Here is a 72,089-nt window from a genome sequence, read left to right as displayed (position 1 = left end):
CTGCACAGTGGCAGATATGTAAATAGGGGGTTTCCATACCATTTCTTGCGCATTACGGTTCGAACACTCGAACACCTATACGGATTCTCCTGCACAGTGGCAGATACGTAAATACGGGGTTTACATACCATTTCTTGCGCATTACAATTCGAACAATCGAACACCTATACGGATTCTCCTTCACAGTGGCAGATATTTAAATACGGGGTTTCCGTACCATTTCTTGCGCATTACGGTTCGAACACACGAACACCAATACGAATTCTCCTGCACAGTGGCAGATATGTAAATACGGGGTTTCGGTGCCATTTCCTGCGCATTATGGTTCGAACACTCGAACACCTATACGGATTCTCCTGCACAGTGGCAGATATGTAAATACGGGGTTTCCATACCATTTCTTGCGCAATACGGTTCGAACACTCGAGCACCTATGCGAATTTTCCTGCACAGTGGCAGATATGTAAATACGGGGTTTCGGTACCATTTCTGGCGCATTACGGTTCGAACACTCGAACACCTATACGGATTCTCCTGCGCAGTGGCAGATATGTAAATACGGGGTTTACATACCATTTCTTGCGCAATACGGTTCGAACACTCGAGCACCTATGCGGATTCTCCTGCACAGTGGCAGATATGTAAATACGGGGTTTCGGTACCATTTCTTGCGCATTACGGTTCGAACACTCGAACACCTATACGGATTATCCTGCACAGTGGCAGATATGTAAATACGGGGTTTACATACGATTTCTTGCGCAATACGGTTCGAACACTCGAGCACCTATGCGGATTCTCCTGCACAGTGGCAGATATGTAAATATGGGGTTTCGGTACCATTTCTTGCGCATTACGGTTCGAACACTCGAACACCTATGCGGATTCTCCTGCACAGTGGCAGATATGTAAATACGGGGTTTCCATACCATTTCTTGCGCATTACGGTTCGAACACTCGAACACCTATACGGATTCTCCTGCACAGTGGCAGATATGTAAATACGGAGATTCGGTACCATTTTTTGCGCTTTACGGTTCGAACACTCGAACACCTATACGGATTATCCAGCACAGTGGCAGATACATAAATACGTGGTTTACATACCATTTCTCGCTCATTACGGTTCGAACACTCGAACACCTATACGGATTCTCCTGCACAGTGGCAGATATGTAAATACGGGGTTTCCGTACCATTTCTTGCGCATTACGGTTCGAACACTCGAACACCTATACGGATTATCCTGCACAGTGGCAGATATGTAAATACGGGGTTTACATACGATTTCTTGCGCAATACGGTTCGAACACTCGAGCACCTATGCGGATTCTCCTGCACAGTGGCTGATATGTAAATATGGGGTTTCGGTACCATTTCTTGCGCATTACGGTTCGAACACTCGAACACCTATGCGGATTCTCCTGCACAGTGGCAGATATGTAAATACGGGGTTTCCATACCATTTCTTGCGCATTACGGTTCGAACACTCGAACACCTATACGGATTCTCCTGCACAGTGGCAGATATGTAAATACAGGGTTTACATACCATTTCTTGCGCATTACAATTCGAACATTCGAACACCTATACGGATTCTCCTGCACAGTGGCAGATATGTAAATACGGGGTTTCCGTACCATTTCTTGCGCATTACGGTTCGAACACACGAACACCTATACGAATTCTCCTGCACAGTGGCAGATATGTAAATACGGGGTTTCGGTACCATTTCCTGCGCATTATGGTTCGAACACTCGAACACCTATACGGATTCTTCTGCACAGTGGCAGATATGTAAATACGGGATTTCCATACCATTTCTTGTGCAATACGGTTCGAACACTCGAGCACCTATGCGGATTTTCCTGCACAGTGGCAGATATGTAAATACGGGGTTTCGGTACCATTTCTGGCGCATTACGATTCGAACACTCGAACACCTATACGGATTCTCCTGCATAGTGGCAGATATATAAATACGGGGTTTCGGTACCATTTATTGCGCATTACGGTTCGAACACTCGAACACCTATACGGATTCTCCTGCACAGTGGCAGATATATAAATACGGGGTTTCGGTACCATTTCTTGCGCATTACGGTTCGAGCACTCGAACACCTATGCGGATTCTCCTGCACAGTGGCAGATATGTAAATACGGGGTTTCCATACCATTTCTTGCGCATTACGGTTCGAACACTCGAACACCTATACCGATTCTCCTGCACAGTGGCAGATATGTAAATACGGGGTTTACATACCATTTCTTGCGCATTACGGTTCGAACAATCGAACACCTATACGGATTCTCCTGCACAGTGGCATATATGTAAATACGGGGTTTCCGTACCATTTCTTGCGCATTACGGTACGAACACTCGAACACCTATACGGATTCTCCTGCACAGTGGCAGATATGTAAATACGGGGTTTACATACCATTTCTTGCGCATTACGGTTCGAACACTCGAACACCTATTCGGATTCTCCTGCACAGTGGCAGATATGTAAATACGGGGTTTCGGTACCATTTCTTGCGCATTACGATTCGAACACTCGAACACCTATACGGATTCTCCTGCACAGTGGCAGATATGTAAATACGGGGTTTCCATACCATTTCTTGCACATTACGGTTCGAACACTCGAACACCTATGCGGATTCTCCTACAAAGTGGCAGATATGTAAATACGGGGTTTCCGTACCATTTCTTGCGCATTACGGTTCGAACACTCGAACACCTATACGGATTCTCCTGCACAGTGGCAGATATGTAAATTCGGGGTTTCGGTACCATTTCTTGCGCATTACGGTTCGAACACTCGAACACCTATACGGATTCTCCTGCACAGTGGCAGATATGTAAATACGGGGTTTCCATACCATTTCTTGCGCATTACGGTTCGAACACTCGAACACCTATACGGATTCTCCTGCACAGTGGCAGATATGTAAATACGGAGATTCGGTACCATTTTTTGCGCATTACGGTTCGAACACCCGAACACCTATACGGATTATCCAGCACAGTGGCAGATACGTAAATACGTGGTTTACATACCATTTCTCGCGCATTACGGTTCGAACACTCGAACACCTATACGGATTCTCCTGCACAGTGGCAGATATGTAAATACGGGGTTTCGGTACCATTTCTTGCGCATTACGGTTCGAACACTCGAACACCTATACGGATTATCCTGCACAGTGGCAGATATGTAAATACGGGGTTTACATACGATTTCTTGCGCAATACGGTTCGAACACTCGAGAACCTATGCGGATTCTCCTGCACAGTGGCAGATATGTAAATATGGGGTTTCGGTACCATTTCTTGCGCATTACGGTTCGAACACTCGAACACCTATGCGGATTCTCCTGCACAGTGGCAGATATGTAAATACGGGGTTTCCATACCATTTCTTGCGCATTACGGTTCGAACACTCGAACACCTATACGGATTCTCCTGCACAGTGGCAGATATGTAAATACGGGGTTTACACACCATTTCTTGCGCATTACAATTCGAACATTCGAACACCTATACGGATTCTCCTGCACAGTGGCAGATATGTAAATACGGGGTTTCCGTACCATTTCTTGCGTATTACGGTTCGAACACACGAACACCTATACGAATTCTCCTGCACAGTGGCAGATATGTAAATACGGGGTTTCGGTACCATTTCCTGCGCATTATGGTTCGAACACTCGAACACCTATACGGATTCTCCTGCACAGTGGCAGATATGTAAATACGGGGTTTCCATACCATTTCTTGTGCAATACGGTTCGAACACTCGAGCACCTATGCGGATTTTCCTGCACAGTGGCAGATATGTAAATACGGGGTTTCGGTACCATTTCTGGCGCATTACGATTCGAACACTCGAACACCTATACGGATTCTCCTGCATAGTGGCAGATATATAAATACGGGGTTTCGGTACCATTTATTGCGCATTACGGTTCGAACACTCGAACACCTATACGGATTCTCCTGCACAGTGGCAGATATATAAATACGGGGTTTCGGTACCATTTCTTGCGCATTACGGTTCGAGCACTCGAACACCTATGCGGATTCTCCTGCACAGTGGCAGATATGTAAATACGGGGTTTCCATACCATTTCTTGCGCATTACGGTTCGAACACTCGAACACCTATACCGATTCTCCTGCACAGTGGCAGATATGTAAATACGGGGTTTACATACCATTTCTTGCGCATTACGGTTCGAACAATCGAACACCTATACGGATTCTCCTGCACAGTGGCATATATGTAAATACGGGGTTTCCGTACCATTTCTTGCGCATTACGGTACGAACACTCGAACACCTATACGGATTCTCCTGCACAGTGGCAGATATGTAAATACGGGGTTTACATACCATTTCTTGCGCATTACGGTTCGAACACTCGAACACCTATTCGGATTCTCCTACACAGTGGCAGATATGTAAATACGGGGTTTCGGTACCATTTCTTGCGCATTACGATTCGAACACTCGAACACCTATACGGATTCTCCTGCACAGTGGCAGATATGTAAATACGGGGTTTCCATACCATTTCTTGCACATTACGGTTCGAACACTCGAACACCTATGCGGATTCTCCTACAAAGTGGCAGATATGTAAATACGGGGTTTCCGTACCATTTCTTGCGCATTACGGTTCGAACACTCGAACACCTATACGGATTCTCCTGCACAGTGGCAGATATGTAAATTCGGGGTTTCGGTACCATTTCTTGCGCATTACGGTTCGAACACTCGAACACCTATACGGATTCTCCTGCACAGTGGCAGATATGTAAATACGGGGTTTCCATACCATTTCTTGCGCATTACGGTTCGAACACTCGAACACCTATACGGATTCTCCTGCACAGTGGCAGATATGTAAATACGGAGATTCGGTACCATTTTTTGCGCATTACGGTTCGAACACCCGAACACCTATACGGATTATCCAGCACAGTGGCAGATACGTAAATACGTGGTTTACATACCATTTCTCGCGCATTACGGTTCGAACACTCGAACACCTATACGGATTCTCCTGCACAGTGGCAGATATGTAAATACGGGGTTTCGGTACCATTTCTTGCGCATTACGGTTCGAACACTCGAACACCTATACGGATTATCCTGCACAGTGGCAGATATGTAAATACGGGGTTTACATACGATTTCTTGCGCAATACGGTTCGAACACTCGAGCACCTATGCGGATTCTCCTGCACAGTGGCAGATATGTAAATATGGGGTTTCGGTACCATTTCTTGCGCATTACGGTTCGAACACTCGAACACCTATGCGGATTCTCCTGCACAGTGGCAGATATGTAAATACGGGGTTTCCATACCATTTCTTGCGCATTACGGTTCGAACACTCGAACACCTATACGGATTCTCCTGCACAGTGGCAGATATGTAAATACGGGGTTTACATACCATTTCTTGCGCATTACAATTCGAACATTCGAACACCTATACGGATTCTCCTGCACAGTGGCAGATATGTAAATACGGGGTTTCCGTACCATTTCTTGCGTATTACGGTTCGAACACACGAACACCTATACGAATTCTCCTGCACAGTGGCAGATATGTAAATACGGGGTTTCGGTACCATTTCCTGCGCATTATGGTTCGAACACTCGAACACCTATACGGATTCTCCTGCACAGTGGCAGATATGTAAATACGGGGTTTCCATACCATTTCTTGCGCAATACGGTTCGAACACTCGAGCACCTATGCGGATTTTCCTGCACAGTGGCAGATATGTAAATACGGGGTTTCGGTACCATTTCTGGCGCATTACGATTCGAACACTCGAACACCTATACGGATTCTCCTGCACAGTTGCAGATATATAAATACGGGGTTTCGGTACCATTTCTTGCGCATTACGGTTCGAACACTCGAACACCTATACGGATTCTCCTGCACAGTGGCAGATATATAAATACGGGGTTTCGGTACCATTTCTTGCGCATTACGGTTCGAGCACTCGAACACCTATGCGGATTCTACTGCACAGTGGCAGATATGTAAATACGGGGTTTCCATACCATTTCTTGCGCATTACGGTTCGAACACTCGAACACCTATACCGATTCTCCTGCACAGTGGCAGATATGTAAATACGGGGTTTACATACCATTTCTTGCGCATTACGGTTCGAACAATCGAACACCTATACGGATTCTCCTGCACAGTGGCAGATATGTAAATACGGGGTTTCCGTACCATTTCTTGCGCATTACGGTACGAACACTCGAACACCTATACGGATTCTCCTGCACAGTGGCAGATATGTAAATACGGGGTTTACATACCATTTCTTGCGCATTACGGTTCGAACACTCGAACACCTATTCGGATTCTCCTGCACAGTGGCAGATATGTAAATACGGGGTTTTGGTACCATTTCTTGCGCATTACGATTCGAACACTCGAACACCTATACGGATTCTCCTGCACAGTGGCAGATATGTAAATACGGGGTTTCCATACCATTTCTTGCACATTACGGTTCGAACACTCGAACACCTATGCGGATTCTCCTACAAAGTGGCAGATATGTAAATACGGGGTTTCCGTACCATTTCTTGCGCATTACGGTTCGAACACTCGAACACCTATACGGATTCTCCTGCACAGTGGCAGATATGTAAATACGGGGTTTCGGTACCATTTCTTGCGCATTACGGTTCGAACACTCGAACACCTATACGGATTCTCCTGCACAGTGGCAGATATGTAAATACGGGGTTTCCATACCATTTCTTACGCATTACGGTTCGAACACTCGAACACCTATACGGATTCTCCTGCACAGTGGCAGATATGTAAATTCGGGGTTTACATACCATTTCTTGCGCATTACGGTTCGAACACTCGAACACCAATTCGGATTCTCCTGCACAGTGGCAGATATGTAAATACGGGGTTTCGGTACCATTTCTTGCGCATTACGATTCGAACACTCGAACACCTATACGGATTCTCCTGCACAGTGGCAGATATGTAAATACGGGGTTTCCATACCATTTCTTGCACATTACGGTTCGAACACTCGAACACCTATGCGGATTCTCCTACAAAGTGGCAGATATGTAAATACGGGGTTTCCGTACCATTTCTTGCGCATTACGGTTCGAACACTCGAACACCTATACGGATTCTCCTGCACAGTGGCAGATATGTAAATTCGGGGTTTCGGTACCATTTCTTGCGCATTACGGTTCGAACACTCGAACACCTATACGGATTCTCCTGCACAGTGGCAGATATGTAAATACGGGGTTTCCATACCATTTCTTGCGCATTACGGTTCGAACACTCGAACACCTATACGGATTCTCCTGCACAGTGGCAGATATGTAAATACGGAGATTCGGTACCATTTTTTGCGCATTACGGTTCGAACACCCGAACACCTATACGGATTATCCAGCACAGTGGCAGATACGTAAATACGTGGTTTACATACCATTTCTCGCGCATTACGGTTCGAACACTCGAACACCTATACGGATTCTCCTGCACAGTGGCAGATATGTAAATACGGGGTTTCGGTACCATTTCTTGCGCATTACGGTTCGAACACTCGAACACCTATACGGATTATCCTGCACAGTGGCAGATATGTAAATACGGGGTTTACATACGATTTCTTGCGCAATACGGTTCGAACACTCGAGCACCTATGCGGATTCTCCTGCACAGTGGCAGATATGTAAATATGGGGTTTCGGTACCATTTCTTGCGCATTACGGTTCGAACACTCGAACACCTATGCGGATTCTCCTGCACAGTGGCAGATATGTAAATACGGGGTTTCCATACCATTTCTTGCGCATTACGGTTCGAACACTCGAACACCTATACGGATTCTCCTGCACAGTGGCAGATATGTAAATACGGGGTTTACATACCATTTCTTGCGCATTACAATTCGAACATTCGAACACCTATACGGATTCTCCTGCACAGTGGCAGATATGTAAATACGGGGTTTCCGTACCATTTCTTGCGTATTACGGTTCGAACACACGAACACCTATACGAATTCTCCTGCACAGTGGCAGATATGTAAATACGGGGTTTCGGTACCATTTCCTGCGCATTATGGTTCGAACACTCGAACACCTATACGGATTCTCCTGCACAGTGGCAGATATGTAAATACGGGGTTTCCATACCATTTCTTGCGCAATACGGTTCGAACACTCGAGCACCTATGCGGATTTTCCTGCACAGTGGCAGATATGTAAATACGGGGTTTCGGTACCATTTCTGGCGCATTACGATTCGAACACTCGAACACCTATACGGATTCTCCTGCACAGTTGCAGATATATAAATACGGGGTTTCGGTACCATTTCTTGCGCATTACGGTTCGAACACTCGAACACCTATACGGATTCTCCTGCACAGTGGCAGATATATAAATACGGGGTTTCGGTACCATTTCTTGCGCATTACGGTTCGAGCACTCGAACACCTATGCGGATTCTCCTGCACAGTGGCAGATATGTAAATACGGGGTTTCCATACCATTTCTTGCGCATTACGGTTCGAACACTCGAACACCTATACCGATTCTCCTGCACAGTGGCAGATATGTAAATACGGGGTTTACATACCATTTCTTGCGCATTACGGTTCGAACAATCGAACACCTATACGGATTCTCCTGCACAGTGGCAGATATGTAAATACGGGGTTTCCGTACCATTTCTTGCGCATTACGGTACGAACACTCGAACACCTATACGGATTCTCCTGCACAGTGGCAGATATGTAAATACGGGGTTTACATACCATTTCTTGCGCATTACGGTTCGAACACTCGAACACCTATTCGGATTCTCCTGCACAGTGGCAGATATGTAAATACGGGGTTTTGGTACCATTTCTTGCGCATTACGATTCGAACACTCGAACACCTATACGGATTCTCCTGCACAGTGGCAGATATGTAAATACGGGGTTTCCATACCATTTCTTGCACATTACGGTTCGAACACTCGAACACCTATGCGGATTCTCCTACAAAGTGGCAGATATGTAAATACGGGGTTTCCGTACCATTTCTTGCGCATTACGGTTCGAACACTCGAACACCTATACGGATTCTCCTGCACAGTGGCAGATATGTAAATACGGGGTTTCGGTACCATTTCTTGCGCATTACGGTTCGAACACTCGAACACCTATACGGATTCTCCTGCACAGTGGCAGATATGTAAATACGGGGTTTCCATACCATTTCTTACGCATTACGGTTCGAACACTCGAACACCTATACGGATTCTCCTGCACAGTGGCAGATATGTAAATACGGAGATTCGGTACCATTTTTTGCGCATTACGGTTCGAACACTCGAACACCTATACGGATTATCCAGCACAGGGGCAGATACGTAAATACGTGGTTTACATACCATTTCTCGCGCATTACGGTTCGAACACTCGAACACCTATACGGATTCTCCTGCACAGTGGCAGATATGTAAATACGGGGTTTCCGTACCATTTCTTGCGCATTACGGTTCGAACACTCGAACACCTATACGGATTCCCCTGCACAGTGGCAGATATGTAAATACGGGGTTTACATACCATTTCTTGCGCATTACGGTTCGAACAATCGAACACCTATACGGATTCTCCTGCACAGTGGCAGATATGTAAATACGGGGTTTCCGTACCATTTCTTGCGCATTACGGTTCGAACACTCGAACACCTATACGGATTCTCCTGCACAGTGGCAGATATGTAAATACGGGGTTTACATACCATTTCTTGCGCATTACGGTTCGAACACTCGAACACCTATTCGGATTCTCCTGCACAGTGGCAGATATGTAAATACGGGGTTTCGGTACCATTTCTTGCGCATTACGATTCGAACACTCGAACACCTATACGAATTCTCCGGCATAGTGGCAGATATGTAAATACGGGGTTTCCATACCATTTCTTGCACATTACGGTTCGAACACTCGAACACCTATGCGGATTCTCTTACAAAGTAGCAGATATGTAAATACGGGGTTTCGGTACCATTTCTTGCGCATTACGGTTCGAACATTCGAACACCTATTTGGATTCTCCTGCATAGTGGCAGATATGTAAATACGGGGTTTCGGTACCATTTCTTGCGCATTACGGTTCGAACACTCGAACACCTATACGGATTCTCCTGCACAGTGGCAGATTTGTAAATACGGGGTTTCCGTACCATTTCTTGCGCATTACGGTTCGAACACTCGAACACCTATACGGATTCTCCTGCACAGTGGCAGATATGTAAATACGATGTTTCCGTACCATTTCTTGCGCATTACGGTTTGTACACTCGAACACCTATACGGATTCTCCTGCACAGTGGCAGATATGTAAATACGGGGTTTACATACCATTTCTTGCGCATTACGGTTCGAACACTCGAACACCTATTCGGATTCTCCTGCACAGTGGCAGATATGTAAATACGGGGTTTCGGTACCATTTCTTGCGCATTACGATTCGAACACTCGAACACCTATACGGATTCTCCTGCACAGTGGCAGATATGTAAATACGGGGTTTCCATACCATTTCTTGCACATTACGGTTCGAACACTCGAACACCTATGCGGATTCTCCTCCAAAGTGGCAAATATGTAAATACGGGGTTTCGGTACCATTTCTTGCGCATTACGGTTCGAACACTCGAACACCTATTCGGATTCTCCTGCATAGTGGCAGATATGTAAATACGGGGTTTCGGTACCATTTCTTGCGCATTACGGTTCGAACACTCGAACACCTATACGGATTCTCCTGCACAGTGGCAGATATGTAAATACGGGGTTTCCATACCATTTCTTACGCATTACGGTTCGAACACTCGAACACCTATACGGATTCTCCTGCACAGTGGCAGATATGTAAATTCGGGGTTTACATACCATTTCTTGCGCATTACGGTTCGAACACTCGAACACCAATTCGGATTCTCCTGCACAGTGGCAGATATGTAAATACGGGGTTTCGGTACCATTTCTTGCGCATTACGATTCGAACACTCGAACACCTATACGGATTCTCCTGCACAGTGGCAGATATGTAAATACGGGGTTTCGGTACCATTTCTGGCGCATTACGATTCGAACACTCGAACACCTATACGGATTCTCCTGCATAGTGGCAGATATATAAATACGGGGTTTCGGTACCATTTATTGCGCATTACGGTTCGAACACTCGAACACCTATACGGATTCTCCTGCACAGTGGCAGATATATAAATACGGGGTTTCGGTACCATTTCTTGCGCATTACGGTTCGAGCACTCGAACACCTATGCGGATTCTCCTGCACAGTGGCAGATATGTAAATACGGGGTTTCCATACCATTTCTTGCGCATTACGGTTCGAACACTCGAACACCTATACCGATTCTCCTGCACAGTGGCAGATATGTAAATACGGGGTTTACATACCATTTCTTGCGCATTACGGTTCGAACAATCGAACACCTATACGGATTCTCCTGCACAGTGGCATATATGTAAATACGGGGTTTCCGTACCATTTCTTGCGCATTACGGTACGAACACTCGAACACCTATACGGATTCTCCTGCACAGTGGCAGATATGTAAATACGGGGTTTACATACCATTTCTTGCGCATTACGGTTCGAACACTCGAACACCTATTCGGATTCTCCTACACAGTGGCAGATATGTAAATACGGGGTTTCGGTACCATTTCTTGCGCATTACGATTCGAACACTCGAACACCTATACGGATTCTCCTGCACAGTGGCAGATATGTAAATACGGGGTTTCCATACCATTTCTTGCACATTACGGTTCGAACACTCGAACACCTATGCGGATTCTCCTACAAAGTGGCAGATATGTAAATACGGGGTTTCCGTACCATTTCTTGCGCATTACGGTTCGAACACTCGAACACCTATACGGATTCTCCTGCACAGTGGCAGATATGTAAATTCGGGGTTTCGGTACCATTTCTTGCGCATTACGGTTCGAACACTCGAACACCTATACGGATTCTCCTGCACAGTGGCAGATATGTAAATACGGGGTTTCCATACCATTTCTTGCGCATTACGGTTCGAACACTCGAACACCTATACGGATTCTCCTGCACAGTGGCAGATATGTAAATACGGAGATTCGGTACCATTTTTTGCGCATTACGGTTCGAACACCCGAACACCTATACGGATTATCCAGCACAGTGGCAGATACGTAAATACGTGGTTTACATACCATTTCTCGCGCATTACGGTTCGAACACTCGAACACCTATACGGATTCTCCTGCACAGTGGCAGATATGTAAATACGGGGTTTCGGTACCATTTCTTGCGCATTACGGTTCGAACACTCGAACACCTATACGGATTATCCTGCACAGTGGCAGATATGTAAATACGGGGTTTACATACGATTTCTTGCGCAATACGGTTCGAACACTCGAGCACCTATGCGGATTCTCCTGCACAGTGGCAGATATGTAAATATGGGGTTTCGGTACCATTTCTTGCGCATTACGGTTCGAACACTCGAACACCTATGCGGATTCTCCTGCACAGTGGCAGATATGTAAATACGGGGTTTCCATACCATTTCTTGCGCATTACGGTTCGAACACTCGAACACCTATACGGATTCTCCTGCACAGTGGCAGATATGTAAATACGGGGTTTACATACCATTTCTTGCGCATTACAATTCGAACATTCGAACACCTATACGGATTCTCCTGCACAGTGGCAGATATGTAAATACGGGGTTTCCGTACCATTTCTTGCGTATTACGGTTCGAACACACGAACACCTATACGAATTCTCCTGCACAGTGGCAGATATGTAAATACGGGGTTTCGGTACCATTTCCTGCGCATTATGGTTCGAACACTCGAACACCTATACGGATTCTCCTGCACAGTGGCAGATATGTAAATACGGGGTTTCCATACCATTTCTTGCGCAATACGGTTCGAACACTCGAGCACCTATGCGGATTTTCCTGCACAGTGGCAGATATGTAAATACGGGGTTTCGGTACCATTTCTGGCGCATTACGATTCGAACACTCGAACACCTATACGGATTCTCCTGCACAGTTGCAGATATATAAATACGGGGTTTCGGTACCATTTCTTGCGCATTACGGTTCGAACACTCGAACACCTATACGGATTCTCCTGCACAGTGGCAGATATATAAATACGGGGTTTCGGTACCATTTCTTGCGCATTACGGTTCGAGCACTCGAACACCTATGCGGATTCTACTGCACAGTGGCAGATATGTAAATACGGGGTTTCCATACCATTTCTTGCGCATTACGGTTCGAACACTCGAACACCTATACCGATTCTCCTGCACAGTGGCAGATATGTAAATACGGGGTTTACATACCATTTCTTGCGCATTACGGTTCGAACAATCGAACACCTATACGGATTCTCCTGCACAGTGGCAGATATGTAAATACGGGGTTTCCGTACCATTTCTTGCGCATTACGGTACGAACACTCGAACACCTATACGGATTCTCCTGCACAGTGGCAGATATGTAAATACGGGGTTTACATACCATTTCTTGCGCATTACGGTTCGAACACTCGAACACCTATTCGGATTCTCCTGCACAGTGGCAGATATGTAAATACGGGGTTTTGGTACCATTTCTTGCGCATTACGATTCGAACACTCGAACACCTATACGGATTCTCCTGCACAGTGGCAGATATGTAAATACGGGGTTTCCATACCATTTCTTGCACATTACGGTTCGAACACTCGAACACCTATGCGGATTCTCCTACAAAGTGGCAGATATGTAAATACGGGGTTTCCGTACCATTTCTTGCGCATTACGGTTCGAACACTCGAACACCTATACGGATTCTCCTGCACAGTGGCAGATATGTAAATACGGGGTTTCGGTACCATTTCTTGCGCATTACGGTTCGAACACTCGAACACCTATACGGATTCTCCTGCACAGTGGCAGATATGTAAATACGGGGTTTCCATACCATTTCTTACGCATTACGGTTCGAACACTCGAACACCTATACGGATTCTCCTGCACAGTGGCAGATATGTAAATTCGGGGTTTACATACCATTTCTTGCGCATTACGGTTCGAACACTCGAACACCAATTCGGATTCTCCTGCACAGTGGCAGATATGTAAATACGGGGTTTCGGTACCATTTCTTGCGCATTACGATTCGAACACTCGAACACCTATACGGATTCTCCTGCACAGTGGCAGATATGTAAATACGGGGTTTCCATACCATTTCTTGCACATTACGGTTCGAACACTCGAACACCTATGCGGATTCTCCTACAAAGTGGCAGATATGTAAATACGGGGTTTCCGTACCATTTCTTGCGCATTACGGTTCGAACACTCGAACACCTATACGGATTCTCCTGCACAGTGGCAGATATGTAAATTCGGGGTTTCGGTACCATTTCTTGCGCATTACGGTTCGAACACTCGAACACCTATACGGATTCTCCTGCACAGTGGCAGATATGTAAATACGGGGTTTCCATACCATTTCTTGCGCATTACGGTTCGAACACTCGAACACCTATACGGATTCTCCTGCACAGTGGCAGATATGTAAATACGGAGATTCGGTACCATTTTTTGCGCATTACGGTTCGAACACCCGAACACCTATACGGATTATCCAGCACAGTGGCAGATACGTAAATACGTGGTTTACATACCATTTCTCGCGCATTACGGTTCGAACACTCGAACACCTATACGGATTCTCCTGCACAGTGGCAGATATGTAAATACGGGGTTTCGGTACCATTTCTTGCGCATTACGGTTCGAACACTCGAACACCTATACGGATTATCCTGCACAGTGGCAGATATGTAAATACGGGGTTTACATACGATTTCTTGCGCAATACGGTTCGAACACTCGAGCACCTATGCGGATTCTCCTGCACAGTGGCAGATATGTAAATATGGGGTTTCGGTACCATTTCTTGCGCATTACGGTTCGAACACTCGAACACCTATGCGGATTCTCCTGCACAGTGGCAGATATGTAAATACGGGGTTTCCATACCATTTCTTGCGCATTACGGTTCGAACACTCGAACACCTATACGGATTCTCCTGCACAGTGGCAGATATGTAAATACGGGGTTTACATACCATTTCTTGCGCATTACAATTCGAACATTCGAACACCTATACGGATTCTCCTGCACAGTGGCAGATATGTAAATACGGGGTTTCCGTACCATTTCTTGCGTATTACGGTTCGAACACACGAACACCTATACGAATTCTCCTGCACAGTGGCAGATATGTAAATACGGGGTTTCGGTACCATTTCCTGCGCATTATGGTTCGAACACTCGAACACCTATACGGATTCTCCTGCACAGTGGCAGATATGTAAATACGGGGTTTCCATACCATTTCTTGCGCAATACGGTTCGAACACTCGAGCACCTATGCGGATTTTCCTGCACAGTGGCAGATATGTAAATACGGGGTTTCGGTACCATTTCTGGCGCATTACGATTCGAACACTCGAACACCTATACGGATTCTCCTGCACAGTTGCAGATATATAAATACGGGGTTTCGGTACCATTTCTTGCGCATTACGGTTCGAACACTCGAACACCTATACGGATTCTCCTGCACAGTGGCAGATATATAAATACGGGGTTTCGGTACCATTTCTTGCGCATTACGGTTCGAGCACTCGAACACCTATGCGGATTCTCCTGCACAGTGGCAGATATGTAAATACGGGGTTTCCATACCATTTCTTGCGCATTACGGTTCGAACACTCGAACACCTATACCGATTCTCCTGCACAGTGGCAGATATGTAAATACGGGGTTTACATACCATTTCTTGCGCATTACGGTTCGAACAATCGAACACCTATACGGATTCTCCTGCACAGTGGCAGATATGTAAATACGGGGTTTCCGTACCATTTCTTGCGCATTACGGTACGAACACTCGAACACCTATACGGATTCTCCTGCACAGTGGCAGATATGTAAATACGGGGTTTACATACCATTTCTTGCGCATTACGGTTCGAACACTCGAACACCTATTCGGATTCTCCTGCACAGTGGCAGATATGTAAATACGGGGTTTTGGTACCATTTCTTGCGCATTACGATTCGAACACTCGAACACCTATACGGATTCTCCTGCACAGTGGCAGATATGTAAATACGGGGTTTCCATACCATTTCTTGCACATTACGGTTCGAACACTCGAACACCTATGCGGATTCTCCTACAAAGTGGCAGATATGTAAATACGGGGTTTCCGTACCATTTCTTGCGCATTACGGTTCGAACACTCGAACACCTATACGGATTCTCCTGCACAGTGGCAGATATGTAAATACGGGGTTTCGGTACCATTTCTTGCGCATTACGGTTCGAACACTCGAACACCTATACGGATTCTCCTGCACAGTGGCAGATATGTAAATACGGGGTTTCCATACCATTTCTTACGCATTACGGTTCGAACACTCGAACACCTATACGGATTCTCCTGCACAGTGGCAGATATGTAAATACGGAGATTCGGTACCATTTTTTGCGCATTACGGTTCGAACACTCGAACACCTATACGGATTATCCAGCACAGGGGCAGATACGTAAATACGTGGTTTACATACCATTTCTCGCGCATTACGGTTCGAACACTCGAACACCTATACGGATTCTCCTGCACAGTGGCAGATATGTAAATACGGGGTTTCCGTACCATTTCTTGCGCATTACGGTTCGAACACTCGAACACCTATACGGATTCCCCTGCACAGTGGCAGATATGTAAATACGGGGTTTACATACCATTTCTTGCGCATTACGGTTCGAACAATCGAACACCTATACGGATTCTCCTGCACAGTGGCAGATATGTAAATACGGGGTTTCCGTACCATTTCTTGCGCATTACGGTTCGAACACTCGAACACCTATACGGATTCTCCTGCACAGTGGCAGATATGTAAATACGGGGTTTACATACCATTTCTTGCGCATTACGGTTCGAACACTCGAACACCTATTCGGATTCTCCTGCACAGTGGCAGATATGTAAATACGGGGTTTCGGTACCATTTCTTGCGCATTACGATTCGAACACTCGAACACCTATACGAATTCTCCGGCATAGTGGCAGATATGTAAATACGGGGTTTCCATACCATTTCTTGCACATTACGGTTCGAACACTCGAACACCTATGCGGATTCTCTTACAAAGTAGCAGATATGTAAATACGGGGTTTCGGTACCATTTCTTGCGCATTACGGTTCGAACATTCGAACACCTATTTGGATTCTCCTGCATAGTGGCAGATATGTAAATACGGGGTTTCGGTACCATTTCTTGCGCATTACGGTTCGAACACTCGAACACCTATACGGATTCTCCTGCACAGTGGCAGATTTGTAAATACGGGGTTTCCGTACCATTTCTTGCGCATTACGGTTCGAACACTCGAACACCTATACGGATTCTCCTGCACAGTGGCAGATATGTAAATACGATGTTTCCGTACCATTTCTTGCGCATTACGGTTTGTACACTCGAACACCTATACGGATTCTCCTGCACAGTGGCAGATATGTAAATACGGGGTTTACATACCATTTCTTGCGCATTACGGTTCGAACACTCGAACACCTATTCGGATTCTCCTGCACAGTGGCAGATATGTAAATACGGGGTTTCGGTACCATTTCTTGCGCATTACGATTCGAACACTCGAACACCTATACGGATTCTCCTGCACAGTGGCAGATATGTAAATACGGGGTTTCCATACCATTTCTTGCACATTACGGTTCGAACACTCGAACACCTATGCGGATTCTCCTCCAAAGTGGCAAATATGTAAATACGGGGTTTCGGTACCATTTCTTGCGCATTACGGTTCGAACACTCGAACACCTATTCGGATTCTCCTGCATAGTGGCAGATATGTAAATACGGGGTTTCGGTACCATTTCTTGCGCATTACGGTTCGAACACTCGAACACCTATACGGATTCTCCTGCACAGTGGCAGATATTTAAATACGGGGTTTACATACCATTTCTTGCGCATTACGGTTCGAACACACGAACACCTATACGAATTCTCCTGCACAGTGGCAGATATGTAAATACGGGGTTTCGGTACCATTTCTTGCGCATTACAATTCGAACAATCGAACACCTATACGGATTCTCCTGCACAGTGGCAGATATGTAAATACGGGGTTTCCGTACCATTTCTTGCGCATTACGGTTCGAACACACGAACACCTATACGAATTCTCCTGCACAGTGGCAGATATGTAAATACGGGGTTTCGGTACCATTTCCTGCGCATTACGGTTCGAACACTCGAACACCTATGCGGATTCTCCTACAAAGTGGCAGATATGTAAATACGGGGTTTCCGTACCATTTCTTGCGCATTACGGTTCGAACACTCGAACACCTGTACGGATTCTCCTGCACAGTGGCAGATATATAAATACGGGGTTTCGGTACCATTTCTTGCGCATTACGGTTCGAACACTCGAACACCTATGCGGATTCTCCTGCACAGTGGCAGATATGTAAATACGGGGTTTACATACCATTTCTTGCGCAATACGGTTCGAACACTCGAGCACCTATGCGGATTCTCCTGCACAGTGGCAGATATGTAAATACGGGGTTTCCATACCATTTCTTGCGCATTACGGTTCGAACACTCGAACACCTATAGGGATTCTCCTGCACAGTGGCAGATATGTAAATACGGGGTTTACATACCATTTCTTGCGCAATACGGTTCGAACACTCGAGCACCTATGCGGATTCTCCTGCACAGTGGCAGATATGTAAATACGGGGTTTCGGTACCATTTCTTGCGCATTACGGTTCGAACACTCGAACACCTATGCGGATTATCCTGCACAGTGGCAGATATGTAAATACGGGGTTTCCGTACCATTTCTTGCGCATTACGGTTCGAACACTCGAACACCTATGCGGATTCTCCTACAAAGTGGCAGATATGTAAATACGGGGTTTCGGTACCATTTCTTGCGCATTACGATTCGAACACTCGAACACCTATACGGATTCTCCTGCACAGTGGCAGATATGTAAATACGGGGTTTCCATACCATTTCTTGCACATTACGGTTCGAACACTCGAACACCTATGCGGATTCTCCTCCAAAGTGGCAAATATGTAAATACGGGGTTTCGGTACCATTTCTTGCGCATTACGGTTCGAACACTCGAACACCTATTCGGATTCTCCTGCATAGTGGCAGATATGTAAATACGGGGTTTCGGTACCATTTCTTGCGCATTACGGTTCGAACACTCGAACACCTATACGGATTCTCCTGCACAGTGGCAGATATTTAAATACGGGGTTTACATACCATTTCTTGCGCATTACGGTTCGAACACACGAACACCTATACGAATTCTCCTGCACAGTGGCAGATATGTAAATACGGGGTTTCGGTACCATTTCTTGCGCATTACAATTCGAACAATCGAACACCTATACGGATTCTCCTGCACAGTGGCAGATATGTAAATACGGGGTTTCCGTACCATTTCTTGCGCATTACGGTTCGAACACACGAACACCTATACGAATTCTCCTGCACAGTGGCAGATATGTAAATACGGGGTTTCGGTACCATTTCCTGCGCATTACGGTTCGAACACTCGAACACCTATGCGGATTCTCCTACAAAGTGGCAGATATGTAAATACGGGGTTTCCGTACCATTTCTTGCGCATTACGGTTCGAACACTCGAACACCTGTACGGATTCTCCTGCACAGTGGCAGATATATAAATACGGGGTTTCGGTACCATTTCTTGCGCATTACGGTTCGAACACTCGAACACCTATGCGGATTCTCCTGCACAGTGGCAGATATGTAAATACGGGGTTTACATACCATTTCTTGCGCAATACGGTTCGAACACTCGAGCACCTATGCGGATTCTCCTGCACAGTGGCAGATATGTAAATACGGGGTTTCCATACCATTTCTTGCGCATTACGGTTCGAACACTCGAACACCTATACGGATTCTCCTGCACAGTGGCAGATATGTAAATACGGGGTTTACATACCATTTCTTGCGCAATACGGTTCGAACACTCGAGCACCTATGCGGATTCTCCTGCACAGTGGCAGATATGTAAATACGGGGTTTCGGTACCATTTCTTGCGCATTACGGTTCGAACAATCGAACACCTATACGGATTCTCCTGCACAGTGGCAGATATGTAAATACGGGGTTGCGGTACCATTTCTTGCGCATTACGGTTCGAACACTCGAACACCTATGCGGATTCTCCTGCACAGTGGCAGATATGTAAATACGGGGTTTACATACCATTTCTTGCGCATTACGGTTCGAACACTTGAACACCTATTCGGATTCGCCTGCACAGTGGCAGATATGTAAATACGGGGTTTCGGTACCATTTCTTGCGCATTACGATTCGAACACTCGAACACCTATACGGATTCTCCTACACAGTGACAGATATGTAAATACGGGGTTTCCATACCATTTCTTGCACATTACGGTTCGAACAATCGAACACCTATGCGAATTCTCCTGCACAGTGGCAGATATGTAAATACGGGGTTTCGGTACCATTTCTTGCGCATTACGGTTCGAACACTCGAACACCTATGCGGATTCTCCTGCACAGTGGCAGATATGTAAATACGGGGTTTCCGTACCATTTCTTGCGCATTACGGTTCGAACAATCGAACACCTATACGGATTCTCCTGCACAGTGGCAGATATGTAAATACGGGGTTGCGGTACCATTTCTTGCGCATTACGGTTCGAACACTCGAACACCTATGCGGATTCTCCTGCACAGTGGCAGATATGTAAATACGGGGTTTACATACCATTTCTTGCGCATTACGGTTCGAACACTTGAACACCTATTCGGATTCGCCTGCACAGTGGCAGATATGTAAATACGGGGTTTCGGTACCATTTCTTGCGCATTACGATTCGAACACTCGAACACCTATACGGATTCTCCTACACAGTGGCAGATATGTAAATACGGGGTTTCCATACCATTTCTTGCACATTACGGTTCGAACACTCGAACACCTATGCGGATTCTCCTACAAAGTGGCAGATATGTAAATACGGGGTTTCCGTACCATTTCTTGCGCATTACGGTTCGAACACTCGAACACCTATACGGATTCTCCTGCACAGTGGCAGATATGTAAATACGGGGTTTCGGTACCATTTCGTGCGCATTACGGTTCGAACACTCGAACACCTATACGGATTCTCCTGCACAGTGGCAGATATGTAAATACGGGGATTCGGTACCATTTTTTGCGCATTACGGTTCGAACACTCGAACACCTATACGGATTCACCTGCACAGTGGCAGATATGTAAATACGGGGTTTACATACCATTTCTTGCGCATTACGGTTCGAACACTCGAACACCTATTCGGATTCTCCTGCACAGTGGCAGATATGTAAATACGGGGTTTCGGTACCATTTCTTGCGCATTACGATTCGAACACTCGAACACCTATACGGATTCTCCAGCACAGTGGCAGATATGTAAATACGGGGTTTCCATACCATTTCTTGCACATTACGGTTCGAACACTCGAACACCTATGCGGATTCTCTTACAAAGTGGCAGATATGTAAATACGGGGTTTCGGTACCATTTCTTGCGCATTACGGTTCGAACATTCGAACACCTATTTGGATTCTCCTGCACAGTGGCAGATATGTAAATACGGGGTTTCGGTACCATTTCTTGCGCATTACGGTTCGAACACTCGAACACCTATACGGATTCTCCTGCACAGTGGCAGATATGTAAATACGGGGTTTCCGTACCATTTCTTGCGCATTACGGTTCGAACACTCGAACACCTATACGGATTCTCCTGCACAGTGGCAGATATGTAAATACGGGGTTTCCGTACCATTTCTTGCGCAACACGGTTTGGACACTCGAACACCTATACGGATTCTCCTGCACAGTGGCAGATTTGTAAATACGGGGTTTACATACCATTTCTTGCGCATTACGGTTCGAACACTCGAACACCTATTCGGATTCTCCTGCACAGTGGAAGATATGTAAATACGGGGTTTCGGTACCATTTCTTGCGCATTACGATTCGAACACTCGAACACCTATACGGATTCTCCTGCACTGTGGCAGATATGTAAATACGGGGTGTCCATACCATTTCTTGCACATTACGGTTCGAACAATCGAACACCTATGCGGATTCTCCTGCACAGTGGCAGATATGTAAATACGGGGTTTCGGTACCATTTCTTGCGCATTACGGTTCGAACACTCGAACACCTATGCGGATTCTCCTCAACAGTGGCAGATATGTAAATACGGGGTTTCCGTACCATTTCTTGCGCATTACGGTTCGAACAATCGAACACCTATACGGATGCTCCTGCACGGTGGCAGATATGTAAATACGGGGTTGCGGTACCATTTCTTGCGCATTACGGTTCGAACACTCGAACACCTATGCGGATTCTCCTGCACAGTGGCAGATATGTAAATACGGGGTTTACATACCATTTCTTGCGCATTACGGTTCGAACACTTGAACACCTATTCGGATTCGCCTGCACAGTGGCAGATATGTAAATACGGGGTTTCGGTACCATTTCTTGCGCATTACGATTCGAACACTCGAACACCTATACGGATTCTCCTACACAGTGGCAGATATGTAAATACGGGGTTTCCATACCATTTCTTGCACATTACGGTTCGAACACTCGAACACCTATGCGGATTCTCCTACAAAGTGGCAGATATGTAAATACGGGGTTTCCGTACCATTTCTTGCGCATTACGGTTCGAACACTCGAACACCTATACGGATTCTCCTGCACAGTGGCAGATATGTAAATACGGGGTTTCGGTACCATTTCTTGCGCATTACGGTTCGAACACTCGAACACCTATACGGATTCTCCTGCACAGTGGCTGATATGTAAATACGGGGATTCGGTACCATTTTTTGCGCATTACGGTTCGAACACTCGAACACCTATACGGATTCACCTGCACAGTGGCAGATATGTAAATACGGGGTTTACATACCATTTCTTGCGCATTACGGTTCGAACACTCGAACACCTATTCGGATTCTCCTGCACAGTGGCAGATATGTAAATACGGGGTTTCGGTACCATTTCTTGCGCATTACGATTTGAACACTCGAACACCTATACGGATTCTCCAGCACAGTGGCAGATATGTAAATACGGGGTTTCCATACCATTTCTTGCACATTACGGTTCGAACACTCGAACACCTATGCGGATTCTCTTACAAAGTGGCAGATATGTAAATACGGGGTTTCGGTACCATTTCTTGCGCATTACGGTTCGAACATTCGAACACCTATTTGGATTCTCCTGCACAGTGGCAGATATGTAAATACGGGGTTTCGGTACCATTTCTTGCGCATTACGGTTCGAACACTCGAACACCTATACGGATTCTCCTGCACAGTGGCAGATATGTAAATACGGGGTTTCCGTACCATTTCTTGCGCATTACGGTTCGAACACTCGAACACCTATACGGATTCTCCTGCACAGTGGCAGATATGTAAATACGGGGTTTCCGTACCATTTCTTGCGCAATACGGTTTGAACACTCGAACACCTATACAGATTCTCCTGCACAGTGGCAGATATGTAAATACGGGGTTTACATACCATTTCTTGCGCATTACGGTTCGAACACTCAAACACCTATTCGGATTCTCCTGCACAGTGGAAGATATGTAAATACGGGGTTTCGGTACCATTTCTTGCGCATTACGATTCGAACACTCGAACACCTATACGGATTCTCCTGCACAGTGGCAGATATGTAAATACGGGGTGTCCATACCATTTCTTGCACATTACGGTTCGAACAATCGAACACCTATGCGGATTCTCCTGCACAGTGGCAGATATGTAAATACGGGGTTTCGGTACCATTTCTTGCGCATTACGGTTCGAACACTCGAACACCTATGCGGATTCTCCTCAACAGTGGCAGATATGTAAATACGGGGTTTCCGTACCATTTCTTGCGCATTACGGTTCGAACAATCGAACACCTATACGGATGCTCCTGCACGGTGGCAGATATGTAAATACGGGGTTGCGGTACCATTTCTTGCGCATTACGGTTCGAACACTCGAACACCTATGCGGATTCTCCTGCACAGTGGCAGATATGTAAATACGGGGTTTACATACCATTTCTTGCGCATTACGGTTCGAACACTTGAACACCTATTCGGATTCGCCTGCACAGTGGCAGATATGTAAATACGGGGTTTCGGTACCATTTCTTGCGCATTACGATTCGAACACTCGAACACCTATACGGATTCTCCTACACAGTGGCAGATATGTAAATACGGGGTTTCCATACCATTTCTTGCACATTACGGTTCGAACACTCGAACACCTATGCGGATTCTCCTACAAAGTGGCAGATATGTAAATACGGGGTTTCCGTACCATTTCTTGCGCATTACGGTTCGAACACTCGAACACCTATACGGATTCTCCTGCACAGTGGCAGATATGAAAATACGGGGTTTCGGTACCATTTCTTGCGCATTACGGTTCGAACACTCGAACACCTATACGGATTCTCCTGCACAGTGGCTGATATGTAAATACGGGGATTCGGTACCATTTTTTGCGCATTACGGTTCGAACACTCGAACACCTATACGGATTCACCTGCACAGTGGCAGATATGTAAATACGGGGTTTACATACCATTTCTTGCGCATTACGGTTCGAACACTCGAACACCTATTCGGATTCTCCTGCACAGTGGCAGATATGTAAATACGGGGTTTCGGTACCATTTCTTGCGCATTACGATTTGAACACTCGAACACCTATACGGATTCTCCAGCACAGTGGCAGATATGTAAATACGGGGTTTCCATACCATTTCTTGCACATTACGGTTCGAACACTCGAACACCTATGCGGATTCTCTTACAAAGTGGCAGATATGTAAATACGGGGTTTCGGTACCATTTCTTGCGCATTACGGTTCGAACATTCGAACACCTATTTGGATTCTCCTGCACAGTGGCAGATATGTAAATACGGGGTTTCGGTACCATTTCTTGCGCATTACGGTTCGAACACTCGAACACCTATACGGATTCTCCTGCACAGTGGCAGATATGTAAATACGGGGTTTCCGTACCATTTCTTGCGCATTACGGTTCGAACACTCGAACACCTATACGGATTCTCCTGCACAGTGGCAGATATGTAAATACGGGGTTTCCGTACCATTTCTTGCGCAATACGGTTTGAACACTCGAACACCTATACAGATTCTCCTGCACAGTGGCAGATATGTAAATACGGGGTTTACATACCATTTCTTGCGCATTACGGTTCGAACACTCAAACACCTATTCGGATTCTCCTGCACAGTGGAAGATATGTAAATACGGGGTTTCGGTACCATTTCTTGCGCATTACGATTCGAACACTCGAACACCTATACGGATTCTCCTGCACAGTGGCAGATATGTAAATACGGGGTGTCCATACCATTTCTTGCACATTACGGTTCGAACAATCGAACACCTATGCGGATTCTCCTGCACAGTGGCAGATATGTAAATACGGGGTTTCGGTACCATTTCTTGCGCATTACGGTTCGAACACTCGAACACCTATGCGGATTCTCCTCAACAGTGGCAGATATGTAAATACGGGGTTTCCGTACCATTTCTTGCGCATTACGGTTCGAACAATCGAACACCTATACGGATTCTCATGCACAGTGGCAGATATGTAAATACGGGGTTTCCGTACCATTTCTTGCGCATTACGGTTCGAACACTCGAACACCTATACGGATTCTCCTGCACAGTGGCAGATATGTAAATACGGGGTTTCCGTACCATTTCTTGCGCAATACGGTTTGAACACTCGAACACCTATACGGATTCTCCTGCACAGTGGCAGATATGTAAATACGGGGTTTACATACCATTTCTTGCGCATTACGGTTCGAACACTCAAACACCTATTCGGATTCTCCTGCACAGTGGAAGATATGTAAATACGGGGTTTCGGTACCATTTCTTGCGCATTACGATTCGAACACTCGAACACCTATACGGATTCTCCTGCACAGTGGCAGATATGTAAATACGGGGTGTCCATACCATTTCTTGCACATTACGGTTCGAACAATCGAACACCTATGCGGATTCTCCTGCACAGTGACAGATATGTAAATACGGGGTTTCGGTACCATTTCTTGCGCATTACGGTTCGAACACTCGAACACCTATGCGGATTCTCCTCAACAGTGGCAGATATGTAAATACGGGGTTTCCGTACCATTTCTTGCGCATTACGGTTCGAACAATCGAACACCTATACGGATTCTCCTGCACAGTGGCAGATATGTAATTACGGGGTTGCGGTACCATTTCTTGCGCATTACGGTTCGAACACTCGAACACCTATGCGGATTCTCCTGCACAGTGGCAGATATGTAAATACGGGGTTTACATACCATTTCTTGCGCATTACGGTTCGAACACTTGAACACCTATTCGGATTCGCCTGCACAGTGGCAGATATGTCAATACGGGGTTTCGGTACCATTTCTTGCGCATTACGATTCGAACACTCGAACACCTATACGGATTCTCCTACACAGTGGCAGATATGTAAATACGGGGTTTCCATACCATTTCTTGCACATTACGGTTCGAACACTCGAACACCTATGCGGATTCTCCTACAAAGTGGCAGATATGTAAATACGGGGTTTCCGTACCATTTCTTGCGCATTACGGTTCGAACACTCGAACACCTATACGGATTCTCCTGCACAGTGGCAGATATGTAAATACGGGGTTTCGGTACCATTTCTTGCGCATTACGGTTCGAACACTCGAACACCTATACGGATTCTCCTGCACAGTGGCAGATATGTAAATACGGGGATTCGGTACCATTTTTTGCGCATTACGGTTCGAACACTCGAACACCTATACGGATTCACCTGCACAGTGGCAGATATGTAAATACGGGGTTTACATACCATTTCTTGCGCATTACGGTTCGAACACTCGAACACCTATTTGGATTCTCCTGTACAGTGGCAGATATGTAAATACGGGGTTTCGGTACCATTTCTTGCGCATTACGATTCGAACACTCGAACACCTATACGGATTCTCCTGCACAGTGGCAGATATGTAAATACGGGGTTTCCGTACCATTTCTTGCGCATTACGGTTCGAACACTCGAACACCTATACGGATTCTCCTGCACAGTGGCAGATATGTAAATACGGGGTTTACATACCATTTCTTGCGCATTACGGTTCGAACACTTGAACACCTATTCGGATTCGCCTGCACAGTGGCAGATATGTAAATACGGGGTTTCGGTACCATTTCTTGCGCATTACGATTCGAACACTCGAACACCTATACGGATTCTCCAGCATAGTGGCAGATATGTAAATACGGGGTTTCCATACCATTTCTTGCACATTACGGTTCGAACACTCGAACACCTATGCGGATTCTCTTACAAAGTGGCAGATATGTAAATACGGGGTTTCGGTACCATTTCTTGCGCATTACGGTTCGAACATTCGAACACCTATTTGGATTCTCCTGCACAGTGGCAGATATGTAAATACGGGGTTTCGGTACCATTTCTTGCGCATTACGGTTCGAACACTCGAACACCTATACGGATTCTCCTGCACAGTGGCAGATATGTAAATACGGGGTTTCCGTACCATTTCTTGCGCATTACGGTTCGAACACTCGAACACCTATACGGATTCTCCTGCACAGTGGCAAATATGTAAATACGGGGTTTCCGTACCATTTCTTGCGCAATACGGTTTGAACACTCGAACACCTATACGGATTCTCCTGCACAGTGGCAGATATGTAAATACGGGGTTTACATACCATTTCTTGCGCATTACGGTTCGAACACTCGAACACCTATTCGGATTCTCCTGCACAGCGGAAGATATGTAAATACGGGGTTTCGGTACCATTTCTTGCGCATTACGATTCGAACACTCGAACACCTATACGGATTCTCCTGCACAGTGGCAGATATGTAAATACGGGGTTTCCATACCATTTCTTGCACATTACGGTTCGAACACTCGAACACCTCTGCGGATTCTCCTACAAAGTGGCAGATATGTAAATACGGGGTTTCGGTACCATTTCTTGCGCATTACGGTTCGAACACTCGAACACCTATTCGGATTCTCCTGCACAGTGGCAGATATGTAAATACGGGGTTTCGGTACCATTTCTTGCGCATTACGGTTCGAACATTCGAACACCTATTTGGATTCTCCTGCACAGTGGCAGATATGTAAATACGGGGTTTCGGTACCATTTCTTGCGCATTACGGTTCGAACACTCGAACACCTATACGGATTCTCCTGCACAGTGGCAGATATGTAAATACGGGGTTTCCGTACCATTTCTTGCGCATTACGGTTCGAACACTCGAACACCTATACGGATTCTCCTGCAGAGTGGCAGATATGTAAATACGGGGTTTACATACCATTTCTTGCGCATTACGGTTCGAACACTCGAACACCTATTCGGATTCTCCAGCACAGTGACAGATATGTAAATACGGGGTTTCGGTACCATTTCTTGCGCATTACGATTCGAACACTCGAACACCTATACGGATTCTCCAGCACAGTGGCAGATATGTAAATACGGGGTTTCCATACCATTTCTTGCACATTACGGTTCGAACACTCGAACACCTATGCGGATTCTCTTACAAAGTGGCAGATATGTAAATACGGGGTTTCGGTACCATTTCTTGCGCATTACGGTTCGAACATTCGAACACCTATTTGGATTCTCCTGCACAGTGGCAGATATGTAAATACGGGGTTTCGGTACCATTTCTTGCGCATTACGGTTCGAACACTCGAACACCTATACGGATTCTCCTGCACAGTGGCAGATATGTAAATACGGGGTTTCCATACCATTTCTTGCGCATTACGGTTCGAACACTCGAACACCTATACGGATTCTCCTGCACAGTGGCAGATATGTAAATACGGGGTTTCCGTACCATTTCTTGCGCATTACGGTTTGAACACTCGAACACCTATACGGATTCTCCTGCACAGTGGCAGATATGTAAATACGGGGTTTACATACCATTTCTTGCGCATTACGGTTCGAACACTCGAACACCTATTCGGATTCTCCTGCACAGTGGAAGATATGTAAATACGGGGTTTCGGTACCATTTCTTGCGCATTACGATTCGAACACTCGAACACCTATACGGATTCTCCTGCACAGTGGCAGATATGTAAATACGGGGTTTCCATACCATTTCTTGCACATTACGGTTCGAACACTCGAACACCTCTGCGGATTCTCCTACAAAGTGGCAGATATGTAATTACGGGGTTTCGGTACCATTTCTTGCGCATTACGGTTCGAACACTCGAACACCTATTCGGATTCTCCTGCACAGTGGCAGATATGTAAATACGGGGTTTCGGTACCATTTCTTGCGCATTACGGTTCGAACACTCGAACACCTATACGGATTCTCCTGCACAGTGGCATATATTTAAATATGGGGTTTACATACCATTTCTTGCGCATTACGGTTCGAACACACGAACACCTATACGAGTTCCCCTGCACAGTGGCAGATATGTAAATACGGGGTTTCGGTACCATTTCCTGCGCATTACGGTTCGAACACTCGAACACCTACTCGGATTGTCCTGCACAGTGGCAGATATGTAAATACGGGGTTTCGGTACCATTTCTTGCGCATTACGATTCGAACACTCGAACACCTATACGGATTCTCCTGCATAGTGGCAGATATGTAAATACGGGGTTTCCATACCATTTCTTGCACATTACGGTTCGAACACTCGAACACCTATGCGGATTCTCTTACAAAGTGGCAGATATGTAAATACGGGGTTTCGGTACCATTTTTGCGGATTACGGTTCGAACATTCGAACACCTATTTGGATTCTCCTGCACAGTGGCAGATATGTAAATACGGGGTTTCGGTACCATTTCTTGCGCATTACGGTTCGAACACTCGAACACCTATACGGATTCTCCTGCACAGTGGCAGATATGTAAATACGGGGTTTACATACCATTTCTTGCGCAATACGGTTCGAACACTCGAGCACCTATGCGGATTCTCCTGCACAGTGGCAGATATGTAAATACGGGGTTTCGGTACCATTTCTTGCGCAATACGGTTCCAACACTCGAACACCTATGCGGATTCTCCTGCACAGTGGCAGATATGTAAATACGGGGTTTCCATACCATTTCTTGCGCATTACGGTTCGAACACTCGAACACCTATACGGATTCTCCTGCACAGTGGCAGATATGTAAATACGGGGTTTACATACCATTTCTTGCGCATTACAATTCGAACAATCGAACACCTATACAGATTCTCCTGCACAGTGGCAGATATGTAAATACGGGGTTTCCGTACCATTTCTTGCGCATTACGGTTCGAACACTCGAACACCTATACGGATTCTCCTGCACAGTGGCAGATATGTAAATACGGGGTTTCGGTACCATTTCTTGCGCATTACGGTTCGAACACTCGAACACCTATACGGATTCTCCTGCACAGTGGCAGATATGTAAATACGGGGATTCGGTACCATTTTTTGCGCATTACGGTTCGAACACTCGAACACCTATACGGATTCACCTGCACAGTGGCAGATATGTAAATACGGGGTTTACATACCATTTCTTGCGCATTACGGTTCGAACACTCGAACACCTATTCGGATTCTCCTGTACAGTGGCAGATATGTAAATACGGGGTTTCGGTACCATTTCTTGCGCATTACGATTCGAACACTCGAACACCTATACGGATTCTCCTGCACAGTGGCAGATATGTAAATACGGGGTTTCCGTACCATTTCTTGCGCATTACGGTTCGAACACTCGAACACCTATACGGATTCTCCTGCACAGTGGCAGATATGTAAATACGGGGTTTACATACCATTTCTTGCGCATTACGGTTCGAACACTTGAACACCTATTCGGATTCGCCTGCATAGTGGCAGATATGTAAATACGGGGTTTCGGTACCATTTCTTGCGCATTACGATTCGAACACTCGAACACCTATACGGATTCTCCAGCATAGTGGCAGATATGTAAATACGGGGTTTCCATACCATTTCTTGCACATTACGGTTCGAACACTCGAACACCTATGCGGATTCTCTTACAAAGTGGCAGATATGTAAATACGGGGTTTCGGTACCATTTCTTGCGCATTACGGTTCGAACATTCGAACACCTATTTGGATTCTCCTGCACAGTGGCAGATATGTAAATACGGGGTTTCGGTACCATTTCTTGCGCATTACGGTTCGAACACTCGAACACCTATACGGATTCTCCTGCACAGTGGCAGATATGTAAATACGGGGTTTCCGTACCATTTCTTGCGCATTACGGTTCGAACACTCGAACACCTATACGGATTCTCCTGCACAGTGGCAGATATGTAAATACGGGGTTTCCGTACCATTTCTTGCGCAATACGGTTTGAACACTCGAACACCTATACGGATTCTCCTGCACAGTGGCAGATATGTAAATACGGGGTTTACATACCATTTCTTGCGCATTACGGTTCGAACACTCGAACACCTATTCGGATTCTCCTGCACAGTGGAAGATATGTAAATACGGGGTTTCGGTACCATTTCTTGCGCATTACGATTCGAACACTCGAACACCTATACGGATTCTCCTGCACAGTGGCAGATATGTAAATACGGGGTTTCCATACCATTTCTTGCACATTACGGTTCGAACACTCGAACACCTCTGCGGATTCTCCTACAAAGTGGCAGATATGTAAATACGGGGTTTCGGTACCATTTCTTGCGCATTACGGTTCGAACACTCGAACACCTATTCGGATTCTCCTGCACAGTGGCAGATATGTAAATACGGGGTTTCGGTACCATTTCTTGCGCATTACGGTTCGAACATTCGAACACCTATTTGGATTCTCCTGCACAGTGGCAGATATGTAAATACGGGGTTTCGGTACCATTTCTTGCGCATTACGGTTCGAACACTCGAACACCTATACGGATTCTCCTACACAGTGGCAGATATGTAAATACGGGGTTTCCGTACCATTTCTTGCGCATTACGGTTCGAACACTCGAACACCTATACGGATTCTCCTGCAGAGTGGCAGATATGTAAATACGGGGTTTACATACCATTTCTTGCGCATTACGGTTCGAACACTCGAACACCTATTCGGATTCTCCAGCACAGTGACAGATATGTAAATACGGGGTTTCGGTACCATTTCTTGCGCATTACGATTCGAACACTCGAACACCTATACGGATTCTCCAGCACAGTGGCAGATATGTAAATACGGGGTTTCCATACCATTTCTTGCACATTACGGTTCGAACACTCGAACACCTATGCGGATTCTCTTACAAAGTGGCAGATATGTAAATACGGGGTTTCGGTACCATTTCTTGCGCATTACGGTTCGAACATTCGAACACCTATTTGGATTCTCCTGCACAGTGGCAGATATGTAAATACGGGGTTTCGGTACCATTTCTTGCGCATTACGGTTCGAACACTCGAACACCTATACGGATTCTCCTGCACAGTGGCAGATATGTAAATACGGGGTTTCCATACCATTTCTTGCGCATTACGGTTCGAACACTCGAACACCTATACGGATTCTCCTGCACAGTGGCAGATATGTAAATACGGGGTTTCCGTACCATTTCTTGCGCATTACGGTTTGAACACTCGAACACCTATACGGATTCTCCTGCACAGTGGCAGATATGTAAATACGGGGTTTACATACCATTTCTTGCGCATTACGGTTCGAACACTCGAACACCTATTCGGATTCTCCTGCACAGTGGAAGATATGTAAATACGGGGTTTCGGTACCATTTCTTGCGCATTACGATTCGAACACTCGAACACCTATACGGATTCTCCTGCACAGTGGCAGATATGTAAATACGGGGTTTCCATACCATTTCTTGCACATTACGGTTCGAACACTCGAACACCTCTGCGGATTCTCCTACAAAGTGGCAGATATGTAATTACGGGGTTTCGGTACCATTTCTTGCGCATTACGGTTCGAACACTCGAACACCTATTCGGATTCTCCTGCACAGTGGCAGATATGTAAATACGGGGTTTCGGTACCATTTCTTGCGCATTACGGTTCGAACACTCGAACACCTATACGGATTCTCCTGCACAGTGGCATATATTTAAATATGGGGTTTACATACCATTTCTTGCGCATTACGGTTCGAACACACGAACACCTATACGAGTTCCCCTGCATAGTGGCAGATATGTAAATACGGGGTTTCGGTACCATTTCCTGCGCATTACGGTTCGAACACTCGAACACCTATTCGGATTGTCCTGCACAGTGGCAGATATGTAAATACGGGGTTTCGGTACCATTTCTTGCGCATTACGATTCGAACACTCGAACACCTATACGGATTCTGCTGCATAGTGGCAGATATGTAAATACGGGGTTTCCATACCATTTCTTGCACATTACGGTTCGAACACTCGAACACCTATGCGGATTCTCTTACAAAGTGGCAGATATGTAAATACGGGGTTTCGGTACCATTTTTGCGGATTACGGTTCGAACATTCGAACACCTATTTGGATTCTCCTGCACAGTGGCAGATATGTAAATACGGGGTTTCGGTACCATTTCTTGCGCATTACGGTTCGAACACTCGAACACCTATACGGATTCTCCTGCACAGTGGCAGATATGTAAATACGGGGTTTACATACCATTTCTTGCGCAATACGGTTCGAACACTCGAGCACCTATGCGGATTCTCCTGCACAGTGGCAGATATGTAAATACGGGGTTTCGGTACCATTTCTTGCGCAATACGGTTCCAACACTCGAACACCTATGCGGATTCTCCTGCACAGTGGCAGATATGTAAATACGGGGTTTCCATACCATTTCTTGCGCATTACGGTTCGAACACTCGAACACCTATACGGATTCTCCTGCACAGTGGCAGATATGTAAATACGGGGTTTACATACCATTTCTTGCGCATTACAATTCGAACAATCGAACACCTATACAGATTCTCCTGCACAGTGGCAGATAGGTAAATACGGGGTTTCCGTACCATTTCTTGCGCATTACGGTTCGAACACACGAACACCTATACGAATTCTCCTGCACAGTGGCAGATATGTAAATACGGGGTTTCGGTACCATTTCCTGCGCATTATGGTTCGAACACTCGAACACCTATACGAATTCTCCTGCACAGTGGCAGATATGTAAATACGGGGTTTCCATACCATTTCTTGCGCAATACGGTTCGAACACTCGAGCACCTATGCGGATTTTCCTGCACAGTGGCAGATATGTAAATACGGGGTTTCGGTACCATTTCTGGCGCATTACGGTTCGAACACTCGAACACCTATACGGATTCTCCTGCACAGTGGCAGATATGTAAATACGGGGTTTCCATACCATTTCTTGCGCAATACGGTTCGAACACTCGAGCACCTATGCGGATTCTCCTGCATAGTGGCAGATATGTAAATACGGGGTTTCGGTACCATTTCTTGCGCATTACGGTTCGAACACTCGGACACCTATACGGATTCTCCAACACAGTGGCAGATATGTAAATACGGGGTTTACAAACCATTTCTTGCGCAATACGGTTCGAACACTCGAGCACCTATGCGGATTCTCCTGCACAGTGGCAGATATGTAAATACGGGGTTTCCGTACCATTTCTTGCGCATTACGGTTCGAACACTCGAACACCTATACGGATTCTCCTGCACAGTGGCAGATATGTAAATACGGGGTTTACATACCATTTCTTGCGCAATACGGTTCGAACACTCGAGCACCTATGCGGATTCTCCTGCACAGTGGCAGATATGTAAATACGGGGTTTCGGTACCATTTCTTGCGCAATACGGTTCGAACACTCGAACACCTATGCGGATTCTCCTGCACAGTGGCAGATATGTAAATACGGGGTTTCCATACCATTTCTTGCGCATTACGGTTCGAACACTCGAACACCTATGCGGATTTTCCTGCACAGTGGCAGATATGTAAATACGGGGTTTCGGTACCATTTCTGGCGCATTACGGTTCGAACACTCGAACACCTATACGAATTCTCCTGCACAGTGGCAGATATGTAAATACGGGGTTTCCATACCATTTCTTGCGCATTACGGTTCGAACACTCGAACACCTATACGGATTCTCCTGCACAGTGGCAGATATGTAAATACGGGGTTTACATACCATTTCTTGCGCAATACGGTTCGAACACTCGAGCACCTATACGAATTCTCCTGCACAGTGGCAGATATGTAAATACGGGGTTTCGGTACCATTTCCTGCGCATTATGGTTCGAACACTCGAACACCTATACGAATTCTCCTGCACAGTGGCAGATATGTAAATACGGGGTTTCCATACCATTTCTTGCGCAATACGGTTCGAACACTCGAGCACCTATGCGGATTTTCCTGCACAGTGGCAGATATGTAAATACGGGGTTTCGGTACCATTTCTGGCGCATTACGGTTCGAACACTCGAACACCTATACGTATTCTCCTGCACAGTGGCAGATATGTAAATACGGGGTTTACATACCATTTCTTGCGCAATACGGTTCGAACACTTGAGCACCTATTCGGATTCTCCTGCACAGTGGCAGATATGTAAATACGGGGTTTCGGTACCATTTCTTGCGCATTACGATTCGAACACTCGAACACCTATACGGATTCTCCTGCACAGTGGGAGATATGTAAATACGGGGTTTCCGTACCATTTCTTGCGCATTACGGTTGAACAGTCGAACACCTATACGGATTCTCCTGCACAGTGGCAGATATGTAAATACGGGGTTTACATACCATTTCTTGCGCATTACGGTTCGAACACTCGAACACCTATTCGGATTCTCCTGCACAGTGGCAGATATGTAAATACGGGGTTTCGGTACCATTTCTTGCGCATTACGATTCGAACACTCGAACACCTATACGGATTCTCCTGCACAGTGGCAGATATGTAAATACGGGGTTTCCATACCATTTCTTGCACATTACGGTTCGAACACTCGAACACCTATGCGGATTCTCCTACAAAGTGGCAGATATGTAAATATGGGGTTTCGGTACCATTTCTTGCGCATTACGGTTCGAACACTCGAACACCTATTCGGATTCTCCTGCACAGTGGCAGATATGTAAATACGGGGTTTCGGTACCATTTCTTGCGCATTACGGTTCGAACACTCGAACACCTATACGGATTCTCCTGCAGAGTGGCAGATATGTAAATACGGGGTTTACATACCATTTCTTGCGCAATACGGTTCGAACACTCGAGCACCTATGCGGATTCTCCTGCACAGTGGCAGATATGTAAATACGGGGTTTCGGTACCATTTCTTGCGCATTACGGTTCGAACACTCGAACACCTATGCGGATTCTCCTGCACAGTGGCAGATATGTAAATACGGGGTTTCCATACCATTTCTTGCGCATTACGGTTCGAACAATCGAACACCTATTCGGATTGTCCTGCACAGTTGCAGATATGTAAATACGGGGTTTCCGTACCATTTCTTGCGCATTACGGTTCGAACACTCGAACACCTATACGGATTCTCCTGCACAGTGGCAGATATGTAAATACGGGGTTTCGGTACCATTTCTTGCGCATTACGGTTCGAACACTCGAACACCTATGCGGATTCTCCTGCACAGTGGCAGATATGTAAATACGGGGTTTCCATACCATTTCTTGCGCATTACGGTTCGAACAATCGAACACCTATACGGATTCTCCTGCACAGTGGCAGATATGTAAATACGGGGTTTCCATACCATTTCTTGCGCATTACGGTTCGAACACTCGAACACCGATGCGGATTCTCCTACAAAGTGGCAGATATGTAAATACGGGGTTTCCGTACCATTTCTTGCGCATTACGGTTCGAACACTTGAACACCTATTCGGATTCTCCTGCACAGTGGCAGATATGTAAATACGGGGTTTCGGTACCATTTCTTGCGCATTACGGTTCGAACACTCGAACACCTATACGGATTCTCCTGCACAGTGCCAGATATGTAAATACGGGGTTTCCATACCATTTCTTGCGCATTACGGTTCGAACACTCGAACACCTATACGGATTCTCCTGCACAGTGGCAGATATGTAAATACGGGGATTCGGTACCATTTTTTGCGCATTACGGTTCGAACACTCGAACACCTATACGGATTATCCAGCACAGTGGCAGATATGTAAATACGGGGTTTACATACCATTTCTCGCGCATTACGGTTCGAACACTCGAACACCTATACGGATTCTCCTGCACAGTGGCAGATATGTAAATACGGGATTTCCGTACCATTTCTTGCGTATTACGGTTCGAACACTCGAACACCTATTCGGATTCTCCTGCACAGTGGCAGATATGTAAATACGGGGTTTCGGTACCATTTCTTGCGCATTACGGTTCGAACACTCGAACACCTATACGGATTCTCCTGCACAGTGGCATATATTTAAATATGGGGTTTACATACCATTTCTTGCGCATTACGGTTCGAACACACGAACACCTATACGAATTCCCCTGCACAGTGGCAGATATGTAAATACGGGGTTTCGGTACCATTTCCTGCGCATTACGGTTCGAACACTCGAACACCTATTCCGATTGTCCTGCACAGTGGCAGATATGTAAATACGGGGTTTCGGTACCATTTCTTGCGCATTACGATTCGAACACTCGAACACCTATACGGATTCTCCTGCACAGTGGCAGATATGTAAATACGGGGTTTCCGTACCATTTCTTGCGCATTACGGTTCGAACACTCGAACACCTATACGGATTCCCCTGCACAGTGGCAGATATGTAAATACGGGGTGTCGGTACCATTTCCTGCGCATTACGGTTCGAACACTCGAACACCTATTCGGATTGTCCTGCACAGTGGCAGATATGTAAATACGGGGTTTCAGTACCATTTCTTGCGCATTACGGTTCGAACACTCGAACACCTATACGGATTCTCCTGCACAGTGTCAGATATGTAAATACGGGGTTTCGGTACCATTTCTTGCGCATTACGATTCGAACACTCGAACACCTATGCGGATTCTCTTACAAAGTGGCAGATATGTAAATACGGGGTTTCCGTACCATTTCTTGCGCATTACGGTTCGAACACTCGAACACCTATTTGGATTCTCCTGCACAGTGGCAGATATGTAAATACGGGGTTTCGGTACCATTTCTTGCGCATTACGGTTCGAACACTCGAACACCTATTCGGATTCTCCTGCACAGTGGCAGATATGTAAATACGGGGTTTCGGTACCATTTCTTGCGCATTACGGTTCGAACACTCGAACACCTATACGGATTCTCCTGCACAGTGGCAGATATTTAAATATGGAGTTTACATACCATTTCTTGCGCATTACGGTTCGAACACACGAACACCTATACGAATTCTCCTGCACAGTGGCAGATATGTAAATACGGGGTTTCCATACCATTTCTTGCGCATTACGGTTCGAACACTCGAACACCTATACGGATTCTCCTGCACAGTGGCAGATATGTAAATACGGGGATTCGGTACCATTTTTTGCGCATTACGGTTCGAACACTCGAACACCTATACGGATTATCCAGCACAGTGGCAGATATGTAAATACGGGGTTACATACCATTTCTCGCGCATTACGGTTCGAACACTCGAACACCTATACGGATTCTCCTGCACAGTGGCAGATATGTAAATACGGGGTTTCCGTACCATTTCTTGCGTATTACGGTTCGAACACTCGAACACCTATTCGGATTCTCCTGCACAATGGCAGATATGTAAATACGGGGTTTCGGTACCATTTCTGGCGCATTACGGTTCGAACACTCGAACACCAATACGGATTCTCCTGCACAGTGGCAGATATGTAAATACGGGGTTTACATACCATTTCTTGCGAAATACGGTTCGAACACTCGAGCACCTATGCGGATTCTCCTGCACAGTGGCAGATATGTAAATACGGGGTTTCGGTACCATTTCTTGCGCATTACGGTTCGAACACTCGAACACCTATGCGGATTCTCCTGCATAGTGGCAGATATGTAAATACGGGGTTTCCATACCATTTCTTGCGCATTACGGTTCGAACACTCGAACACCGATACGGATTCTCCTGCACAGTGGCAGATATGTAAATACGGGGTTTACATACCATTTCTTGCGAAATACGGTTCGAACACTCGAGCACCTATACGGATTCTCCTGCACAGTGGCAGATATGTAAATACGGGGTTTCGGTACCATTTCTTGCGCATTACGGTTCGAACACTCGAACACCTATGCGGATTCTCCTGCACAGTGGCAGATATGTAAATACGGGGTTTCCATACCATTTCTTGCGCATTACGGTTCGAACACTCGAACACCTATACGGATTCTCCTGCACAGTGGCAGATATGTAAATACGGGGTTTCGGTACCATTTCCTGCGCATTGTGGTTCGAACACTCGAACACCTATACGGATTCTCCTGCACAGTGGCAGATATGTAAATATGGGGTTTCGGTACCATTTCTTGCGCAATACGGTTCGAACACTCGAGCACCTATTCGGATTCTCCTGCACAGTGGCAGATATGTAAATACGGGGTTTCGGTACCATTTCTTGCGCATTACGGTTCGAACACTCGAACACCTATACGGATTCTCCTGCATAGTGGCAGATATGTAAATACGGGGTTTACATACCATTTCTTGCGCAATACGGTTCGAACACTCGAGCACCTATGCGGATTCTCCTGCACAGTGGCAGATATGTAAATACGGGGTTTCGGTACCATTTCTTGCGCATTACGGTTCGAACACTCGAACACCTATGCGGATTCTCCTGCACAGTGGCAGATATGTAAATACGGGGTTTCCATACCATTTCTTGCGCATTACGGTTCGAACAATCGAACACCTATACGGATTCTCCTGCACAGTGGCAGATATGTAAATACGGGGTTTCGGTACCATTTCTTGCGCATTACGGTTCGAACACTCGAACACCTATACGGATTCTCCTGCACAGTGCCAGATATGTAAATACGGGGTTTCCATACCATTTCTTGCGCATTACGGTTCGAACACTCGAACACCTATACGGATTCTCCTGCACAGTGGCAGATATGTAAATACGGGGATTCGGTACCATTTTTTGCGCATTACGGTTCGAACACTCGAACACCTATACGGATTATCCAGCACAGTGGCAGATATGTAAATACGGGGTTTACATACCATTTCTCGCGCATTACGGTTCGAACACTCGAACACCTATACGGATTCTCCTGCACAGTGGCAGATATGTAAATACGGGATTTCCGTACCATTTCTTGCGTATTACGGTTCGAACACTCGAACACCTATTCGGATTCTCCTGCACAGTGGCAGATATGTAAATACGGGGTTTCGGTACCATTTCTTGCGCATTACGGTTCGAACACTCGAACACCTATACGGATTCTCCTGCACAGTGGCATATATTTAAATATGGGGTTTACATACCATTTCTTGCGCATTACAGTTCGAACACACGAACACCTATACGAATTCCCCTGCACAGTGGCAGATATGTAAATACGGGGTTTCGGTACCATTTCCTGCGCATTACGGTTCGAACACTCGAACACCTATTCCGATTGTCCTGCACAGTGGCAGATATGTAAATACGGGGTTTCGGTACCATTTCTTGCGCATTACGATTCGAACACTCGAACACCTATACGGATTCTCCTGCACAGTGGCAGATATGTAAATACGGGGTTTCCGTACCATTTCTTGCGCATTACGGTTCGAACACTCGAACACCTATACGGATTCTCCTGCACAGTGGCAGATATGTAAATACGGGGTTTCCGTACCATTTCTTGCGCATTACGGTTTGAACACTCGAACACCTATACGGATTCTCCTGCACAGTGGCAGATATGTAAATACGGGGTTTACATACCATTTCTTGCGCATTACGGTTCGAACACTCGAACACCTATTCGGATTCTCCTGCACAGTGTCAGATATGTAAATACGGGGTTTCGGTACCATTTCTTGCGCATTACGATTCGAACACTCGAACACCTATACGGATTCTCCTGCACAGTGGCAGATATGTAAATACGGGGTTTCCATACCATTTCTTGCGCATTACGGTTCGAACACTCGAACACCGATGCGGATTCTCCTACAAAGTGGCAGATATGTAAATACGGGGTTTCCGTACCATTTCTTGCGCATTACGGTTCGAACACTCGAACACCTATACGGATTCTCCTGCACAGTGGCAGATATGTAAATACGGAGTTTCGGTACCATTTCTTGCGCATTACGGTTCGAACACTCGAACACCTATACGGATTCTCCTGCACAGTGCCAGATATGTAAATACGGGGTTTCCATACCATTTCTTGCGCATTACGGTTCGAACACTCGAACACCTATACGGATTCTCCTGCACAGTGGCAGATATGTAAATACGCGGATTCGGTACCATTTTTTGCGCATTACGGTTCGAACACTCGAACACCTATACGGATTATCCAGCACAGTGGCAGATATGTAAATACGGGGTTTACATACCATTTCTCGCGCATTACGGTTCGAACACTCGAACACCTATACGGATTCTCCTGCACAGTGGCAGATATGTAAATACGGGATTTCCGTACCATTTCTTGCGTATTACGGTTCGAACACTCGAACACCTATTCGGATTCTCCTGCACAGTGGCAGATATGTAAATACGGGGTTTCGGTACCATTTCTTGCGCATTACGGTTCGAACACTCGAACACCTATACGGATTCTCCTGCACAGTGGCATATATTTAAATATGGGGTTTACATACCATTTCTTGCGCATTACGGTTCGAACACACGAACACCTATACGAATTCCCCTGCACAGTGGCAGATATGTAAATACGGGGTTTCGGTACCATTTCCTGCGCATTACGGTTCGAACACTCGAACACCTATTCCGATTGTCCTGCACAGTGGCAGATATGTAAATACGGGGTTTCGGTACCATTTCTTGCGCATTACGATTCGAACACTCGAACACCTATACGGATTCTCCTGCACAGTGGCAGATATGTAAATACGGGGTTTCCGTACCATTTCTTGCGCATTACGGTTCGAACACTCGAACACGTATACGGATTCTCCTGCACAGTGGCAGATATGTAAATACGGGGTTTCCGTACCATTTCTTGCGCATTACGGTTTGAACACTCGAACACCTATACGGATTCTCCTGCACAGTGGCAGATATGTAAATACGGGGTTTACATACCATTTCTTGCGCATTACGGTTCGAACACTCGAACACCTATTCGGATTCTCCTGCACAGTGTCAGATATGTAAATACGGGGTTTCGGTACCATTTCTTGCGCATTACGATTCGAACACTCGAACACCTATACGGATTCTCCTGCACAGTGGCAGATATGTAAATACGGGGTTTCCGTACCATTTCTTGCACATTACGGTTCGAACACTCGAACACCTATGCGGATTCTTCTACAAAGTGGCAGATATGTAAATATGGGGTTTCGGTACCATTTCTTGCGCATTACGGTTCGAACACTCGAACACCTATTCGGATTCTCCTGCACAGTGGCAGATATGTAAATACGGGGTTTCGGTACCATTTCTTGCGCATTACGGTTCGAACACTCGAACACCTATACGGATTCTCCTGCACAGTGGCAGATATTTAAATATGGAGTTTACATACCATTTCTTGCGCATTACGGTTCGAACACACGAACACCTATACGAATTCTCCTGCACAGTGGCAGATATGTAAATACGGGGTTTCCATACCATTTCTTGCGCATTACGGTTCGAACACTCGAACACCTATACGGATTCTCCTGCACAGTGGCAGATATGTAAATACGGGGATTCGGTACCATTTTTTGCGCATTACGGTTCGAACACTCGAACACCTATACGGATTATCCAGCACAGTGGCAGATATGTAAATACGGGGTTACATACCATTTCTCGCGCATTACGGTTCGAACACTCGAACACCTATACGGATTCTCCTGCACAGTGGCAGATATGTAAATACGGGGTTTCCGTACCATTTCTTGCGTATTACGGTTCGAACACTCGAACACCTATTCGGATTCTCCTGCACAGTGGCAGATATGTAAATACGGGGTTTCGGTACCATTTCTGGCGCATTACGGTTCGAACACTCGAACACCAATACGGATTCTCCTGCACAGTGGCAGATATGTAAATACGGGGTTTACATACCATTTCTTGCGAAATACGGTTCGAACACTCGAGCACCTATGCAGATTCTCCTGCACAGTGGCAGATATGTAAATACGGGGTTTCGGTACCATTTCTTGCGCATTACGGTTCGAACACTCGAACACCTATGCGGATTCTCCTGCATAGTGGCAGATATGTAAATACGGGGTTTCCATACCATTTCTTGCGCATTACGGTTCGAACACTCGAACACCGATACGGATTCTCCTGCACAGTGGCAGATATGTAAATACGGGGTTTACATACCATTTCTTGCGAAATACGGTTCGAACACTCGAACACCTATGCGGATTCTCCTGCACAGTGGCAGATATGTAAATACGGGGTTTCGGTACCATTTCTTGCGCATTACGGTTCGAACACTCGAACACCTATGCGGATTCTCCTGCATAGTGGCAGATATGTAAATACGGGGTTTCCATACCATTTCTTGCGCATTACGGTTCGAACACTCGAACACCTATACGGATTCTCCTGCACAGTGGCAGATATGTAAATACGGGGTTTCGGTACCATTTCCTGCGCATTGTGGTTCGAACACTCGAACACCTATAGGGATTCTCCTGCACAGTGGCAGAGATGTAAATACGGGGTTTCCATACCATTTCTTGCGCAATACGGTTCGAACACTCGAGCACCTATGCGGATTTTCCTGCACAGTGGCAGATATGTAAATACGGGGTTTCGGTACCATTTCCTGCGCATTGTGGTTCGAACACTCGAACACCTATACGGATTCTCCTGCACAGTGGCAGATATGTAAATACGGGGTTTCCATACCATTTCTTGCGCAATACGGTTCGAACACTCGAGCACCTATGCGGATTTTCCTGCACAGTGGCAGATATGTAAATACGGGGTTTCGGTACCATTTCTGGCGCATTACGGTTCGAACACTCGAACACCTATACGGATTCTCCTGCACAGTGGCAGATATGTAAATACGGGGTTTACATACCATTTCTTGCGCAATACGGTTCGAACACTCGAGCACCTATGCGGATTCTCCTGCACAGTGGCAGATATGTAAATACGGGGTTTCGGTACCATTTCTTGCGCATTACGGTTCGAACACTCGAACACCTATACGGATTCTCCTGCACAGTGGCAGATATGTAAATACGGGGTTTACATACCATTTTTGCGCAATACGGTTCGAACACTCGAGCACCTATGCGGATTCTCCTGCAGAGTGGCAGATATGTAATTACGGGGTTTCGGTACCATTTCTTGCGCATTACGGTTCGAACACTCGAACACCTATGCGGATTCTCCTGCACAGTGGCAGATATGTAAATACGGGGTTTCCATACCATTTCTTGCGCATTACGGTTCGAACAATCGAACACCTATACGGATTCTCCTGCACAGTGGCAGATATGTAAATACGGGGTTTCCGTACCATTTCTTGCGCATTACGGTTCAAACACTCGAACACCTATACGGATTCTCCTGCACAGTGGCAGATATGTAAATACGGGGTTTACATACCATTTCTTGCGCATTACGGTTCGAACACTTGAACACCTATTCGGATTCTCCTGCACAGTGGCAGATATGTAAATACGGGGTTTCGGTACCATTTCTTCCGCATTACGATTCGAACACTCGAACACCTATACGGATTCTCCTGCACAGTGGCAGATATGTAAATACGGGGTTTCCATACCATTTCTTGCGCAATACGGTTCGAACACTCGAGCACCTATGCGGATTTTCCTGCACAGTGGCAGATATGTAAATACGGGGTTTCGGTACCATTTCTGGCGCATTACGGTTCGAACACTCGAACACCTATACGGATTCTCCTGCACAGTGGCAGATATGTAAATACGGGGTTTACATACCATTTCTTGCGCAATACGGTTCGAACACTCGAGCACCTATGCGGATTCTCCTGCACAGTGGCAGATATGTAAATACGGGGTTTCGGTACCATTTCTTGCGCATTACGGTTCGAACACTCGAACACCTATACGGATTCTCCTGCACAGTGGCAGATATGTAAATACGGGGTTTACATACCATTTTTGCGCAATACGGTTCGAACACTCGAGCACCTATGCGGATTCTCCTGCAGAGTGGCAGATATGTAATTACGGGGTTTCGGTACCATTTCTTGCGCATTACGGTTCGAACACTCGAACACCTATGCGGATTCTCCTGCACAGTGGCAGATATGTAAATACGGGGTTTCCATACCATTTCTTGCGCATTACGGTTCGAACAATCGAACACCTATACGGATTCTCCTGCACAGTGGCAGATATGTAAATACGGGGTTTCCGTACCATTTCTTGCGCATTACGGTTCGAACACTCGAACACCTATACGGATTCTCCTGCACAGTGGCAGATATGTAAATACGGGGTTTACATACCATTTCTTGCGCATTACGGTTCGAACACTTGAACACCTATTCGGATTCTCCTGCACAGTGGCAGATATGTAAATACGGGGTTTCGGTACCATTTCTTCCGCATTACGATTCGAACACTCGAACACCTATACGGATTCTCCTGCACAGTGGCAGATATGTAAATACGGGGTTTCCATACCATTTCTTGCACATTACGGTTCGAACACTCGAACACCTATGCGGATTCTCCTACAAAGTGGCAGATATGTAAATACGGGGTTTCCGTACCATTTCTTGCGCATTACGGTTCGAACACTCGAACACCAATACGGATTCTCCTGCACAGTGGCAGATATGTAAATACGGGGTTTCGGTACCATTTCTTGCGCATTACGGTTCGAACACTCGAACACCTATACGGATTCTCCTGCACAGTCGCAGATATGTAAATACGGGGTTTCCATACCATTTCTTGCGCATTACGGTTCGAACACTCGAACACCTATACGGATTCTCCTGCACAGTGGCAGATATGTAAATACGGGGATTCGGTACCATTTTTTGCGCATTACGGTTCGAACACTCGAACACCTATACGGATTATCCAGCACAGTGGCAGATATGTAAATACGGGGTTACATACCATTTCTCGCGCAGTACGGTTCGAACACTCGAACACCTATACGGATTCTCCTGCACAGTGGCAGATATGTAAATACGGGGTTTCCGTACCATTTCTTGCGTATTACGGTTCGAACACTCGAACACCTATTCAGATTCTCCTGCACAGTGGCAGATATGTAAATACGGGGTTTCGGTACCATTTCTGGCGCATTACGGTTCGAACACTCGAACACCAATACGGATTCTCCTGCACAGTGGCAGATATGTAAATACGGGGTTTACATACCATTTCTTGCGAAATACGGTTCGAACACTCGAGCACCTATGCGGATTCTCCTGCACAGTGGCAGATATGTAAATACGGGGTTTCGGTACCATTTCTTGCGCATTACGGTTCGAACACTCGAACACCTATGCGGATTCTCCTGCATAGTGGCAGATATGTAAATACGGGGTTTCCATACCATTTCTTGCGCATTACGGTTCGAACACTCGAACACCAATACGGATTCTCCTGCACAGTGGCAGATATGTAAATACGGGGTTTACATACCATTTCTTGCGAAATACGGTTCGAACACTCGAGCACCTATGCGGATTCTCCTGCACAGTGGCAGATATGTAAATACGGGGTTTCGGTACCATTTCTTGCGCATTACGGTTCGAACACTCGAACACCTATGCGGATTCTCCTGCATAGTGGCAGATATGTAAATACGGGGTTTCCATACCATTTCTTGCGCATTACGGTTCGAACACTCGAACACCTATACGGATTCTCCGGCACAGTGGCAGATATGTAAATACGGGGTTTACATACCATTTCTTGCGCACTACAATTCGAACAATCGAACACCTATACGGATTCTCCTGCACAGTGGCAGAAATGTAAATACGGGGTTTCCGTACCATTTCTTGCGCATTACAGTTCGAACACACGAACACCTATACGAATTCTCCTGCACAGTGGCAGATATGTAAATACGGGGTTTCGGTACCATTTCCTGCGCATTGTGGTTCGAACACTCGAACACCTATACGGATTCTCCTGCACAGTGGCAGATATGTAAATACGGGGTTTCCATACCATTTCTTGCGCAATACGGTTCGAACACTCGAGCACCTATGCGGATTTTCCTGCACAGTGGCAGATATGTAAATACGGGGTTTCGGTACCATTTCTGGCGCATTACGGTTCGAACACTCGAACACCTATACGGATTCTCCTGCACAGTGGCAGATATGTAAATACGGGGTTTACATACCATTTCTTGCGCAATACGGTTCGAACACTCGAGCACCTATGCGGATTCTCCTGCACAGTGGCAGATATGTAAATACGGGGTTTCGGTACCATTTCTTGCGCATTACGGTTCGAACACTCGAACACCTATACGGATTCTCCTGCACAGTGGCAGATATGTAAATACGGGGTTTACATACCATTTTTGCGCAATACGGTTCGAACACTCGAGCACCTATGCGGATTCTCCTGCAGAGTGGCAGATATGTAATTACGGGGTTTCGGTACCATTTCTTGCGCATTACGGTTCGAACACTCGAACACCTATGCGGATTCTCCTGCACAGTGGCAGATATGTAAATACGGGGTTTCCATACCATTTCTTGCGCATTACGGTTCGAACAATCGAACACCTATACGGATTCTCCTGCACAGTGGCAGATATGTAAATACGGGGTTTCCGTACCATTTCTTGCGCATTACGGTTCAAACACTCGAACACCTATACGGATTCTCCTGCACAGTGGCAGATATGTAAATACGGGGTTTACATACCATTTCTTGCGCATTACGGTTCGAACACTTGAACACCTATTCGGATTCTCCTGCACAGTGGCAGATATGTAAATACGGGGTTTCGGTACCATTTCTTCCGCATTACGATTCGAACACTCGAACACCTATACGGATTCTCCTGCACAGTGGCAGATATGTAAATACGGGGTTTCCATACCATTTCTTGCGCAATACGGTTCGAACACTCGAGCACCTATGCGGATTTTCCTGCACAGTGGCAGATATGTAAATACGGGGTTTCGGTACCATTTCTGGCGCATTACGGTTCGAACACTCGAACACCTATACGGATTCTCCTGCACAGTGGCAGATATGTAAATACGGGGTTTACATACCATTTCTTGCGCAATACGGTTCGAACACTCGAGCACCTATGCGGATTCTCCTGCACAGTGGCAGATATGTAAATACGGGGTTTCGGTACCATTTCTTGCGCATTACGGTTCGAACACTCGAACACCTATACGGATTCTCCTGCACAGTGGCAGATATGTAAATACGGGGTTTACATACCATTTTTGCGCAATACGGTTCGAACACTCGAGCACCTATGCGGATTCTCCTGCAGAGTGGCAGATATGTAATTACGGGGTTTCGGTACCATTTCTTGCGCATTACGGTTCGAACACTCGAACACCTATGCGGATTCTCCTGCACAGTGGCAGATATGTAAATACGGGGTTTCCATACCATTTCTTGCGCATTACGGTTCGAACAATCGAACACCTATACGGATTCTCCTGCACAGTGGCAGATATGTAAATACGGGGTTTCCGTACCATTTCTTGCGCATTACGGTTCGAACACTCGAACACCTATACGGATTCTCCTGCACAGTGGCAGATATGTAAATACGGGGTTTACATACCATTTCTTGCGCATTACGGTTCGAACACTTGAACACCTATTCGGATTCTCCTGCACAGTGGCAGATATGTAAATACGGGGTTTCGGTACCATTTCTTCCGCATTACGATTCGAACACTCGAACACCTATACGGATTCTCCTGCACAGTGGCAGATATGTAAATACGGGGTTTCCATACCATTTCTTGCACATTACGGTTCGAACACTCGAACACCTATGCGGATTCTCCTACAAAGTGGCAGATATGTAAATACGGGGTTTCCGTACCATTTCTTGCGCATTACGGTTCGAACACTCGAACACCAATACGGATTCTCCTGCACAGTGGCAGATATGTAAATACGGGGTTTCGGTACCATTTCTTGCGCATTACGGTTCGAACACTCGAACACCTATACGGATTCTCCTGCACAGTCGCAGATATGTAAATACGGGGTTTCCATACCATTTCTTGCGCATTACGGTTCGAACACTCGAACACCTATACGGATTCTCCTGCACAGTGGCAGATATGTAAATACGGGGATTCGGTACCATTTTTTGCGCATTACGGTTCGAACACTCGAACACCTATACGGATTATCCAGCACAGTGGCAGATATGTAAATACGGGGTTACATACCATTTCTCGCGCAGTACGGTTCGAACACTCGAACACCTATACGGATTCTCCTGCACAGTGGCAGATATGTAAATACGGGGTTTCCGTACCATTTCTTGCGTATTACGGTTCGAACACTCGAACACCTATTCAGATTCTCCTGCACAGTGGCAGATATGTAAATACGGGGTTTCGGTACCATTTCTGGCGCATTACGGTTCGAACACTCGAACACCAATACGGATTCTCCTGCACAGTGGCAGATATGTAAATACGGGGTTTACATACCATTTCTTGCGAAATACGGTTCGAACACTCGAGCACCTATGCGGATTCTCCTGCACAGTGGCAGATATGTAAATACGGGGTTTCGGTACCATTTCTTGCGCATTACGGTTCGAACACTCGAACACCTATGCGGATTCTCCTGCATAGTGGCAGATATGTAAATACGGGGTTTCCATACCATTTCTTGCGCATTACGGTTCGAACACTCGAACACCAATACGGATTCTCCTGCACAGTGGCAGATATGTAAATACGGGGTTTACATACCATTTCTTGCGAAATACGGTTCGAACACTCGAGCACCTATGCGGATTCTCCTGCACAGTGGCAGATATGTAAATACGGGGTTTCGGTACCATTTCTTGCGCATTACGGTTCGAACACTCGAACACCTATGCGGATTCTCCTGCATAGTGGCAGATATGTAAATACGGGGTTTCCATACCATTTCTTGCGCATTACGGTTCGAACACTCGAACACCTATACGGATTCTCCGGCACAGTGGCAGATATGTAAATACGGGGTTTACATACCATTTCTTGCGCACTACAATTCGAACAATCGAACACCTATACGGATTCTCCTGCACAGTGGCAGAAATGTAAATACGGGGTTTCCGTACCATTTCTTGCGCATTACAGTTCGAACACACGAACACCTATACGAATTCTCCTGCACAGTGGCAGATATGTAAATACGGGGTTTCGGTACCATTTCCTGCGCATTGTGGTTCGAACACTCGAACACCTATACGGATTCTCCTGCACAGTGGCAGATATGTAAATACGGGGTTTCCATACCATTTCTTGCGCAATACGGTTCGAACACTCGAGCACCTATGCGGATTTTCCTGCACAGTGGCAGATATGTAAATACGGGGTTTCGGTACCATTTCTGGCGCATTACGGTTCGAACACTCGAACACCTATACGGATTCTCCTGCACAGTGGCAGATATGTAAATACGGGGTTTACATACCATTTCTTGCGCAATACGGTTCGAACACTCGAGCACCTATGCGGATTCTCCTGCACAGTGGCAGATATGTAAATACGGGGTTTCGGTACCATTTCTTGCGCATTACGGTTCGAACACTCGAACACCTATACGGATTCTCCTGCACAGTGGCAGATATGTAAATACGGGGTTGACATACCATTTTTGCGCAATACGGTTCGAACACTCGAGCACCTATGCGGATTCTCCTGCAGAGTGGCAGATATGTAATTACGGGGTTTCGGTACCATTTCTTGCGCATTACGGTTCGAACACTCGAACACCTATACGGATTCTCCTGCACAGTGGCAGATATGTAAATACGGGGTTTCCATACCATTTCTTGCACATTACGGTTCGAACACTCGAACACCTATGCGAATTCTCCTACAAAGTGGCAGATATGTAAATACGGGGTTTCCGTACCATTTCTTGCGCATTACGGTTCGAACACTCGAACACCTATACGGATTCTCCTGCACAGTGGCAGATATGTAAATACGGGGATTCGGTACCATTTTTTGCGCATTACGGTTCGAACACTCGAACACCTATACGGATTATCCAGCACAGTGGCAGATATGTAAATACGGGGTTTACATACCATTTCTCGCGCATTACGGTTCGAACACTCGAACACCTATACGGATTCTCCTGCACAGTGGCAGATATGTAAATACGGGGTTTCCGTACCATTTCTTGCGCATTACGGTTCGAACACTCGAACACCTATTCGGATTCTCCTGCACAGTGGCAGATATGTAAATACGGGGTTTCGGTACCATTTCTTGCGCATTACGGTTCGAACACTCGAACACCTATACGGATTCTCCTGCACAGTGGCAGATATTTAAATATGGGGTTTACATACCATTTCTTGCGCATTACGGTTCGAACACACGAACACCTATACGAATTCTCCTGCACAGTGGCAGATATGTAAATACGGGGTTTCGGTACCATTTCCTGCGCATTACGGTTCGAACACTCGAACACCTATACGGATTCTCCTGCACAGTGGCAGATATGTAAATACGGGGTTTCCATACCATTTCTTGCGCAATACGGTTCGAACACTCGAGCACCTATGCGGATTCTCCTGCACAGTGGCAGATATGTAAATACGGGGTTTCGGTACCATTTCTTGCGCATTACGGTTCGAACACTCGAACACCTATACGGATTCTCCTACACAGTGGCAGATATGTAAATACGGGGTTTACAAACCATTACTTGCGCAATACGGTTCGAACACTCGAGCACCTATGCGGATTCTCCTGCACAGTGGCAAATATGTAAATACGGGGTTTCGGTACCATTTCTTGCGCATTACGGTTCGAACACTCGAACACCTATGCGGATTCTCATGCACAGTGGCAGATATGTAAATACGGGGTTTCCATACCATTTCTTGCGCATTACGGTTCGAACACTCGAACACCTATACGGATACTCCTGCACAGTGGCAGATATGTAAATACGGGGTTTACATACCATTTCTTGCGCACTACAATTCGAACAATCGAACACCTATACGGATTCTCCTGCACGGTGGCAGATATGTAAATACGGGGTTTCCGTACCATTTCTTGCGCATTACAGTTCGAACACACGAACACCTATACGAATTCTCCTGCACAGTGGTAGATATGTAAATACGGGGTTTCGGTACCATTTCCTGCGCATTATGGTTCGAACACTCGAACACCTATACGGATTCTCCTGCACAGTGGCAGATATGTAAATACGGGGTTTCCATACCATTTCTTGCGCAATACGGTTCGAACACTCGAGCACCTATGCGGATTTTCCTGCACAGTGGCAGATATGTAAATACGGGGTTTCGGTACCATTTCTGGCGCATTACGGTTCGAACACTCGAACACCTATACGGATTCTCCTGCACAGTGGCAGATATGTAAATACGGGGTTTACATACCATTTCTTGCGCAATACGGTTCGAACACTCGAGCACCTATGCGGATTCTCCTGCACAGTGGCAGATATGTAAATACGGGGTTTCGGTACCATTTCTTGCGCATTACGGTTCGAACACTCGAACACCTATACGGATTCTCCTGCACAGTGGCAGATATGTAAATACGGGGTTTACATACCATTTTTGCGCAATACGGTTCGAACACTCGAGCACCTATGCGGATTCTCCAGCACAGTGGCAGATATGTAATTACGGGGTTTCGGTACCATTTCTTGCGCATTACGGTTCGAACACTCGAACACCTATGCGGATTCTCCTGCACAGTGGCAGATATGTAAATACGGGGTTTCCATACCATTTCTTGCGCATTACGGTTCGAACAATCGAACACCTATACGGATTCACCTGCACAGTGGCAGATATGTAAATACGGGGTTTCCGTACCATTTCTTGCGCATTACGAACGAACACTCGAACACCTATACGGATTCTCCTGCACAGTGGCAGATATGTAAATACGGGGTTTACATACCATTTCTTTCGCATTACGGTTCGAACACTTGAACACCTATTCGGATTCTCCTGCATAGTGGCAGATATGTAAATACGGGGTTTCGGTACCATTTCTTGCGCATTACGGTTCGAACACTCGAGCACCTATGCGGATTCTCCTGCACAGTGGCAGATATGTAAATACGGGGTTTCGGTACCATTTCTTGCGCATTACGGTTCGAACACTCGAACACCTATACGGATTCTCCTACACAGTGGCAGATATGTAAATACGGGGTTTACATACCATTACTTACGCAATACGGTTCGAACACTCGAGCACCTATACGGATTCTCCTGCACAGTGGCAGATATGTAAATACGGTGTTTCCGTACCATTTTTTGCGCATTACAGTTCGAACACACGAACACCTATACGAATTCTCCTGCACAGTGGTAGATATGTAAATACGGGGTTTCGGTACCATTTCCTGCGCATTATGGTTCGAACACTCGAACACCTATACGGATTCTCCTGCACAGTGGCAGATATGTAAATACGGGGTTTCCATACCATTTCTTGCGTAATACGGTTCGAACACTCGAGCACCTATGCGGATTTTCCTGCACAGTGGCAGATATGTAAATACGGGGTTTCGGTACCATTTCTGGCGCATTACGGTTCGAACACTCGAACACCTATACGGATTCTCCTGCACAGTGGCAGATATGTAAATACGGGGTTTACATACCATTTCTTGCGCGATACGGTTCGAACACTCGAGCACCTATGCGGATTCTCCTGCACAGTGGCAGATATGTAAATACGGGGTTTCGGTACCATTTCTTGCGCATTACGGTTCGAACACTCGAACACCTATACGGATTCTCCTGCACAGTGGCAGATATGTAAATACGGGGTTTACATACCATTTTTGCGCAATACGGTTCGAACACTCGAGCACCTATGCGGATTCTCCTGCACAGTGGCAGATATGTAATTACGGGGTTTCGGTACCATTTCTTGCGCATTACGGTTCGAACACTCGAACACCTATGCGGATTCTCCTGCACAGTGGCAGATATGTAAATACGGGGTTTCCATACCATTTCTTGCGCATTACGGTTCGAACAATCGAACACCTATACGGATTCACCTGCACAGTGGCAGATATGTAAATACGGGGTTTCCGTACCATTTCTTGCGCATTACGAACGAACACTCGAACACCTATACGGATTCTCCTGCACAGTGGCAGATATGTAAATACGGGGTTTACATACCATTTCTTTCGCATTACGGTTTGAACACTTGAACACCTATTCGGATTCTCCTGCACAGTGGCAGATATGTAAATACGGGGTTTCGGTACCATTTCTTGCGCATTACGGTTCGAACACTCGAACACCTATACGGATTCTCCTGCACAGTGGCAGATATGTAAATACGGGGTTTACATACGATTTTTGCGCAATACGGTTCGAACACTCGAGCACCTATGCGGATTCTCCTGCACAGTGGCAGATATGTAATTACGGGGTTTCGGTACATTTCTTGCGCATTACGGTTCGAACACTCGAACACCTATGCGGATTCTCCTGCACAGTGGCAGATATGTAAATACGGGGTTTCCATACCATTTCTTGCACATTACGGTTCGAACACTAGAACAACTATGCGGATTCTCCTACAAAGTGGCAGATATGTAAATACGGGGTTTCCGTACCATTTCTTGCGCATTACGGTTCGAACACTCGAACACCTATACGGATTCTCCTGCACAGTGGCAGATATGTAAATACGGGGTTTCGGTACCATTTCTTGCGCATTACGGTTCGAACACTCGAACACCTATACGGATTCTCCTGCACAGTGGCAGATATGTAAATACGGGGTTTCCATACCATTTCTTGCGCATTACGGTTCGAACACTCGAACACCTATACGGATTCTCCTGCACAGTGGCAGATATGTAAATACGGGGTTTCCATACCATTTCTTGCGCATTACGGTTCGAACACTCGAACATCTATATGGATTCTCCTGCACAGTGGCAGATATGTAAATACGGGGTTTCCGTACCATTTCTTGCGCATTACAGTTCGAACACACGAACACCTATACGAATTCTCCTGCACAGTGGCAGATATGTAAATACGGGGTTTCGGTACCATTTCTGGCGCATTACGGTTCGAACACTCGAACACCTATACGGATTCTCCTGCACAGTGGCAGATATGTAAATACGGGGTTTACATACCATTTCTCGCGCATAACGGTTCGAACACTCGAGCACCTATGCGGATTCTCCTGCACAGTGGCAGATATGTAAATACGGGGATTCGGTACCATTTTTTGCGCATTACGGTTCGAACACTCGAACACCTATACGGATTATCCAGCACAGTGGCAGATATGTAAATACGGGGTTTACTTACCATTTCTCGCGCATTACGGTTCGAACACTCGAACACCTATACGGATTCTCCTGCACAGTGGCAGATATGTAAATACGGGGTTTCCATACCATTTCTTGCGCAATACGGTTCGAACACTCGAGCACCTATGCGGATTTTCCTGCACAGTGGCAGATATGTAAATACGGGGTTTCGGTACCATTTCTGGCGCATTACGGTTCGAACACTCGAACACCTATACGGATTCTCCTGCACAGTGGCAGATATGTAAATACGGGGTTTACATACCATTTCTTGCGCAATACGGTTCGAACACTCGAGCACCTATGCGGATTCTCCTGCACAGTGGCAGATATGTAAATACGGGGTTTCGGTACCATTTCTTGCGCATTACGGTTCGAACACTCGAACACCTATACGGATTCTCCTGCACAGTGGCAGATATGTAAATACGGGGTTTACATACCATTTTTGCGCAATACGGTTCGAACACTCGAGCACCTATGCGGATTCTCCTGCACAGTGGCAGATATGTAATTACGGGGTTTCGGTACCATTTCTTGCGCATTACGGTTCGAACACTCGAACACCTATGCGGATTCTCCTGCACAGTGGCAGATATGTAAATACGGGGTTTCCATACCATTTCTTGCGCATTACGGTTCGAACAATCGAACACCTATACGGATTCACCTGCACAGTGGCAGATATGTAAATACGGGGTTTCCGTACCATTTCTTGCGCATTACGAACGAACACTCGAACACCTATACGGATTCTCCTGCACAGTGGCAGATATGTAAATACGGGGTTTACATACCATTTCTTTCGCATTACGGTTCGAACACTTGAACACCTATTCGGATTCTCCTGCACAGTGGCAGATATGTAAATACGGGGTTTCCGTACCATTTCTTGCGCATTACGGTTCGAACACTCGAGCACCTATGCGGATTCTCCTGCACAGTGGCAGATATGTAAATACGGGGTTTCGGTACCATTTCTTGCGCATTACGGTTCGAACACTCGAACACCTATACGGATTCTCCTGCACAGTGGCAGATATGTAAATACGGGGTTTCGGTACCATTTCTGGCGCATTACGGTTCGAACACTCGAACACCTATACGGATTCTCCTGCACAGTGGCAGATATGTAAATACGGGGTTTACATACCATTTCTTGCGCAATACGGTTCGAACACTCGAGCACCTATGCGGATTCTCCTGCACAGTGGCAGATATGTAAATACGGGGTTTCGGTACCATTTCTTGCGCATTACGGTTCGAACACTCGAACACCTATACGGATTCTCCTGCACAGTGGCAGATATGTAAATACGGGGTTTACATACCATTTTTGCGCAATATGGTTCGAACACTCGAGCACCTATGCGGATTCTCCTGCACAGTGGCAGATATGTAATTACGGGGTTTCGGTACCATTTCTTGCGCATTACGGTTCGAACACTCGAACACCTATGCGGATTCTCCTGCACAGTGGCAGATATGTAAATACGGGGTTTACATACCATTTCTTTCGCATTACGGTTCGAACACTTGAACACCTATTCGGATTCTCCTGCACAGTGGCAGATATGTAAATACGGGGTTTCCGTACCATTTCTTGCGCATTACGGTTCGAACACTCGAGCACCTATGCGGATTTTCCTGCACAGTGGCAGATATGTAAATACGGGGTTTCGGTACCATTTCTGGCGCATTACGGTTCGAACACTCGAACACCTATACGGATTCTCCTGCACAGTGGCAGATATGTAAATACGGGGTTTACATACCATTTCTTGCGCAATACGGTTCGAACACTCGAACACCTATACGGATTCTCCTGCACAGTGGCAGATATGTAAATACGGGGTTTCCATACCATTTCTTGCGTAATACGGTTCGAACACTCGAGCACCTATGCGGATTTTCCTGCACAGTGGCAGATATGTAAATACGGGGTTTCGGTACCATTTCTGGCGCATTACGGTTCGAACACTCGAACACCTATACGGATTCTCCTGCACAGTGGCAGATATGTAAATACGGGGTTTACATACCATTTCTTGCGCAATACGGTTCGAACACTCGAGCACCTATGCGGATTCTCCTGCACAGTGGCAGATATGTAAATACGGGGTTTCGGTACCATTTCTTGCGCATTACGGTTCGAACACTCGAACACCTATACGGATTCTCCTGCACAGTGGCAGATATGTAAATACGGGGTTTACATACCATTTTTGCGCAATATGGTTCGAACACTCGAGCACCTATGCGGATTCTCCTGCACAGTGGCAGATATGTAATTACGGGGTTTCGGTACCATTTCTTGCGCATTACGGTTCGAACACTCGAACACCTATGCGGATTCTCCTGCACAGTGGCAGATATGTAAATACGGGGTTTCCATACCATTTCTTGCGCATTACGGTTCGAACAATCGAACACCTATACGGATTCACCTGCACAGTGGCAGATATGTAAATACGGGGTTTCCGTACCATTTCTTGCGCATTACGAACGAACACTCGAACACCTATACGGATTCTCCTGCACAGTGGCAGATATGTAAATACGGGGTTTACATACCATTTCTTTCGCATTACGGTTCGAACACTTGAACACCTATTCGGATTCTCCTGCACAGTGGCAGATATGTAAATACGGGGTTTCGGTACCATTTCTTGCGCATTACGGTTCGAACACTCGAACACCTATACGGATTCTCCTGCACAGTGGCAGATATGTAAATACGGGGTTTACATACGATTTTTGCGCAATACGGTTCGAACACTCGAGCACCTATGCGGATTCTCCTGCACAGTGGCAGATATGTAATTACGGGGTTTCGGTACATTTCTTGCGCATTACGGTTCGAACACTCGAACACCTATGCGGATTCTCCTGCACAGTGGCAGATATGTAAATACGGGGTTTCCATACCATTTCTTGCACATTACGGTTCGAACACTAGAACAACTATGCGGATTCTCCTACAAAGTGGCAGATATGTAAATACGGGGTTTCCGTACCATTTCTTGCGCATTACGGTTCGAACACTCGAACACCTATACGGATTCTCCTGCACAGTGGCAGATATGTAAATACGGGGTTTCGGTACCATTTCTTGCGCATTACGGTTCGAACACTCGAACACCTATACGGATTCTCCTGCACAGTGGCAGATATGTAAATACGGGGTTTCCATACCATTTCTTGCGCATTACGGTTCGAACACTCGAACACCTATACGGATTCTCCTGCACAGTGGCAGATATGTAAATACGGGGTTTCCGTACCATTTCTTGCGCATTACAGTTCGAACACACGAACACCTATACGAATTCTCCTGCACAGTGGCAGATATGTAAATACGGGGTTTCGGTACCATTTCTGGCGCATTACGGTTCGAACACTCGAACACCTATACGGATTCTCCTGCACAGTGGCAGATATGTAAATACGGGGTTTACATACCATTTCTCGCGCATAACGGTTCGAACACTCGAGCACCTATGCGGATTCTCCTGCACAGTGGCAGATATGTAAATACGGGGATTCGGTACCATTTTTTGCGCATTACGGTTCGAACACTCGAACACCTATACGGATTATCCAGCACAGTGGCAGATATGTAAATACGGGGTTTACTTACCATTTCTCGCGCATTACGGTTCGAACACTCGAACACCTATACGGATTCTCCTGCACAGTGGCAGATATGTAAATACGGGGTTTCCATACCATTTCTTGCGCAATACGGTTCGAACACTCGAGCACCTATGCGGATTTTCCTGCAAAGTGGCAGATATGTAAATACGGGGTTTCGGTACCATTTCTTGCGCATTACGGTTCGAACACTCGAACACCTATACGGATTCTCCTGCACAGTGGCAGATATGTAAATACGGGGTTTACATACCATTTCTTGCGCAATACGGTTCGAACACTCGAGCACCTATGCGCATTCTCCTGCACAGTGGCAGATATGTAAATACGGGGATTCGGTACCATTTTTTGCGCATTACGGTTCGAACACTCGAACACCTATACGGATTATCCAGCACAGTGGCAGATATGTAAATACGGGGTTTACATACCATTTCTCACGCATTACGGTTCGAACACTCGAACACCTATACGGATTCTCCTGCACAATGGCAGATATGTAAATACGGGGTTTCCGTACCATTTCTTGCGCATTACGGTTCGAACACTCGAACACCTATTCGGATTCTCCTGCACAGTGGCAGATATGTAAATACGGGGTTTCGGTACCATTTCTTGCGCATTACGGTTCGAACACTCGAACACCTATACGGATTCTCCTGCACAGTGGCAGATATTTAAATATGGGGTTTACATACCATTTCTTGCACATTACGGTTCGAACACACGAACACCTCTACGAATTCTCCTGCACAGTGGCAGATATGTAAATACGGGGTTTCGGTACCATTTCCTGCGCATTACGGTTCGAACACTCGAACACCTATACGGATTCTCCTGCACAGTGGCAGATATGTAAATACGGGGTTTCCATACCATTTCTTGCGCAATACGGTTCGAACACTCGAGCACCTATGCGGATTCTCCTGCACAGTGGCAGATATGTAAATACGGGGTTTCGGTACCATTTCTTGCGCATTACGGTTCGAACACTCGAACACCTATACGGATTCTCCTACACAGTGGCAGATATGTAAATACGGGGTTTACATACCATTACTTGCGCAATACGGTTCGAACACTCGAGCACCTATGCGGATTCTCCTGCACAGTGGCAAATATGTAAATACGGGGTTTCGGTACCATTTCTTGCGCATTAGGGTTCGAACACTCGAACACCAATACGGATTCTCCTGCACAGTGGCAGATATGTAAATACGGGGTTTACATACCATTTCTTGCGCAATATGGTTCGAACACTCGAGCACCTATGCGGATTCTCCTGCACAGTGGCAGATATGTAATTACGGGGTTTCGGTACCATTTCTTGCGCATTACGGTTCGAACACTCGAACACCTATGCGGATTCTCCTGCACAGTGGCAGATATGTAAATACGGGGTTTCGGTACCATTTCCTGCGCATTACGGTTCGAACACTCGAACACCAATACGGATTCTCCTGCACAGTGGCAGATATGTAAATACGGGGTTTACATACCATTTCTTGCGCAATATGGTTCGAACACTCGAGCACCTATGCGGATTCTCCTGCACAGTGGCAGATATGTAAATACGGGGTTTCGGTACCATTTCTTGCGCATTACGGTTCGAACACTCGAACACCTATGCGGATTCTCCTGCACAGTGGCAGATATGTAAATACGGGGTTTCCATACCATTTCTTGCGCATTACGGTTCGAACACTCGAACACCTATACGGATTCTCCTGCACAGTGGCAGATATGTAAATACGGGGTTTACATACCATTTCTTGCGCACTACAATTCGAACAATCGAACACCTATACGGATTCTCCTGCACAGTGGCAGATATGTAAATACGGGGTTTCCGTACCATTTCTTGCGCATTACAGTTCGAACACACGAACACCTATACGAATTCTCCTGCACAGTGGCAGATATGTAAATACGGGGTTTCGGTACCATTTCCTGCGCATTATGGTTCGAACACTCGAACACCTATACGGATTCTCCTGCACAGTGGCAGATATGTAAATACAGGGTTTCCATACCATTTCTTGCGCAATACGATTCGAACACTCGAGCACCTATGCGGATTTTCCTGCACAGTGGCAGATATGTAAATACGGGGTTTCGGTACCATTTCTGGCGCATTACGGTTCGAACACTCGAACACCTATACGGATTCTCCTGCACAGTGGCAGATATGTAAATACAGGGTTTACATACCATTTCTTGCGCAATACGGTTCGAACACGATTCTCCTGCACAGTGGCAGATATGTAAATACGGGGTTTCGGTACCATTTCTTGCGCATTACGGTTCGAACACTCGAACACCTATACGGATTCTCCTGCACAGTGGCAGATATGTAAATACGGGGTTTACATACCATTTTTGCGCAATACGGTTCGAACACTCGAGCACCTATGCGGATTCTCCTGCACAGTGGCAGATATGTAATTACGGGGTTTCGGTACCATTTCTTGCGCATTACGGTTCGAACACTCGAACACCTATGCGGATTCTCCAGCACAGTGGCAGATATGTAAATACGGGGTTTCCATACCATTTCTTGCGCATTACGGTTCGAACAATCGAACACCTATACGGATTCACCTGCACAGTGGCAGATATGTAAATACGGGGTTTCCGTACCATTTCTTGCGCATTACGGTTCGAACACTCGAACACCTATACGGATTCTCCTGCACAGTGGCAGATATGTAAATACGGGGTTTACATACCATTTCTTGCGCATTACGGTTCGAACACTTGAACACCTATTCGGATTCTCCTGCACAGTGGCAGATATGTAAATACGGGGTTTCGGTACCATTTCTTGCGCATTACGGTTCGAACACTCGAACACCTATACGGATTCTCCTGCACAGTGGCAGATATGTAAATACGGGGTTTACATACCATTTTTGCGCAATACGGTTCGAACACTCGAGCACCTATGCGGAATCTCCTGCACAGTGGCAGATATGTAATTACGGGGTTTCGGTACCATTTCTTGCGCATTACGGTTCGAACACTCGAACACCTATGCGGATTCTCCTGCACAGTGGCAGATATGTAAATACGGGGTTTCCATACCATTTCTTGCACATTACGGTTCGAACACTCGAACACCTTTGCGGATTCTCCTACAAAGTGGCAGATATGTAAATACGGGGTTTCCGTACCATTTCTTGCGCATTACGGTTCGAACACTCGAACACCTATACGGATTCTCCTGCACAGTGGCAGATATGTAAATACGGGGTTTCGGTACCATTTCTTGCGCATTACGGTTCGAACACTCGAACACCTATACGGATTCTCCTGCACAGTGGCAGATATGTAAATACGGGGTTTCCATACCATTTCTTGCGCATTACGGTTCGAACACTCGAACATCTATACGGATTCTCCTGCACAGTGGCAGATATGTAAATACGGGGATTCGGTACCATTTCTTGCGCATTACGGTTCGAACACTCGAACACCTATACGGATTATCCAGCACAGTGGCAGATATGTAAATACGGGGTTTACATACCATTTCTCGCGCATTATGGTTCGAACACTCGAACACCTATACGGATTCTCCTGCACAGTGGCAGATATGTAAATACGGGGTTTACATACCATTTCTTGCGCACTACAATTCGAACAATCGAACACCTATACGGATTCTCCTGCACAGTGGCAGATATGTAAATACGGGGTTTCCGTACCATTTCTTGCGCATTACAGTTCGAACACACGAACACCTATACGAATTCTCCTGCACAGTGGCAGATATGTAAATACGGGGTTTCGGTACCATTTCCTGCGCATTATGGTTCGAACACTCGAACACCTATACGGATTCTCCTGCACAGTGGCAGATATGTAAATACGGGGTTTCCATACCATTTCTTGCGCAATACGGTTCGAACACTCGACCACCTATGCGGATTTTCCTGCACAGTGGCAGATATGTAAATACGGGGTTTCGGTACCATTTCTGGCGCCTTACGGTTCGAACACTCGAACACCTATACGGATTCTCCTGCACAGTGGCAGATATGTAAATACGGGGTTTACATACCATTTCTCGCGCATTACGGTTAGAACACTCGAACACCTATACGGATTCTCCTGCACAGTGGCAGATATGTAAATACGGGGTTTACATACCATTTCTTGCGCACTACAATTCGAACAATCGAACACCTATACGGATTCTCCAGCACAGTGGCAGATATGTAAATACGGGGTTTACATACCATTTCTCGCGCATTACGGTTCGAACACTCGAACACCTATACGGATTCTCCTGCACAGTGGCAGATATTTAAATACGGGGTTTCCGTACCATTTCTTGCGCATTACGGTTCGAACACTCGAACACCTATTCAGATTCTCCTGCACAGTGGCAGATATGTAAATACGGGGTTTCGGTACCATTTCTTGCGCATTACGGTTCGAACACTCGAACACCTATACGGATTCTCCTGCAAAGTGGCAGATATTTAAATATGGGGTTTACATACCATTTCTTGCGCATTACGGTTCGAACACACGAACACCTATACGAATTCTCCTGCACAGTGGCAGATATGTAAATACGGGGTTTCGGTACCATTTCCTGCGCATTACGGTTCGAACACTCGAACACCTATACAGATTCTCCTGCACAGTGGCAGATATGTAAATACGGGGTTTACATACCATTTCTTGCGCAATATGGTTCGAACACTCGAGCACCTATGCGGATTCTCCTGCACAGTGGCAGATATGTAAATACGGGGTTTCGGTACCATTTCTTGCGCATTACGGTTCGAACACTCGAACACCTATGCGGATTCTCCTGCACAGTGGCAGATATGTAAATACGGGGTTTCCATACCATTTCTTGCGCATTACGGTTCGAACACTCGAACACCTATACGGATTCTCCTGCACAGTGGCAGATATGTAAATACGGGGTTTACATACCATTTCTTGCGCACTACAATTCGAACAATCGAACACCTATACGGATTCTCCTACACAGTGGCAGATATGTAAATACGGGGTTTCCGTACCATTTCTTGCGCATTACAGTTCGAACACACGAACACCTATACGAATTCTTCTGCACAGTGGCAGATATGTAAATACGGGGTTTCGGTACCATTTCCTGCGCATTATGGTTCGAACACTCGAACACCTATACGGATTCTCCTGCACAGTGGCAGATATGTAAATACGGGGTTTCCATACCATTTCTTGCGCAATACGGCTCGAACACTCGAGCACCTATGCGGATTTTCCTGCACAGTGGCAGATATGTAAATACGGGGTTTCGGTACCATTTCTGGCGCATTACGGTTCGAACACTCGAATACCTATACGGATTCTCCTGCACAGTGGCAGATATGTAAATACGGGGTTTACATACCATTTCTTGCGCAATACGGTTCGAACACTCGAGCACCTATGCGGATTCTCCTGCACAGTGGCAGATATGTAAATACGGGGTTTCGGTACCATTTCTTGCGCATTACGGTTCGAACACTCGAACACCTATACGGATTCTCCTGCACAGTGGCAGATATGTAAATACGGGGTTTAAATACCATTTTTGCGCAATACGGTTCGAACACTCGAGCACCTATGCGGATTCTCCTGCACAGTGGCAGATATGTAATTACGGGGTTTCGGTACCATTTCTTGCGCATTACGGTTCGAACACTCGAACACCTATGCGGATTCTCCAGCACAGTGGCAGATATGTAAATACGGGGTTTCCATACCATTTCTTGCGCATTACGGTTCGAACAATCGAACACCTATACGGATTCACCTGCACAGTGGGAGATATGTAAATACGGGGTTTCCGTACCATTTCTTGCGCATTACGGTTCGAACACTCGAACACCTATACGGATCTCCTGCACAGTGGCAGATATGTAAATACGGGGTTTACATACCATTTCTTGCGCATTACGGTTCGAACACTTGAACACCTATTCGGATTCTCCTGCACAGTGGCAGATATGTAAATACGGGGTTTCGGTACCATTTCTTGCACATTACGGTTCGAACACTCGAACACCTATACGGATTCTCCTGCACAGTGGCAGATATGTAAATACGGGGTTTACATACCATTTTTGCGCAATACGGTTCGAACACTCGAGCACCTATGCGGAATCTACTGCACAGTGGCAGATATGTAATTACGGGGTTTCGGTACCATTTCTTGCGCATTACGGTTCGAACACTCGAACACGTATGCGGATTCTCCTGCACAGTGGCAGATATGTAAATACGGGGTTTCCATACCATTTCTTGCACATTACGGTTCGAACACTCGAACACCTATGCGGATTCCCCTACAAAGTGGCAGATATGTAAATACGGGGTTTCCGTACCATTTCTTGCGCATTACGGTTCGAACACTCGAACACCTATACGGATTCTCCTGCACAGTGGCAGATATGTAAATACGGGGTTTCGGTACCATTTCTTGCGCATTACGGTTCGAACACTCGAACACCTATACGGATTCTCCTGCACAATGGCAGATATGTAAATACGGGGATTCGGTACCATTTTTTGCGCATTACGGTTCGAACACTCGAACACCTATACGGATTATCCAGCACAGTGGCAGATATGTAAATACGGGGTTTACATACCATTTCTCGCGCATTACGGTTCGAACACTCGAACACCTATACGGATTCTCCTGCACAATGGCAGATATGTAAATACGGGGTTTACATACCATTTCTTGCGCACTACAATTCGAACAATCGAACACCTATACAGATTCTCCTGCACAGTGGCAGATATGTAAATACGGGGTTTCCGTACCATTTCTTGCGCATTACAGTTCGAACACACGAACACCTATACGAATTCTCCTGCACAGTGGCAGATATGTAAATACGGGGTTTCGGTACCATTTCCTGCGCATTATGGTTCGAACACTCGAACACCTATACGGATTCTCCTGCACAGTGGCAGATATGTAAATACGGGGTTTCCATACCATTTCTTGCGCAATACGGTTCGAACACTCGAGCACCTATGCGGATTTTCCTGCACAGTGGCAGATATGTAAATACGGGGTTTCGGTACCATTTCTGGCGCATTACGGTTCGAACACTCGAACACCTATACGGATTCTCCTGCACAGTGGCAGATATGTAAATACGGGGTTTACATACCATTTCTTGCGCAATACGGTTCGAACACTCGAGCACCTATGCGGAATCTCCTGCACAGTGGCAGATATGTAATTACGGGGTTTCGGTACCATTTCTTGTGCATTACGGTTCGAACACTCGAACACCTATGCGGATTCTCCTGCACAGTGGCAGATATGTAAATACGGGGTTTCCATACCATTTCTTGCACATTACGGTTCGAACACTCGAACACCTATGCGGATTCTCATACAAAGTGGCAGATATGTAAATACGGGGTTTCCGTACCATTTCTTGCGCATTACGGTTCGAACACTCGAACACCTATACGGATTCTCCTGCACAGTGGCAGATATATAAATACGGGGTTTCGGTACCATTTCTTGCGCATTACGGTTCGAACACTCGAACACCTATGCGGATTCCCCTACAAAGTGGCAGATATGTAAATACGGGGTTTCCGTACCATTTCTTGCGCATTACGGTTCGAACACTCGAACACCTATACGGATTCTCCTGCACAGTGGTAGATATGTAAATACGGGGTTTCGGTACCATTTCTTGCGCATTACGGTTCGAACACTCGAACACCTATACGGATTCTCCTGCACAGTGGCAGATATGTAAATACGGGGATTCGGTACCATTTTTTGCGCATTACGGTTCGAACACTCGAACACCTATACGGATTATCCAGCACAGTGGCAGATATGTAAATACGGGGTTTACATACCATTTCTCGCGCATTACGGTTCGAACACTCGAACACCTATACGGATTCTCCTGCACAGTGGCAGATATGTAAATACGGGGTTTACATACCATTTCTTGCGCACTACAATTCGAACAATCGAACACCTATACGGATTCTCCTGCACAGTGGCAGATATGTAAATACGGGGTTTCCGTACCATTTCTTGCGCATTACAGTTCGAACACACGAACACCTATACGAATTCTCCTGCACAGTGGCAGATATGTAAATACAGGGTTTCGGTACCATTTCCTGCGCATTATGGTTCGAACACTCGAACACCTATACGGATTCTCCTGCACAGTGGCAGATATGTAAATACGGGGTTTCCATACCATTTCTTGCGCAATACGGTTCGAACACTCGAGCACCTATGCGGATTTTCCTGCACAGTGGCAGATATGTAAATACGGGGTTTCGGTACCATTTCTGGCGCATTACGGTTCGAACACTCGAACACCTATACGGATTCTCCTGCACAGTGGCAGATATGTAAATACGGGGTTTACATACCATTTCTTGCGCAATACGGTTCGAACACTCGAGCACCTATGCGGAATCTCCTGCACAGTGGCAGATATGTAATTACGGGGTTTCGGTACCATTTCTTGTGCATTACGGTTCGAACACTCGAACACCTATGCGGATTCTCCTGCACAGTGGCAGATATGTAAATACGGGGTTTCCATACCATTTCTTGCACATTACGGTTCGAACACTCGAACACCTATGCGGATTCTCCTGCACAGTGGCAGATATGTAAATACGGGGTTTCCATACCATTTCTTGCGCATTACGGTTCGAACACTCGAACATCTATACGGATTCTCCTGCACAGCGGCAGATATGTAAATACGGGGATTCGGTACCATTTCTTGCGCATTACGGTTCGAACACTCGAACACCTATACGGATTATCCAGCACAGTGGCAGATATGTAAATACGGGGTTTACATACCATTTCTCGCGCATTACGGTTCGAACACTCGAACACCTATACGGATTCTCCTGCACAGTGGCAGATATGTAAATACGGGGTTTTCATACCATTTCTTGCGCACTACAATTCGAACAATCGAACACCTATACGGATTCTCCTGCACAGTGGCAGATATGTAAATACGGGGTTTCCGTACCATTTCTTGCGCATTACAGTTCGAACACACGAACACCTATACGAATTCTCCTGCACAGTGGCAGATATGTAAATACGGGGTTTCGGTACCATTTCCTGCGCATTATGGTTCGAACACTCGAACACCTATACGGATTCTCCTGCACAGTGGCAGATATGTAAATACGGGATTTTCATACCATTTCTTGCGCACTACAATTCGAACAATCGAACACCTATACGGATTCTCCTGCACAGTGGCAGATATGTAAATACGGGGTTTCCGTACCATTTCTTGCGCATTACAGTTCGAACACACGAACACCTATACGGATTCTCCTGCACAGTGGCAGATATGTAAATACGGGGTTTCCATACCATTTCTTGCGCAATACGGTTCGAACACTCGACCACCTATGCGGATTTTCCTGCACAGTGGCAGATATGTAAATACGGGGTTTCGGTACCATTTCTGGCGCCTTACGGTTCGAACACTCGAACACCTATACGGATTCTCCTGCACAGTGGCAGATATGTAAATACGGGGTTTACATACCATTTCTCGCGCATTACGGTTCGAACACTCGAACACCTATACGGATTCTCCTGCACAGTGGCAGATATGTAAATACGGGGTTTACATACCATTTCTTGCGCACTACAATTCGAACAATCGAACACCTATACGGATTCTCCAGCACAGTGGCAGATATGTAAATACGGGGTTTACATACCATTTCTCGCGCATTACGGTTCGAACACTCGAACACCTATACGGATTCTCCTGCACAGTGGCAGATATTTAAATACGGGGTTTCCGTACCATTTCTTGCGCATTACGGTTCGAACACTCGAACACCTATTCAGATTCTCCTGCACAGTGGCAGATATGTAAATACGGGGTTTCGTTACCATTTCTTGCGCATTACGGTTCGAACACTCGAACACCTATACGGATTCTCCTGCACAGTGGCAGATATTTAAATATGGGGTTTACATACCATTTCTTGCGCATTACGGTTCGAACACACGAACACCTATACGAATTCTCCTGCACAGTGGCAGATATGTAAATACGGGGTTTCGGTACCATTTCCTGCGCATTACGGTTCGAACACTCGAACACCTATACGGATTCTCCTGCACAGTGGCAGATATGTAAATACGGGGTTTACATACCATTTCTTGCGCAATACGGTTCGAACACTCGAGTACCTATGCGGATTCTCCTGCACAGTGGCAGATATGTAAATACGGGGTTTCGGTACCATTTCTTGCGCATTACGGTTCGAACACTCGAACACCTATACGGATTCTCCTGCACAGTGGCAGTTATGTAAATACGGGGTTTACATACCATTTTTGCGCAATACGGTTCGAACACTCGAGCACCTATGCGGATTCTCCTGCACAGTGGCAGATATGTAATTACGGGGTTTCGGTACCATTTCTTGCGCATTACGGTTCGAACACTCGAACACCTATGCGGATTCTCCTGCATAGTGGCAGATATGTAAATACGGGGTTTCCATACCATTTCTTGCGCATTACGGTTCGAACAATCGAACACCTATACGGATTCCCCTGCACAGTGGCAGATATGTAAATACGGGGTTTCCGTACCATTTCTTGCGCATTACGGTTCGAACACTCGAACACCTATACGGATTCTCCTGCACAGTGGCAGATATGTAAATACGGGGTTTACATACCATTTCTTGCGCATTACGGTTCGAACACTTGAACACCTATTCGGATTCTCCTGCACAGTGGCAGATATGTAAATACGGGGTTTCGGTACCATTTCTTGCGCATTACGGTTCGAACACTCGAACACCTATACGGATTCTCCTGCACAGTGGCAGATATGTAAATACGGGGTTTACATACCATTTTTACGCAATACGGTTCGAACACTCGAGCACCTATGCGGATTCTCCTGCACAGTGGCAGATATGTAATTACGGGGTTTCGGTACCATTTCTTGCGCATTACGGTTCGAACACTCGAACACCTATGCGGATTCTCCTGCACAGTGGCAGATATGTAAATACGGGGTTTCCATACCATTTCTTGCGCATTACGGTTCGAACAATCGAACACCTATACGGATTCACCTGCACAGTGGCAGATATGTAAATACGGGGTTTCCGTACCATTTCTTGCGCATTACGGTTCGAACACTCGAACACCTATACGGATTCTCCTGCACTGTGGCAGATATGTAAATACGGGGTTTCGGTACCATTTCTTGCGCATTACGGTTCGAACACTCGAACACCTATACGGATTCTCCTGCACAGTGGCAGATATGTAAATACGGGGTTTCGATACCATTTCTTGCGCATTACGGTTCGAACACTCGAACACCTATACGGATTCTCCTGCACAGTGGCAGATATGTAAATACGGGGATTCGGTACCATTTTTTGCGCATTACGGTTCGAACACTCGAACACCTATACGGATTCTCCTGCACAGTGGCAGATATGTAAATACGGGGTTTACATACCATTTCTCGCGCATTACGGTTCGAACACTCGAACACCTATACGGATTCTCCTACACAGTGGCAGATATGTAAATACGGGGTTTCCGTACCATTTCTTGCGCATTACGGTTCGAACACTCGAACACCTATACGGATTCACCTGCACAGTGGCAGATATGTAAATACGGGGTTTACATACCATTTCTTGCGCATTACGGTTCGAACAATCGAACACCTATACGGATTCTCCTGCACAGTGGCAGATATGTAAATACGGGGTTTCCGTACCATTTCTCGCGCATTACGGGTCGAACACCCGAACACCTATACGGATTCTCCTGCACAGTGGCAGATATGTAAATATTGGGTTTACATACCATTTCTTGCGCATTGCGGTTCGAACACTCGAACACCTATTCGGATTCTCCTGCAGAGTGGCAGATATGTAAATACGGGGTTTCGGTACCATTTCTTGCACATTACGATTCGAACACTCGAACACCTATACGGATTCTCCTGCACAGTGGCAGATATGTAAATACGGGGTTTCCATACCATTTCTTGCACATTACGGTTCGAACACTCGAACACCTATGCGGATTCTCCTACAAACTGGCAGATATGTAAATACGGGGTTTCGGTACCATTTCTTGCGCATTACGGTTCGAACACTCGAACACCTATACGGATTCTCCTGCACAGTGGCAGATATGTAAATACGGGGTTTACATACCATTTCT

This window comes from Camellia sinensis, chromosome 15, assembly GCF_055761805.1.
Source record: "Camellia sinensis isolate YWXY chromosome 15, ASM5576180v1, whole genome shotgun sequence".
NCBI classification, from domain to species: Eukaryota; Viridiplantae; Streptophyta; class Magnoliopsida; order Ericales; family Theaceae; genus Camellia; species Camellia sinensis.
The sequence above is the reverse complement of the archived record's forward strand: the minus strand, read 5'-3'. Positions refer to the sequence as shown.